The sequence below is a fragment of the Psittacula echo genome (genome assembly GCF_963264785.1).
Source record: "Psittacula echo genome assembly, chromosome: 6".
Classification (NCBI taxonomy): Eukaryota; Metazoa; Chordata; class Aves; order Psittaciformes; family Psittacidae; genus Psittacula; species Psittacula echo.
Window position 1 is genome coordinate 73,638,279 of NC_137743.1, and position 50,721 is coordinate 73,688,999.

Genomic DNA, 50,721 nt, shown 5'->3' on the forward strand with positions numbered 1-50,721 from the left:
GCATTTGGCTATAAAGGGTTTGAGGCATCTCTGTGGAACAGCATTGCTGAATTCAGTATTAATGTGCTGTTGTGGTAATAATCACACTGTTAAGGACTTTCCTGTTTACTGGAGTTATAAATATACACTCATTCACTATTCTTTCTGTTTATGAAATAAATAAAATGCACTGACCACTTCAAATTTTGGCACTGAATTAAATACTTGAAATCTGTACTGATCAGTTTCATTACCCTGAGGCCAGAGGACAGATGCTTTCTCTGAAAGTCCATGTGACACAGGAATGGGAATGTGCTCTTGAACAAGCTGACCGTGGATTAGGTTTGAGACTTTTGCCTGTTAACTTATGTGTCAAAGTGAAAAAAGCTGACCTTGTTGCATTTTTGAACATGTAGAGAACAAATAATTTCCCTAGGGCATTTTTGTGTGTCTGTGTATTTCTGTGGTTTATGGTTAACTTTATTCATACCAATAACACTAGCGAGTAACTTGGGTATTGTAGGTGCTGTTCTTTACCATGGCTGATTCAAAAAAAGGGGAGGGAGGAACAGATTATAATGGCTTAAGTTATGTCAAATTACCATAGATAATGCTAATCATATTTTTGAAACAGTAATCATGGCTTGTGTATTGGCACTTAAATGGAAAGAAACCATAGTGTTAAAATACTGTTTTGAACAGTGACTGTAATGTAGCAATTTTCATAATAAAGTAAAAATGATTGGTCTTTCTGAAATGATTTTTAGTTTTATCAGAGAAACAAGTAATTCTGGCAAGATGGTGTTTAAAACTATTGTTATTCTTAGAACAGAGTATAGTGATAACACAATATAGAGATAATAGACTTCCTGTTTGCAAACAATTTTTGTTAGCTTAATCTCATTTTTTTAAATCATACTGAATAATTTGAGGAGACATAAGTAATAGTATTAATAAAAGGGAAGGTATAAGAAGTTCATTGGGAGGGATACACAAATAAGGGTAGAGAGTATAATGAAGTATAAGGCAGGATTTGAACACTTAATATTTTGTGCTAGATGCAGCCTTTCTGTGCTCAGAATTCAGTGTACAGAACATTTAACTGAAACCTGTAAGAAAGGAACTGCTCAACTGCTCTTTGAAAAGGAGCTGTGCTGAACAGCTGAGTAAATTAATGGCAATAACTTTCACCTGCAAGGATCCAAATTCAGGATTTATTTCACCTGTTGTAGAGTGTAATCATAAAAAATGTTTGCTCAGGTTATTTTCTCCCTTGTAACAGTTGGGTGTTAGTGTTTGTTGTCTTCAGGTGTTTCAGAAGAAAGGAAGCATTTTAATCTTCAGCCTGAAGGTATAAAAAGCTTTGTTTCATATGATCTTACTCCCACATTGAATCTGTGCTTTAAACTGAGAATGTAAGTAGAGATGGGAAGTTTTTACATTATATTCCTGTCTTTGTGTATGCAAATATGGAGCAACTTCATATGTTTAACTCCATCCACTGTGAATGATGCAAAGTTGAGAACTAAAAAGCCAAGAATGCATCTGCCTTTACATGTATATATGTACACACACATGTACACGCACAACCTCTTACAAAAAGTAGTGGTATCACATGTGAATTTAGCTTGCTGATTAATGGAAGCAGACAGCCTGGCGTGGATTATTTTTCGTCTTTCTGATACATAGCTGAGTTACTAGCTGAAGAGAATCCTAGGATTAAATGTGCTTCTGACACAGATTCCACTTTACAGCCTGTGTGGGCTGTGATGCATTAGGAAATCAGTGCAGACCAGCTTTGGTTTGTGTATTTCTATGGCTAACAAAGAAATGAGTTAACCTGGAGGACTTCACCTGCATTTCTTCATAGTAATTAACCTTTTTCTCACATCTTTCCCCCCCTCCCTTTTTTTTCCCTCAAATTGAAAGCTGGATATTTTTTATTGCTGCAGCAGGAATCCTGTAACCAGCAACAGAAGAGTAATGTTACAGTATTACAGACTCTCATAGTAACTGCAGGCATGGTAGCTGAAGACAGAGCCTGGATGAGTGCCCTATTGACTGGGAAAGTTGCTGAGGATAAGAAGGTACTTAAGTAAGAGACAACTTTAGGCTTTTTATGCAAGAAAAGGGTTAAGGGGATTTGTTCTCCCTGGTAATGAGTAGCTCTAAGGTTAGGTTTCTGTGGATTAGAAAGGAGAGGATGTCCATAGATTAGCTAGGGCAGTGAGGTTACTTCTCTACTGACATCCAGCAAATACTCTTTCTCTCTGGAAATTTTGCAGGAGCTGGTGCTTTCTGTGGTGGTTGCAGGTAAGAAAATATGTGATTTACTGAAACCATTGTACTGCACAGATGCATTTCCCCCATGCATCTGTGAAATTAGTTTCTTCTTATAGCTACAGCAAAGCTTATTAAACTTGTGTTATCTGTTTAATTACTATTAGCTAAGTATTAGATGTATGAATGGGGAGTAGGAGCTCAAAAGCAAAGTTTTTCCTCACTCCTAATCTTGACGAAGAGTTCTGACTGGGGTGCCAGGTGCTATAATGTTACTGCCTTATTTTGCTGTAAATAGTTTTGCTTTACTGGCTTATTTTGCTGTAAATAGTTTTGCTTCCTAACTGTTCTTTGTTTTTAGAAGCAGTTTAGGGAGCTACCTGTTCTGGTATGTTAAGAGTTAATGTAGAGGTATGATATGTGCCTGATGTGGGACTTGTAAAACAGTCCTTTCTTTGAACTACTTAGTCATGTACTTCTAAGTTGATTTAGTATCACTGTATTGGTGTGGTGTTGATGTTAGGTGGTGGTTGGTTGGTTTGTTTGGGTTTTTTTAGTAAGCCCAAGCTGTTGGCAGTAAACAGCTGAAAGTGAAGCTGGCTGTGTTAAAAGACTACAGTGTGTTGCACCCGAGTATTCTTCTCTGAATGCATTCCTCCTTTAGGAATTGATGCTTTAGTAGCAGTTAGCCCTGTGTAAAGAAGGTACTTGCACTCCTGCTGGAGCTGTAAGCTTTTGGATTAGAGGGAGGCAGAATAAATCATCGCTGACTATATCTGATTACAAAGAGTAACAGCACAAACTGTTCCATCAGCAGCCTTATGTATGGAGGTGTGATTATCTAAACCTCACAGAATGTCTTACATGAACATAAAATTCAGGGTTTTTAATTTGTGCCGCCTCAGACAGTAAGTTGTTCCTTGGTCAAGAGAAGGCTTCAAAGGACAGTTCTCTACCTTTACTTAAAATGTGTCAATTTATTCCAGTAATATTTAGGGTTGGATTGTTCTTTTAATTAAAACACTTTAAGGTCTCAAAAAAGTGTACAAGAAGCAGAGTAGTTTGTTTACACTGACTAGAAGTAGTTGACAGACTTCAGTGGTGAGGAAAGCCTAATTAAGTTAATATGCGGAACAAAAAAGTCCCGAATAGGACATGTCATTTGAGATGCTGAAATGTCTCTTACTACTGTTTCTGCCTACTCAGTTAGCCGATTTATAGTGGCTTATTTGCAACAAAAGCTTTCTCAGTGTTCCCTGCCCTGAAGCTGATTTGCGGTCTTCAATATGCCAACTAATTAATTTTGACAAATTTAAAGATACAAGTAGCTTTCCTTGTTAAAAGTGCTCGATAACCTTCTCAAGCATATTAACTGAAAAAGCTTGTAGGAGCAGGGGGTTTTGATGTTCTGAATGTCAGGTTCTGTGGTAGTATTCCCTTTAGAGGCTTGACAACAGGCAAAATTATCCTTTTAAAGACAATTCTGAAAACTGTATTAAAAGCAGGGTTTGAGTTCCCTTGCAACTCTAGCCTTGTATCAGTAAGACCTGGTTTGTCTGACAAATAAGGTCAAGGAATTTCATTTTCTGCTGCTGAAGGAAGTAAGTCCTGTAGCCCAAATTTGGGATGACATACGGTGATGGTCTCCTTTTTGACTCTAAATTCTGGTGTGCTTAGCATGGATATCCTAGTCTGTCCTTAGTAATGGGCAGAGGAATGCCTTCTATTAATGAGTATCTGTAATTGCATGCAATACATGTGAATGGGAAGAACCTTACACCGGCTGGGAGGTTAGTCAGGTAAACCTGTTAGTAAGACCTTCCATCTAATTTATTTAGATCCCTGGGATGAGGAGACCCTGAGCTCTGGCCTTATCTGTGTAGATGTAAGTCTTGGGAAATGAAGCTACAGTAGTAGTTCCAAGTTTTTGAACTCTGGCCTTTCCCCTTAAGCAAGCAATTTAGTAGGTCTATTTCTAAAGAACTGCACTGAAGTAGGATATTCTGGTAATGACTTATTCATCATCTCTAGCTGCTGACAGCTGTTGAAACCAGGCTTCACAGTTGGAAGCTGCTTTCCTTTTGTTACGTGAAAATATGAAACAGCTATTAATTTATGAATGAGGTAAGCTGCATTGTTTAGAACTTGACAGATTCTGATGCTTAAATGCTGCTGCTGTCAATGTGAGCATAAACTCTGTAGTTTAACAAGGCAGCAATGGATAGAAGGCTTTCTAACTCTTTTTACTGGTGACCCTAGCAGCTCTCTGATGGCTATACCTGAGGATTTCACCCCAAAAGGCAAGCAATTAGCATTCAGTAGCTTTCCCAGTTTTTCTTGGCGATCTGAAGTCAGCCTTCAAGACAGTGTATCTAGAACTTCTGAACACTCATGTTAATCCCTCATCTGTTCTCTATGGAAGCAGTAGTAGTAGTGAATACCAGAAGCTATGAGGCTCCGAGGGAGTGGGAGGTGAATTAATTTCACAAGCATTTTAAAAGAGTAACGTTATTTTTAGTATTTTAGCAGAACAGGAAGTATTTTAGCATCTCCAGGAATTATGGCTTTTGTTGCAGGATGATTCTCAGTAGTGTGTTTAAAAATAACTGTTTGGTAAGACTGTAGAATACTCTTTCTTTGACAGCAGCAAGGTAACTTGCTTGCTTTGGTTTAGTTCTTTCCCATTCTGAGTCACTGCTGTGCAACATCTATCCTAGCCAAGAAGAATGATCCAGCTCCCAAAGGCTGAAAAGGACCTTGATAAATTTTTAAGACTGTTCTGGAGATGGTTGGGGGTTGGTTTTTTTTAATCTTTTCTTTCAACTTCCCTGTTTTGTTATAGAATATAAGCAATGCTAATTGTCAATATGGTGATGTGCCAGTTTGGTAGACAACACTACTTCAACAAAGCAGGTTTTAAGGTTATGGTAATTTCCCTACAGTTATCTCAAGAGGAAAGACAGGTTTTGGTATGTATCTGAGGAGACTTCTATAGAAAATGAAGGAGGGTTTGCCTGTCTGTTTTGAGTTTGGGTGTCTTCAACTTTCTTTTAATTAGTTAAACTAAAAAGCTTGGAAATACTTATTGTCTCACATGTTTCCCTATATGTGTTTGCAGGGTCCCATCCTATTTAAAAAGGGCACGCAGTCTGATGCTTCAAAGGTAAATAAGACAAAACGTAGGAAAAGCCAGATCTAGACTTGAAATAACTGGAGGTTTATTCTGGAGAGGACTGAGCTTTGAATGGGAAGTTACTGTAAGTGCGATTGTGATCAGAGCATTCTGAGCGGCCAAGTATATTTATGGATAAAAGTTGTAGATGCTTTGAATGAGCCAACTGCTGTAAAATCATGCATCTGCTAACAGATGTACAGTAATAAGCAAAGCTGATCACAGTTGACAACCAGAATATATTTTTGGATGCGAGTTGGTCAAACAAACTGAGCAAGGGTTAGGGAAGTTGTGCCAGAAAACCCAGCTGTATTATAACAGGGATTTTACTCGTTTATTCCCTTTTGGGGGGGGGAGGGGGGGGAAGGAGGAGGATGTGTATGGTGAGATTTAAAAAATCTGGACTTCCAGTGTGTGAAATAAAACATATAGTTCAGGAGCTGACTCCTTTATGGTACATCTGAAATCTTTGAATGTGCTCTTTTCTTTTGTTTTCAAATGTCCTTTACCACAAAATTGTAATGAGGATTTTGAATAGGGAGTATGCTGTTGGATGTCTGTGTAGACTATGTAAAAGCAAAATAAACAGCTGTTGTACATGGGAACTAACAGATGTCAGCAGGGTCTGTCTTCTTGAAAAATTTGAAAAGAATGTAGTTTATAAAAGAAGCTTTACAATTAGTAAAATAATAGGAAATGGGTTTTCTGAAATGTAGGTTATGGGATAAGCTATCAGAAGTTTCGTTTTAGGACATAACTTGCCAATTGAGTACTCTCTCTTTGTAAATGCTTCTGCAGCTGAATCTGCAGCTATAGAGTTTTAGGTTCCAAAAAGTGGGGGGGATACAGAGATCAGCCAAACTGAGGGTTACTTGTGTTTTCATATTGCTCTTATTTAGTGAAAGCCAAGAGCACCACATCCTGAATGTACTTTTCAACATAGGGATTCCTCTTTCCATGTCTATACCATCCCACAGTAAAGATTTCTCTCATAATGTCTTTGGTAATTAAGAAACAGATATTCGTGGCTAGATTTACATGGCCTGCTTTGTTAAATCCATCATTAGGCAGATCAACTAAGCTTAACAAAGGGGAAGGCAAACTCTTAAAGGAAAAGAACTCAGACTATTGAAAAACAAAAACCACAAAACAATTGCAGCTCAAAACCCTGCAGCACTGTGTACTGGGGGAGGATCAAACTATTTTTGTTAGTCTTTGAAAGAGGAAATAGTAATTTTAAAAGCAGTCTTTGGATTAGAATTTCAGTAAAATGTATCAGTGAGTAACCTATAGAGGTAGCTTGAGATGAATTATCAAAACTTAGTAATAAAATGTTTGAATCGTGATTTCATAACTTCTGGAGGGTTTTTTTTCTCCCTTGATTTCCATTGCCTTTTGAAAGCGGTTTTATTATTTAACAGAGGAAGCATGTTCTAAAAATAAGTATTAAGTAGTTCAGTAAAAGTGACAGTAATGCCTTCTGCTTTTATAAGCAGATCAAGATAATACTTTTCCTGCTCATACCTTTGATGTTTTCTAAACACGGAACAATCTAGATGAAAATGGCTGTCTTTTTGCTTTACTAATCCAGGACATAAACTACTCTCTCTTCAACAGAATTTGGTAAGACATTCATTGTGCATGCAATGTCACGCTGTGGTTTGCCGTTGGCTGAGGTGCTTAGATACCTGATGTTACTGGGTTTTAACTTGTACTCTGAATCATCTCTTGATGATCTCTTGACCAGTTTAAATACTTAACTTGTTAAGAATCATCTTACAATAGTGGTAGTCATGACAATGTCTTCCAACCTTTGTCAACAGTGATTTGAAATTAGATCAACTAGGATGTAGTGAAGATGCTGAAGTGATTCAAAGCTTTCATGTGCAGATTCCTGATGCTTTGGGCTATAAATGCAACATACAGTGTTCCCTGGGAAATTTCCATACTTGTTTGCCAAGAAGAGTCCTGAGGATTTTCTGAAGTCATCTTGTACTCTGTTGTTTCCTATTAACAGTAGATTGGAGAGCTTCCCCCATTTTTAGTCTAAGGGAACATTGTAGGTTAGTGATACATTATCACAGAATTTTAATAGAGGGAAGAAATTTGGAAGAAAATTTAAAAAGCTTATTTTTTACATGCAAAAAGTTCACTGCAAAATATTTACGCATTAATTAACGTAAGTATCGGCTTCCTGTTTTACTTAAAAATTCCTATTTTAAAATTTAAAGACCATAATAAGGTAGTATACGCTGTTCTTTACAATGACAGAAAATATGAGAGGGTTGTGTTAGATTAGCAAATAGCTTCTTTAACTCCATGTCTAAAAGCAGCAACCAATTATAAATTGCCTGAGATGATGATACCAGTAAGGTAACATGCGTAGGGTTTTATTTGGGTTTTGGTTGTTTTTGTGTTGTAATTCACTGTGAGGAAATCTTTGTGGAACAAATCCTTCAAAGACCCTAATTCCTAACAGTGACAGAAATGAGGATCCCTATTTTTTTGCAAAATCATGTCTTTGCTCAGTGACAATTCAGTAGAAACTCCAGAGTCTTTAATAGTGTCAATAGCAAGAAGTATAGTATATAGTATAATAATATATAGTATATAGTATATACTAGAGCATAGTAGTATGTTCTCAAGTATTATTTTCTAAGCTATATTGATGTAAAAGAGGCTTTAAAAGTCTGAAACATTACAACTTTCCATGGTAGTGCACTTAAAAAGCTGGAACAGAAGATGTATCAAATCATTTGTTATTTTAGATTGCTTAATGAAGCAACATAATGACAATTCCATGAAGGAAATAAAATGTATTGCAACTGAAGTTTGTCTGCATTTTGGATGCTGGTCGGTAACTGAAATTACAGGTGGGACTCGTGCATCTAATTCATGCTTGCAACCTGTTGAGCACTTCAATGAGTGGTTGCCCCCCTTCTTTTAAATTCTGCTTTCTTATCAATCTAAAATACCTGACAGAGTTCTGATATTAGTGTACTCTTTTCTCTAGTTCAGCATCTATCTTTGTGAATCCTGCTTGGTGTGAATGCAGTACTCAAAGAAGTGGGTGGAATCTCCTTGAATAAAGGAAAAGATGGAGGTGCCAACAGTCTGCAGTCAAGATAATGGTACTCATAACTTCTTCATCTCTTTCAAAGAGAAAGATAAATGACAAAAAGTTTTATTCCTTGGTCTCTGTAACTCTTCTTCCATTAAGTCATGAGAGGGATGAACATGTCTAGAAGTAATACTTCATAATTGTAATTATTCTTGTTGCTTAGTGGTGGTACACAGTTCATCTGGAGAGTATCAGAAGAGGATACCTGGCATTTGTTTCTGGCTTACAAAGTCAAGGGTCTCTGCAGCTCTATCAAGAATGACCCGTAACAGCAAGAGGGGACTTTTTTCCTTAAGGAAATTTTCTGTGCTTTTGTCTGTAACATCTTGGTCTATTTGAGCCCAGCTTGATGTAGGAATAGCATTTGAGGAGGTAACTAATACAAGTAATTTCAGAAAGAGGCAACCAGTAATAAGGTAAATATTTTAAGTCTCCAGTAAAGGTAGGTGGTTCCTGTAGAAAAGAATCCTTTTAATAAACTGTTTTGGGAGATATTTCCCTGTGGGGCACACGATCAGGGTTCACTGAGTTTAATTTTTGTAAGTGCTTAGATGTCTGCTTTCCAGAAACAGATGGCTCCTGATAATGAGTTGTATTTCCAGGCTTTCCCAGTTTGGATAGTTCTGCCTGATGATTGAGGTGAAAGTCCCATCTGCAGAAAATTAGCAGGCAAATACCTGTATAAATTCATGCACAAGGAAAATACCTCAGTGAAACTAAAGTTGAAGATAGATCTCACATAAGTATTGGTAACATCAAGGTCTAGAGCCGATACAGGAAACAATGAACTGTCAATGGCTATAAAAATTGTGCTCAGTAGAGAAATAAATAGGGCTTCCATGTTTAGGTTAGCTGTAGCAACTAGATTGACAGCAGCTGATATTGTCTGCAGTAGAGAGTACTCAGCTATCCTGGGGCTGCTGGGATGAGCTTTAGGAAATTATTATTTTGACTTTGGCTGATGTACCTTTAGAAGCTTTGGTTTTATGGTCTTGGTTTTATACCAACATTTTTTTTTTGTATTACAGTATTACTCATTGAAACATGCCAGCTTTAATGTAGTAAACAAATAAATATCAAGTCTCCAGTTACACTGGTATTGTATGATTACTTTGGCACTAAAAATCAGACAGACAGCTTATGTTTAGCAAAATACACAAGAGTTGAGAACTTACTTTCCATTGTCATGCATTTGGGAGTCAGGCATGCAACTCCTATGGTTTCTTTAAGAACCCTTACAGTTCAATAAATCAGACTTCTAGTATTTGGTATGGTGTTGTATCACTGCCGTTGTAAGCATTGTTTCTGGGGAAGTGTCACGTATCAGAAATGATCTGTTGTCATTTCTGAGGGAAAATTAAATTCTGTGCACTCACAAAAATCCAGTTTGTATCTAGGCCTGGCTGTTATGTATTATCTATTTGTCACCTCTTAGCTTCTGCCTCTTTAAGATTTTTAGGAAGACACTGGATTTTTTTTTGTTTTTCCGCTGTATTAGGATACTGTTCCTAACAGATCAAGTGCTGCTTCTAATTACAAGAAGGGTTCTTGCCCTTTCTTGGAATGTGTTGTGGGTGTCTGTGACAGTGGATGTATTTGGCTGGAATTTGCATCCTCGTTAGTGATATTCTACAAAATGTCTGCATTTTCCAAGAGTGGAGAAAAACAGATGGTCCCTGGCTCAAAAAGTCGATCACCCAGTAAAAAAGCCTATAAAATGAACAAGCAACTTTTTATGTTTACCTCTTCTCAGTATGAGGTATAGTCTTGAACTCAGACTGATATATGTGAGATTCCCTGTGTGTTTTTTCTCGCAGGTCAGTTAAGAATTGCTAGTATGGACCTAACCCTGCTGGTTAATAAAATAAGAAAATAAAACTATGCAATAGAGTTGATTGCAGGAAACTAGCAAGACAGACAAGAAATTAGTGCATTTCTTGGAGGTATACACGGAGGAAAGGTGCTTTTCAAAGGCCTGGTCACTGTTTGGCTTTGGTTGGTCTTCTCTTTGTACTGAAGTGTCTTGCGCTTTTCTGTTTCTTGGGCTCAGGTGTATCTCATGTTCTGACTCTAGTGCTACAAGAACTGAGTTTGCTTTGTAAAAGAGATATCAATGGCGTTGGCACGTTATATGACCTGCTCAGATCTCGCTGGCTGCAAGCACTTTTAAAGGTAAAGTAATATTCAGCTATGAAGGCAAAGGCTTCCTGGAGAGCAATCTCTGGGGCGTAGTTACTTTATTTTGCCATATCAGGACAATAAATGTTTGTTTACATTAAGTGCAGGTAGTCCTAATGTCAGTCCTAACATCAGCAGTCAAGGTGAACAAAACCACTTTTGCTTTAAAGAAAAAAAAAATACTCTCTTTCATAATGTCCTGGGCATTAAAGCTCTTCCACTTTACGTGTCCGTACTGGGGCCAGGGGAGCACTGCTCAGCTGTGTTTTCTTCTATCTTTGTATGGCTGTACGTCCCACTTGTTGGCATGGATGCTTGTGAAATTATATTTTTCCACTTTGCTCACTCTGATCTGATGTATAGTTAGGATTTTATGTTGTTACAAACACCAGCCAAAACTCTATTATATCTATGGAGCAGAATTGTATCCCTAAGAAATTCTGCACAAGTTCTGCCTTTTCTGTAACAAGGATTTTGAAAATTTTTACATTTTAAAGAAACGAAACTTGCAGTGGATACAAAATTCCGTAAGGCCATTTTAAATACAGCCGTTTATTTTGTTGAAAGTTACATTTACTTTGTTAACCGTGCTTGCAACTAGAGGAAGCAAGCAACAGAAACAATGCTATTGGGCTGTTGTCGTGTAATGAGCTTTTCTCATTGGAAAATCCAAAACTCCAACATAACTGGCTAGCTGGGTAATAATATAGAAAGACAATGAATTTATAGGCTCAATTCCAGATGCACTGATTGTTGAGGGTTAAGATGCAGCTCTTTGGACTGGGAAATTCCTAGAAATATGTTGTTGTCCATTGTGCGCATTGTATTTTGCTATATAATCCTGTGAAGAGATCGTATCATCATTGCATTGTCTTTTTTATCATGGCATACAATAGATTTATGAATGCCTCCAACAATATCTCGAAAAAAGACCAGTTCCTGTCACGCTGCAGGCACGCGCATTGAATCGTGAGGTAAGATGGTGATACATGTATAACTTTACTTACTCGTATCAAATTAGTCAACTTAGCTGCAAATAAGTGTTCTGGCATTTGTTTTTTGTCTCAGGTCTGAGTACACTATATAAACTTGAATGATTCCCTCTTTGCGCTTTTGTCAACCTACCAGTAACTCTTACTGTTTTGAGAGGAGGGGATGAGAAATGTGTACAGCCATGCTTACCAGACTGCATGAACCCTGGGCAGTGTGGTGAACACATAAATTGTTTTAACCACTGCCTATGTATTTTAATTGCTATGTACCTGTGTGGTTCAGTGTTATGGCTACAATCAAGCAGTTTGACATGAGGATTTTGAAAAGCTTTTTGGATTTTTCTAATCATAATAGCTGATTAATTCTTAAATTTCTGTATTAGTGGGAAAGTTAATGACTAAGTAGAGAAACTGACACCAGTGATGAAATTGATTGAGGTATGGGAGAAAAAAAATCAATTAGAGCGGTTGACACAGTGCCTGAATTAAATTAAGCCTGTGTGCAAGCAGGAGTGTTGTACAGCTGTTACTGTATTGTCCAATACTAGAGCAAACTGTATGGATATGCTCAGAGTCACTTAGCCTGGGGGGCTTAGCACTCTCCTCATACATTTTCTTCCAAATTCAGTTTATATCTTTCTAAATTAATTGTTCTCCAAAACCAGTCTCTGTGCTTTCTCTCTTATATTTATCAGGTGGTAGAGCTACTGCGTGAAGCCCCTCAGTCTGGTGAGATCAAAGAGCTAAGGCGACTACTGCGTGCCCCACACTTAAAGGCAAGTCCTGCATAGGGAAAGAAGAAGTTTGCTCCCAGAGCTGTCTGCTGTGGGAATGGAAACAGATGGCCAGCTGTTCACAAGAATCAGCACAGGAGCCAGAAGACATAGTTTTCTACTCATGAACTAACCTACTTGTGAAATCAGATGTGGACTCTGTATCTGAAATAACTGCAGTGGGTTGCAATTTATTTAAGGGCTATGTTTTAGAGAAATGTGTCTTTACACAGCTAAATTCCGAATTTTCCTTGTAATTGCAAAACCTGCATTCTTTACCCTAGAGCTCCAAACAGAAACATTTCATCTTTTGTAAGGTTTTCCAGACGAAGCAGAGAGGAACGGTTCTTAAAGCTCACAGTTTGAAAGCAAATGATAACATGTGAAAGAGATCTATGTTCACATAGGAGCTTACTCATTGATCTCTGTTTTCTGACCAATTACTGTTTAAATCTGTTCTATTTTATGATCTTTGCTTATGGGTTTATTGGTTGGTTGGTTTGGTTTTGCCACAGGCCTTGCTCTCTGCTCATGATACTGTAGCCCAGAAAGATTTTGAACCAACCCTTCCACCACTGCCAGACAACATACCTGAAAATGAGGAAGCCATGAGGATTGTCTGCTTAGTGAAGAACAACCAGCCTCTGGTGAGGGAGCTTTCTGATGTCTGACAAATTATTTAAACTCACACAAGCACTTATAATGCATCACATGCACATTGGTTTCTTTCCAAGAATGTCACAGAGATTTGTGTGTGCTCTTGTCCAGTTCTTACAGAATCACAAGAATTGTTGAGGTTGGAAAGGACCTTTTGAGGCCATCTAGCCCCCCTCAGTGCCTTGTCCACTCAGCACTTGAACATTTGGCAGATGTTTGTCTCATATAATGAAAATGCAAATTAGATTAAGAGCTATTTCCTTGGCCAAAATAAGGAGGGAAGAAAGACTCTGAAAGGTGCTGTAGAAATTATTTGTGTTTCTAAGCGCAAAACATTGCATAGCTTAACTAATCTGTTTCAGGAAAGGATTGCTATAACATTTGAAATAGAAAAGATTTCTTACAGTCAATTTGGTCATCTTATTATGATGATAGTTGAAGATGTTGAAAGACTTAGTACTAATAATGATACGTTGTCACTAGAACTGTGTGGTATTAAGGAGGCTATATAGTTTAGTGCGTTTTTGTCATTGCAAAGATTAAACTTGTGATATAAAAGGAAACTTACTGGGGTTCTTCAGTGATGAGTGTGTTTTTTCTTTGTTTTTATTTGCCAGGGTGCCACCATAAAACGCCATGAGATAACAGGTGACATAACGGTTGCCCGTGTGATCCATGGTGGGCTAGCAGAGAGAAGTGGTATGTGTAATTTGAAACAGTGATACAGTTTAACTTGAAATAAGATAATAGCTTAGCTTCTATAATTAGCCTTGCATTATAGAGCAAGAAGATGTGTACCTTAGACAGCACTGTAAATAGTGACACATTGCAGCAACTTTGCGTCATTCATTAATTTTCATATGAATGTGTTATGCTTGAGACTAAGTTGAAGTATGAATCCAGTTTCATTGTGTATTCTTGGCACCAATGCCTGGATACATCTGTCCAGATACTGATCAGGAATATCCCCAGTTGCAGTGTAGTATGAATACCAGCAGCTCATTCCCTAATTGATAAATGGAAAACATGAGTAGTCTGTGATTCTGCAAGATAATGGGCCTTAAGGAATACATAGTAATACTTTTGGCACTAGTCTACTAAATACTTTGGCAGTGTTAGTTGCTAAGCAATCTCCAAAGGAGTTTCCTAGTTTGATTAATGTTTTAATTGAGCTGAAGGCAAATGTAAAAGTAAACAATGTTGTGAAGACTCTGTGAAGGGCAGAGAGGAGTCCCAAAGCTTCCCAGTGCACCTAGAAACTTTAAGGGTCTGATTCCAAGTCTTATGGTCTATTAATATAATGGGGTTAGCTGCAATAGGTCTAGAGATTACTTTGGGAAATTGAGGTATACTAAAATGTTGCTGCTACTTTTAAGGCAATTTATCAATAGGTTGTAAACATGTTGTATGGGGGAGGTGGGAGGAAATAAGAAAACTGAAGCATGCAAGCTCCTTGTGACCCACAGGAACCTGCAGTCCTATCCAAGGGCAATGTAGCTTAAAACCAGAATACCTTCCTGACTACCTGGTGTATGGGAACTTATCATGCTGACTTCCAAACCTGTGGTACATCTGTTTGTTCCTGCCTTGCCTATCCATGCTGTGATAAAACTGCTGCTGCTTTCATCCTTGTTTTCACTGTAGGGTTGCTGTATGCTGGAGACAAACTGGTGGAAGTAAACGGAGTTCCTGTTGAGGGACTTGAGCCTGAGCAAGTTATCAATATTCTGGTATTGAATCTTTTTTTGAATCTTTATCCTACTTTGTACCTTAACTGTATGCTGTTTCTTGTGCACACACGTGCACACACATGTGCTCTTAGAGGAGAAAGCCTGAAATTTTTAACAGAAAATTCGGATTGTTTCCTTACTGTGGACGAAGTTCACAACTACTCATTAGAATTAGAATACATGACACCAGAATTAAATCTAACCCTTGTTTTGGTTTGTGAATGTGACCATTCTACCTGCAGCTTCTGGGAAAAATACTGATTTATTCAGACTTCACTGATTCATATTTTTTCTAGAAGCTCCACCCACTTCATATTTCACAAGAAAGTAGTGGAAAGATGCTGCTTTTATAAGAGTACACGTTATGCACTAAAGCAGAGTAAATGAGCTGGCAAGCTACATCACTCATCTTGGAAAAAAAGGGCAGTGGTAATTACTGTTGTCAAAAGTCACATGAAGTCTGTTGAGCTGTCACTGTACTTGTCATTTTGTTCATGGTCTTTGAGGGTTTTTTCACTGTGAAGTGTTAGTGCTAGTCAGTAAGGTATTGCTATATGTGATCAGTATCAAATCTATGTGTTATTTCCTTGGTTGTACTATTTCCAGGCATAAGAAATACAAACTCTACTGGGATATTTAACTTTTTTCTCTTCCCCCCCCCTTTACATCAATTGTCTAAACAGATCCTACTGCTAATTTAAATTAGATTTCAGTAGAAAAGTTTAATATAAATTAACATTGAAATGATATAATATTAAATTAATTATAATAAAAATGTATCTCATTGAATTAAAAATATTTCGTAAGACATTGAAGTGTCATTCTTAAGTTTCCTTTAAAAAACCAGTGTTGTCACATAGACTCTGTCTACCTAAATTCTATTTGTAATATAGACATTATAGTAACTACAAAGCCATGCTGTGTTAAGCTCATATTGCCAATGTTTGGTTATTTGTACTGAATACTACTCATGCTTTACTCCTTTTCTAATCATTTAGGCCCTCTCTCAGGGGACAATTATGTTCAAATTAATTCCTGTTTCTGACCGGCCTGTCAGCAACCAAACAACAGTAAGAGACATTCTTTTTTTCCACATTGTTACCGCAGTCACTCCAATAATGTCTAATGGTGTGATACAAAGCAATGGTGTTGATTAGAAGTTTACTGCAATCTTTGAAGTGTTACTTGCCTTTTTGGCGACCTCTCAGTTGGCATCAGTATGCTGTTGCTGAAACAATAAAGATAGTAAGCTGAAATGCAGTTGTAATAAAGGTCATGAAGCCATTTTCAGCGTGATCTACAGGTTGAACATCAATTCTTTTCACAGCGTATGAGAATTTTTTCTCCTTTAATGAACAGACAAGGTTTGGGGTTTGATCTGGTTTTTAAAACATGAATAATCGTGAATTGACATGTCAATATTTGACCCTGTGATTATAAAGCTCATGTTCTATCTGTTCTAAACAAGGCTTCCACTCATTCCTAAACAAGGCTTCCAGTCATTCTTGTATAATTTCTTTACCAGCTCTACGTGCGAGCAATGGCAGATTACTGGCCCTTGCAGGATCCTGCCATACCATGTGCTGATGCAGGTTTGCCTTTTAAGAAGGGTGAAATACTTCAGATTGTGGACCAGAATGATGCTTTCTGGTGGCAAGCCAGGAAAGTTTCAGATCTCAGTGCCTGTGCTGGACTTATACCCTCAAATCATCTTCTTAAAAGGTAAAGAAGTTGTAATTTTTCTGAGTTCCAGTTTAAAAATTAGCCAGGTATTCAGTCTTTGCTACTTAAAATTTTTGTGAGTTATTTAGCAGTGGCATCTGACAAACACATCAAACATATTTCTCCTTCCTCTTCTCTGACTTCTTGCTCTCCTTCCCTTAAGAGTATCTATGTGAGAACAAGCTTTTGAAGGCACCTTATCTTAAACTGATGTCTAAGAAGCACACAGCAGTTGCCTAATCTCTATGCTAGTTGCTAAGACATCTAATGGAAGTGTAGCAGCTTTGGTAAAAACTTAGTGGACCCGATTAAAAGAAGGGGGGAGGGGGGAGAGGGAACCCCAAAACAAATCCACCAAACACAAGCCAAAAAAAATATGCTCAAGGAAGAATAGGGATCCCTTGACTATTATTTTCTGCATAGAGACCATTCTTTTTATATGACATGCTTTCTGAACTAGAGTACCTAAGCTGCTGTAACATACTTTCAGTATGATACTCTAACCATATGTCCTGTCTGTCCTAAGGAAAACACAAGGCCCCACAATTGTAGATTATAGGCTTCATTTTGAACTATATGTAAACCTAGCTGTGATCTGTATAATGAAAGCTGAAATGAAACCAGGTTGTGACTGAGGCTGCAAGAGGCTCTGTGAAGTAAGAGAGGCAATAATACTACTGTCCATAGCAGTAGCACACTCTTGCTACTGTGAACCACAGTATGGTTTATCTTCCTGTCCTTATATATAAACTCAGGATATTCTAAATACTGCAGACTGTTGATTTGGAAATTGCCTTTAATTATTCTGGTAGCATACTGACCTTCTTTCATGGCTTTGCAGGGGGCTAAACCACTGATAATATTTCCATTCTTATTGTCTTCTGTCAGCTCAGTATCGATTGATCTTATGCTTAAGCAGTGAATCAGAAAGAAGTATAATGTGCTTGTGGAATGTTTTGTTTCTTTAACTGTAGCAAGTTATTTCTATGCAGGAAACAGCGAGAATTCTGGTGGTCTCAGCCTTTCCAGCCTCATCTCTGTCTCAAATCATCAATGTGTGAGTGAAATGTTACTTGAATGATAGAGTAGGAAATAAAAGTGTTTATTTCCAGGGATACTGAAATAGAAGCTCATACAATCCAGTTTAATTCAAAGACATTGTTTCTGGAGCTGTGTTGTCACCTCAGAAATGTGTTAATTATCCCCAGGAAAACAAATACTAAATGGTAGTTGCACCTGAAGTACTGATGGTGGAGGTGGTTGTGCCCAGTGTACTTGGGATCTGACTGAGAGAAGCTGTGAATTCAACTCCTGCAGTCTGATCTAGGTGCTCTCTAGGAGAGCCAGTTCTCTCAGAACTGGATACAAGTCCTGAGTGACATTTGTACTAGCCTGGGTTTCCAGGGACACAGTTAACACTTCTTCACTGGAAGGTGCCATGCAATATGTTTAGAATGTTTCTTTATTACCAAAACTATTGAGAGAAAGAAGTGTTTTTCCTTAAAGTGTAAAATAAGCTCTGATGCCCATGAGTTTATTGGTGCTGACAATCCAGAAACATTATCCTCTGCCAACAATAGCTTTCTGTAAACATGGCAAATTATTGTCAGAATAAGAATGTTCTTCCTGTTTTCTCTCTCCCCGTTTTGTTCTATGGTTCTTTATAATAGTATAAGATTAATTCTCTTGTGATAACTCCCAGATGGAGTGTGTTTCATTGCCTAGGAATCTTCTTGCACTGATTGCTTTGTTCATTAGAGCTGGGGCTCTCTTTCACCGTAATTTTATTGCATTTAACTGCTTCAATGGATATGCTGTGGGCAGTAAGCACTGTGGAAGAAGGTAGGAAATCATCAGTGCTGTCTGGCACAGCACTGCATTCCTGTACCTGGAATCAACATAGCACATGGTTTACAGGCTTTTTCAAAAGTTTTCAGAAATGAGGCAGTACATGCAAATGAAACACAACTTCTTGTCATTTTGTGTACTTAGCACAATTGAAATCAAGCCTTTTTTCACTTGAAATAGTAGAAGCTTATGTTGTCTTAAAGTGGAAACTTAAGCCATGCATTATCTGGTAGGGAGCTGTGAGTTTGGATGGGTTGCTCAGAGGAAGCAAAGACTACATTTCCTCTCTTTTCCTCTCCCTCTTTTTCCCATCTTCAGCAGCTGACCTGAGCAGTTCTGAGAGAGTTTTTCTTTAACGGATACATATGGGCAGAATATGGTTGACAGATGCCCTGACAGTTACCCTGTAAAACAGCTTCTATTTGGCCTATCTGGAGGGGCAAGCAAGAACAGAACACGCAAACAGTGCTGTATTATGAGCCCATGAGATTGCATTTCAGGGATGTGAACAGATGTGATTTTGGGATGGAGAAGGAGCTGAATCAATCTTTTCCTTTTCTTCCTTGTAAAAGTTATGATAAAAACAACCAAGCAAAACTCCTTCCTTGAGTGAAGTAGACTGGAAAGATACACACTTTTTAAAGCTACAGGAGAGAAGGAAGGGAGTGGAAAATTGTATTCTGACATGATAATGCTTAATAAATACATATTTACAGGATAAACAGCAATAGCCATGTTAAACCTTTTATTACTTCAAAGGGAGAATTCCAGCTAGACATGTTTGCCTCTCTGCTGCAAGCGCTTCAGAGCACTAGTTTTAGAAGAGCCTTTTGCACATCAGGAAGTTGGAGTTAACAGTAAAAATACTTAAAGAAGTCTAAAGCTGATCTGAGTTTCAAGTATTTATTTTCTGATGTCTGAGTTCAGTCTTGTAAGGCCTGCAAGTTTTTTTTCCTTCCCAGTGTTTTTCTGATTCAGATGATTTTTTTTTTCCTTGTGTTGTAGAGGATGACATGCAGATTGATGAGAAGTGTGTGGAAACAGGTAACTGAATTCACTTGAGATTATTCTGTCTGCTTTAAGATAGTGGCTAGTTAAAGCCTTGTTTTGCTTCCCAAATAAAAACACTCATTCTCCTAGTGAACTTACTGGTAGAAAATGCTTTTTTTCTTACTGTGAAGCCTCATCCTATGTTGGTGTATTAAAATGAGCTATTTGCAGTTCTAATGTACAGTCCTTATAGCAAAATGCTGTGCTAAAAGAGGGACCACCCCAAAAATATCTCCCTGAATGAGATCTGACCTCTCTGATTCAGGTTTTGGACTGTGGCTATAATGTTACCACAGTTTTTGCCACAGATGATTGTAGTCTTGGAGAGCCCACTCAATTAATTGTCGAGAAACCGATGTTGGGAGACTATTTTTTTTCTGAGCAAGGATTTTATATGTAAATAGAATATGTGAAGACTGTTAGCTTGGCTTGCTCCCTCAAGCAGCAGAGCTCATTCTTCCTTACCCTGAGGTAATTTAGAAAGCTCTCATGGAGGGATGTGATCCTGTAGGATTGGGTGAAGAGAGACCAGACAGTTAATTCGAGTATGGTGAGCTGTATTTTGCCACCTCAGTGTAGAGGAAAGAGGAAAAATGTGTATGAGACTGTGATAGGAGCTGGAAATTTAATTTTATTCTGAAACTCTATATTAAGAACTAAATTTTGAATTTTTTAATATCTTTGCAATCTGGATTACTAACAAGATGAAGAAACTTTTGAGTCTGGTAAGTGCCTCTGACCTACCTCCAAATTCCTTGCTATTGTTCTGCTGTGAGAAGGGTGCCCACAGACAAGTATCTTAAAAACAAGCAGGTGACAGAAAACAGAATGCCATTTTTGCTTCAGAAGCTGTTCTGGCTTGCAAAGCCATTATATAAAATTTTGTTGCCTTAAAATCATCCTCATGCTCTCTGATTATTTTAAGTAATAAGATTTTTGTCTTGTTACCCACAAGAGAGTGTTTGCTGTCATGCATCAGTATCAGATCTGTTTATCAAATCCTGATCAGTTATACTCATGCAGGCTGTGACAGCAGGAGCTTCACTGATGTCAGCAGGTAATTGGATTACAACATCAACTCCTACAGGCACTGGGGATCCAGGCCTCCATTACCCTAAGGTAAAGAGGAGAGCTGTTCTGAACTCCTGATTGTGTGCACAACTGGCATGCAAGAAAGAGAAATGCTTTTATAGGAGGAATGTTTTATATATGACATACAATCAATCAGTGCCTTTTTTTGTTGTAACCAAGCTGTTTGGTTAAAAAACAAATGTGGTTTGGTTTTTTTTGGGGGGGGTGGGAGGTTTCTTGGTTTTTTTGGTTGTTTTTTGTTTTGGGGTTGTTTTTTTTTTTTTTTTTAGGGTACAGCTACCTGTTTACAGCATATTCAGAGTTCTGCAAAAATTAGGTATTCTAAAATAAGTCATTTCCCCACTAAGCTAAATCTACTACTGCTATACCTCCTGTTTGAGATATCTGGTATCCTGTGGAGAAAATGTCATTCCACCTTACACTTGCTCTTCTCCACAAGGTTCCTACTTGCCAGTCAGATCTTCTTCTCTTACCACATGTGGCTGGTTCTCTTCCACCTCTCAAGCAATGCCCAAAGCTTTTAAGACAACCAGCAGGTCTAGAGGGCAGCCTTTTATTTACAGGCTAGAACGTTTCTGATAACTGCACTTGGGGATTACTCTTGCAAATCCTATTCACTCCTCAGTGCTGAGTCAGCTTGCTGTGTACCCAGTCAGTCAGAGGAACAAAGGTGCAAATGTTTGCTATCCTACATTTCGCTTTAAACATGAGTTGAATATCTGTGTGATGTATTTTGCAAGTACAATATCGACGCAGATGCTGTAGCTGAGTCTTTTCTTTGGAAACTGAGAATTCATGCTCGATCAGGCATATTTTAAGATTTAAAGCCTGCAGTACCTGTTTCCTAAATTTCCTGAATACCTTGAATGATGCTGGTTGATTTTTATTTTTTTTTTTTTTTTGAATCTTCGTATTGAGTGTCTTCTCAAACCTAATTGTTTTATGTCTGTCTCTATTTCAATGTGCAGAGGAGCTTAAAGAAGGTAGTAGTAACTTTTCTCTCCCTGTCTTCTGTAAGCAGTAATCTCTTATAATTTATCTGTGCTTATTGCTTGTTCCCTTCAGGATTCCATAGTGCACTCCATGCCATAGAACAGAGAGTAGATAAAGCAGAAATGCTCAGAGTTTGAATAGTGGCTCAAAAGACCTGAAGATAAAAATAATGCAGGCATGTCAGCTGAACAGTACTCTGAACTTTGCCCTGAACATGCAGTGATCTGCCAAGTAGTCTTCCTACAGTCATAAACAAGGAGTTGTTAGTACATATAGAAATACAGAAATAAAACTGCATTTTTAAAGCTGCAAGCAGCAAAGAGTGTACAGATGTGAAAAAAGAGTGACTAAGATATATCTGATTTTAATACCTGCATGCTCTATGTGATAACTGTCAATCAAAGAATCTAGTGCTAAAAGATGAAACATCTCCTATTTTGCAAATTAATGTTCCTGCCTTGGAACAATTACTGCCTTTAAAGCTGTGTCTATGTCTTCTGTATCTTATTATTGTTTTAACAAGCCCTAAATGGAATAAACAGCTTGGACAATTCCATGCATGATTAGGCAAAAATTAGGAGCTCTTTTTGAAGAGAAATCTAAACACTGCTGATGCCAGGTTTTTTCTGGACTTATTTGTGACCAATTGCCTTTATAAATTAGTTTCTGACTGTTAAATCATTGATTTATTGGGAAATTTGTATTTTTGAGCCTTCTAAGAGAGATCTAATTTTTAAAAAATACATATAGAAATTTAGAATACCACCTGAATGGTTAAGCCTTCACAAAGAACAGCATGAGAATGGGGACAAAAATAATTGGAAGAAGGAGATTAGTTTGGGGTCGTGGAGCACAGACACCACTGATCCAAATAAGTTTAAAAAGGAATAATAAAATCAGGTCTTAATTCTGTCTGAAAGATCTGAGCAGATGCATGCTATTGGTCAGAAAGAGTTATAAGTGATTTCTGATTTTGAGCTACTGGTTTGTTGGTAATTATAATATTACAACTCAAGAAATCCTGTAAGCAAGGGGTCCCTGAAAAGCTTAAATTCTGTGGAGTTCTTTTTTTTCTATAACTATTTCCAAAAAATTCAAAAAAAGAGTTTCAAATATAATTTAGAAAATACCAAGATTTTCTATGTTTAATTTTTGTCTTATAGAAATATTGGTGCTTTGAGTTGGTCATTGGTCATGTGAAATATTTGAATATTTTACATTATGGAGTATTGAGCCTTTTTTTTTTTTTTTTTTTTTTTTATTCGATCAGTCATGGTACTTCCATACGTTTACGGAAACACTGTTTTCCATTTGGGATCATCAGGGATTGTTAGCCATCTTGTTAGCCATCTAGCTCTTAAGCTTTTACTGTTCTTTATTATTACTATTTCATGAGTATTTGTTCTTTGTATTCTAGAGGAGGAAGAATTTGGTGAATTTGGTCAACGAGTCTTTATTGGTATGCAATGACTAAAGATAAGTAAGATGTCTGGGACTTGACCTAGATTAAGTGCTTGTCTGAAGTTAAGTGCTTTGTTCTTTATTTCATTTAAAACCTTACTGAATTGAATTCTACTTACTCTGCTTTCCAAACTTCAGGAGGTCTCTTTCCTCCTACTAATGCCTGTTCTCTCCATTTAGATTTCTATTCCTGTTAGTTTTCTACTAAGACCTGGCCACCACTGTTTTAACTTGACTGGCTATTGAGATTTCCCATACTTCTTGATTAATTTTGCTGTCACTGAGAATAATCATGAGGTCTTCCATTAGAAAACTAGACCTAAAAGTGAGGTTTCCAGAGCTGGATGCTAAGGTGAAGCAGCAAAAACCTATCCATGTTTCTAAACCATAATGGCCTTTAAAATATTTGGATTCATTCTGGAAGCTGGAACAAATGTTGCAGATTTGCTTTAGGAGAGTGAACCAGCTACACCATCAAAAAACAGTTGACCTGTTCCCTCATGATGCTTTACATGGCCAGAAACTTCTCCTTTGGCTTGTTTTGGGGATCCTGTGGAGAGTCTCCAATTCTGGGCTAATTTACAAGTGATTTTCAGTGAGACCTGACCTCCTCTTCAGCTGTCTTTTCATGCTCAGAAGTTCTACCAAGCCGACATACCAAGTGCAGCAATGAAATCCACTGTCACCCTGCAGAAAGCTCAAAAAAGCAGTATGTTGTGTAGGTTAGAGACACTCTAGACTGAAGAACTAGTTGCCTGCATCTTGGATGTATTTCCAGTACTGATGTCTTTGTCCATTACAGCTGGTTTCCGCAGAAGTATGCGCCTGTGTCGCAGGAAATCCCGGACCAACCAGCAGTCATGTTACACTCAGTGCCCCAGCAGCTGTTACAGTGCACCTGCAGCTCCATATGAAGAAGTGGTTAGGTACCAGCGGCACCCGGCAGACCGGAACAGACTAATTATACTAGTGGGTAAGAGGTTAATTACTTATGCAAATTTCACAACCTGTAACAGAGGGGAGGAAACCATCAGTCATGGTCTGATCCACTGAGGTTTCCGCTGCTGACTGCAGTGATTGCAGACTGTGCTGGTAGTTCTCAAAGCAGCATTTCAAGAATGAGTGTCTATAATTTGACTCTGTTATTGATTTTAAAGTTTAACGTACGTATCATCTTCTCTGCTTGAGATAATGAATGTTTTAAAAAGTCCTTAGGAGAAACCAGACAGTTATGAATGATGGTTGACAATGGATTATATTCAGGAAATAGTTTGGTTTTAGTTTCAGCTGGGACTAGTACAGAAATTTGTAACTTACTAGAAAACATGTTTACGTGGAGGCAATTCTACAACCAGTGTTAAATGCATGAGTATGGCAGTGGTAAGAAGAATGTTTAAAATTGGAGACTAGAAAAATCTCAATCATGCGCAGTAGAAAAAGGTAAAAAGATGCCTTTAATAATGGTTGCTATAGGGAATACTGTATTGAGTGGGTTGCAGGCTCTCAAGTAGTGTTTAATGATAGTGTCTGAAAGGAAGCTGTTGTTTTGCAGTGTTCAGTGATCCTGATAAAGCAAACTGGGTAAAGGCAAATCCATTGTCTTTTCAAAGTCTGGAAGTATTAGATGGTAATTTTTTTTCTTTAAAATAGTGTTGCTGAGCTGCATTCTGGGTATGACTGTGTTGCTGGGAAGTGATTTGTATGCTGAATCAATCAAAATACTTCAGTCACGTCTGGTACACTTTGGGGAAATTTACATTTCGTCTGTGTGCGAGCAATGTGTTATGAAATGAGGGGGGTGCATGCAAAAAGTGCCTCTGTCAGTAATCAGTTGCTTTCCAACTTTTCAGGTCCTGCAGGAGTTGGTGTGAACGAGCTAAGGCGAAGGCTTATTGCAAGTAACCCACGAGAGTTTTCAAGTGCCATACCTCGTATGTAATGTTCTTCCTCCTTCCCCTGCTGTTTCAAATGCAATTAGGAAGTGTCACATACCTTCTTCTTGCTTTTGTGTATTCATACACTTTTTGCTGTATGGCTTTTTTTTCAACTCTGCTGCAAGCCAGATTTTGTTTTATAAGGGTTAGTTTAGATTACTATCTTTGTCCCTATTTTGGCAAATCAGACATAGGTATTTTCAAGTTATAGCTCCTGAAACCCTTACAGCTTTATGTAACAGTAAATTATCTGCATGATTTTGTTTAATATTGCTGTTTGCTTTTCCTAGATTTAAAAGTGTTTCTTAGGTATATTGTAAGTTCATAGTGCTTAAGTGATCAGATATGAGAATGAAGGAAACAGAAGTTGGTGCTTAATAGGCTTTGCAGCTTTCCTTATTAGCCTTCTAGTCTCAGATGAGACTTAAACAGCTTAATTTCTGACGTAATAACTGAAACGGTGTCTACCTGTGCTTATTTGGTTCTTGTGATTTGGATAAGCAAACAGGAAATGTAAGGATCCGAAGCTGTTTGAAAATTCAGTAATTCTTTTGTGCTTAATATCCTAGTTAAAGGTAGGTAGGAAGATGTGTGGGATGTTTCTGAATCAACTTTAATCGCTTTTACATCACAGGAGTAAAAACAGTTGTTCAACCAGTTCCAAAGTGGTTCTTGATTGGTTTGAATCGGATATTTGGATTAAGCCACTCTTCTATTCCAAGAAATACAGATGTGCTCTGCTAATTTTCAAGGTTGCCACTGGGCAATCAGTAGAGCAGACAAGGCTTTTGCTCTGGATTAATAAGTGTAAAAAACCCATTTTATTACTTATGAAAGTACTGATTTCTACTCAATCATGAAAGTCGTCTCATTTTCATTTATAAAATTACAACAATTTACTTGCAGTTGATTTTTTTGTGTGTGTGTTTATCTTCCTTCAGACACCACTCGTGTTCAGAAGAGTTATGAAATGAATGGTCGTGAATATCACTATGTATCAAAGGAAACTTTTGAAAACATGGTGTATAGCCACAGGTAAGTAGGAAAGATGAATTACACTTTTGTTACTTAAAATGTAACATGATCCAAGACAAGACAGTTTTGTAGTTAGGTTCAAAGTCTGGGCTCCTCCACTTGTACTTACTATGTATGTTTGGTGTAAATTTAGGTCAAACTTCTAGAGCCCATTGCTTCAAAAACTGTGTTTGTTCAGTTGCAAATAAGTTCCTCTGCAATTAATCTCAGAATCCTTCTAAAACAAAGTGGGATCTCCAGTCCTGAACACGTTTGGTGTGCTTGTAAGTTATGAGGTTTAACCCTTCTGGAACCCAGATTGCTTTCTAAAACTGAGCAGTGAATCAGACCTGCTCCTGATCTACAACCACGTTGCAGAATCCCTGCAGTGATGACATCTGAAGCAGCTGAACTGTAAGGGCTAGACTTTCAACAGCGTCTCCTCCTTTCTATGCATCAATAAGTCCCCAAAGACAAACCAGCTCATCTACACTCCTTAAACTGCACAAAGTGCTTTGAGATCTTCTGATTTATGAAGTTATTTGTACTATATAAATTAGCATTTTATCATTAGAATCACAACTTCTAAACAGATAATTTGTAACAAGAAGTAAAAAATTGTAAGTTCCTTTACAAGAAGTAAAAAATTCTGTCCAGCATGACATCCTTGTCTCTAGATTGGAGAGACATCAATTTGATGGGTGGACCACTCGGTGGATAAAGAACTGGCTGGATGGCCGCACGCAAAGAGTTGTGGTCAATGGCTCGATGTCCGGCTGGAGACCGGTAACGAGTGGTGTCCCTCAGGGATGGGTGTTGGGACCGGTCTTGTTCAACATCTTTGTCAGTGACATGGACAGTGGGATGGAGTGCGCCCTCAGCAAGTTTGCCCATGACACCAAGCTGTGTGTTTTGGTTGATACGCTGGAGGGAACGGATGCCATCCAGAGGGACCTTGACACGCTTGTGAGGTGGGCTGATGCCAACCTGATGAAGTTTAACCATGCCAAGTGCAAGGTCCTGCACCTGGGTCGGAGCAATCTCAGGTACAGCTACAGGTTGGGCAGAGAAGAGATTCAGAGCAGCCCTGCAGAGAAGGACTTGGGGGTGTTGGTCGATGAGAAAATGAACATGAGCCGGCTTCAGTGTGTACTCGCAGCCCACAAAGCCAACCGTATCCTGGGCTGCATCAAGAAGAGCGTGACCAGCAGGTCGAAGGAGGGGATCAGTGTGCAGTTCTGGTGTCCTCGACATAAAAAGGACATGGAACTGTTGGAACAAATCCAGAGGAGGGCCACGAGGATGACCAGGGGACTGGAGCACCTCCCGTATGAAGACAGGCTGAGAAAGTTGGGGCTGGAGAAGAGAAGGCTGCGTGGAGACCTCATAGCAGCCTTCCAGTACCTGAAGGGGGCCTATAACGATGCTGGGAAGGGACTCTTCATTAGGGACTCTAGTGATAGGACAAGGGGTAACAGGTTAAAACTTAAACAGGGGAAATTTAGATTGGATATAAGGAAGAAGTTCTTTACTGAGAGGGTGGCGAGGCACTGGAATGGGTTGCCCAGGGAAGTTGTGAATGCCCTATCCATGGGGGTGTTCAAGGCCAGGTTGGACAGAGCCTTGGGTGGCATGGTTTAGTGTGAGGTGTCCCTGCCCGTGGCAGGGGAGTTGGAACTAGATGATCTTAAGGTCCTTTCCAACCCTAACTATTCTATGGTTCTATGATTCTATGAAATGCATGCTTTGGAGATGTCAGACTGTAATGGTTCTGATTTTGTGCCCATGTAGCCGGGAAGAACAAAGGCAGAGGCTGTTCATCAGTGTTTATTATGTTTTATGCTCTGTCTTGATCACTGGATTACATCTGAAGATTTCACCCTCAAATGGAACCTTTTTGAGACTGAAGTGTTCTTTCATTTTCCTTCTTCCTTACCGTTGTTGCAGAATGCTGGAATATGGGGAGTACAAAGGGTACCTGTATGGTACCAGTATCGATGCAGTGCAAACAGTCCTTGATGAAGGGAAGATCTGTGTCATAGATTTAGAACCACAGGTGAGTTGTAAAGGGGCAGGGAATTTAGAGTTCCTGTCTCCTGGGAGGAAGAATAATTCTCTGTACATTCTTGAGCTAATGGAACAGTATTAGTTGCTTTGTCTTGTTTTCTCACTTTAGCACACGGTGCTTGTTAGTAATAGATTATTCTTGCATGGGTTTTGAGAGGTGGGTACTACAGTATGTGCAGATCAGCATAGTTCATTTGTTTCTAAGTCAGCAGCTGCATTATCAGGTGGAATGGTACAGAAATGAGTTTTCATACTTGCTTAAAGCAAGATGCTTTCCTCCTGTATGGAGCACTGAAGGTGTACTTTTTCCAAAGGTAACTCCCAGTAGTTAAAAAACAGATTTCGGATTAATCTGTAATGTTTGTTGATTGTAGAGATCTGTTAATGTCCAGTCATTCACTGGAGTTGAAAGCATCTCCTAATAATGTTTCCAAGCTGAATTAAGTGATTGGAATGCTATAGTTGCTTAACAACATCTGGTCCAGGGATTATTAGTGAGGTCATTTTAAAGTAGGTGTACCTGAAAAAGATTACTGCTAGGTCTGGAGATAACAACATGTTGTAAACAACTAGCTTTTTATGGGAGTGAAACTGAGATGAATGCACTTGAAATACTTCAGCTTCTTTTTACTCTTAATTTGCAGGGCATACAAGTAGCCCGGACCCATGAATTAAAGCCCTACATCATATTCATCAAGCCATCCAGCATAAACTGCATGAGGCAGACTCGTAAAAATGCCAGGATCATTACAGATTATTATGTAAACATGAAATTCAAGGTGAGATTTGGGAATAAAAGGGACTGCTTATTATTCTGGGATTCTGTGTTTAGAATGTAATGTAGGCTACTATGTTAATTCTTTTAAAAAAAAAAAAATAGTGTGTCTTTTGGAGCAAATCTAAGCTATTCTTGTCTTTTCCTGTTTACTTGTTGGGATTTCTTCCCTCTCCAGATCTGCTTTTGAAGTGGAAGTGTTGTGATTTGTACCTAGGGGATTAAGGCGTTTTGCTTCAAAATGTTTTTAAAGAAGAGGCTAGACTTTCACCTGTTTAGGATGCTGGTTGGCAGAATTCCTTGGGAAACATTACTGAAGGACAAAGGGGTCCAGGAAGGCTGGATGCTCTTGAAGAATGAAATCCTTAAGGTGCAGGAACAGGCAGTTCCTATATGCCAGAAATCAAACTACCCTTGGAAGTGTTCAAAAACCATGTAGATGAGGCCCTCAGTGATATGGTTTAATGGTGGTCTTGGCAGTGATAGGGTAATGGCTGGATTTGATGATCTCTAAAGGTGTTTTCCAATCTAGTTGATTCTATGATTTTGTATACTTTTGTTTTAATTGTCTCGTGACAAGATTTGAGTCAACAGACATTTACTGTTTGCACTGCAAATCCAGGAATGTACTTCATTCAGTAATTTCATCGGATATCTTCATATAGTTATATGAATGTATTGCTATTTCACGTATGTTTAATGACAATATCTGTATCAATTTTATATTAAGTTTTATAGAGAACCCACAAATCCTTGCTGGTAGAAAATGCATTTCTTGTATTTACAATGTGCATTGTCACAACTGTTTCCATGCAAATCATAATCAGGTTTAGCATCTTAAAAATTTTGAGACCTCAGTCCTCTATATAAACTATATATAGAAATGAATCATGATTGTTCTGTCAAAGAAGCACGAACAATGGGGAAATTAACTAAAATGTGGAAAGAGAACACAAGTGTTAGTGGCTTGGCTCTCAAGTTCCTAACATCCTCTGCCAGTGCTCATTAATAGGATAACCTTCCTGGGGCAAATGGAGCATACTGAGACACAAGGTACCTCCTTGGGAAGGATGTGGCAGTCAGGCCTGTTTCAGACACTTGGTACAGGCTGTGGCACAGGCGTACATTACTATAGCAAACTGTAAATGAAGTACAGTGGTGCTATCTTAATCATAGAATCATAGAATGGTTAGGGTTGGAAAGGACCTTAAAGATCATCTATTTCCAACCCCCTGCCATGGGCAGGGACACCTTCCACTAGACTAAATTGCTCAAAGCCCCATCCAACCTCGTCTTGAATCTCTCTTCACCTCTTGTTTACATGGCCCACACAGTTCTGCAGATGCCATGCAGATATGTTTCTTTACACAACACTAACTTTACACAAAAGTTTTATAGACTTATTCTGTGTCTTGCAGGAAGAAGATTTACAGGAGATGGAAGATTCAGCTAAGAAAATGGAAGCTCAGTTTGGTCAGTTCTTTGATCAAGTGATTGTGAATGATAATTTACAAGAAGCATCTGCACAACTGCTGTCTGCAGTCCATCGTGCACAGGATGAGCCCCAGTGGGTCCCTGCAATATGGATATGCTCAAACACTCAACCCTAATTCTGAGCAGCAGGCAGCTTCAGAAAGATTACAGCTTATGTTTTACTTCAAGAATAATCCTAATGTCAGGATTGCAAGAATTTATCTTTGTATGCAAGGGATTTGGAAGAGGATTAGGAAAGAAGCTGCTACAGGCGATATAATCATACTATGTTCTGTGTAGCTCTTCAGCTTTTTGTTACAGTTGCATCCACTTTTGTACAAAAAAATGAAATATTGAGTGCTCAATTATAAGAATAAATAAAAATCTATTTTGTCGCATGTATCTGCATAATTTACTTGTACATAGCTACAGTAAAGTCCTTTCCTTTTTATTATGGTCACTCTGGTACTGTGATAGCTGTACATCCTGGAAGCCTTACTGACAAGCAATATTTAGTCAATATTCAGGCCTGAGCATGCTCTTTTAGCATGCTGTCTTGGAGCAGAGGTTATTTATGAGGTTATTGGTTTGTTTATCCTTTTTAAGACAGGAGCAGAATGCCGTGGTCACAATAAAAAAATACTCTAGAAACCAGTTATTTTCACACTACCTGTAGCTTTTCTTTTGCTCCATCAACTCGAGTAAATGCTGATAGAACATGGACTTACCACAGAGGGAAATAGAGCCAGAAGCTCTTTTTCCTATTGGTTTGCTTCACTGTGGCATGTTCTCTTCATCAAATGGTGCAGTGCTTGTGCCAAACAAGTTCCTCGCTCTATTTACTTCACAGCTGTCTTGCTCCCTAAGGAACACAGATGATTTGGTTAGCCTACCTCACCTTGGACGAATATTAACAAAAGCAATTTAAAAAGTCGAGAAAGATTATTCAAAGCTAAATCGCGCAGCTACCACTATGCTTGCTAGTTCTAGTCAGGCCTTGTTTAGAGGTAAAATTGGAGAGTATGATGTGGCCTAAGTACAGGCAGAGGGGTGAGACTGCTGCCCGCTCTGTGCTGCTGGTCCATGAGCAGCAGCTCCCCCTTTCGGCGGTCTATTCCAACATTTATCTACTCTTGCCTAGTTTTCATGTGTTTGCTTACAGATGAATCTGCTTTCACTATTATAATATGTTTTTATTTAAGTTGCATTTGCTTCATGTCCCTTTCTCCTGGAAGAAACTTCATCGTGTTTCTTTTCTACTTTGTTGTTGTTGTTGGTTTTACTTGTGATTATTTATTTGCAAGCTGTCCGTGCTACACCCTCAAGGAGGCTGGAAACCTTGTTTTTGATTTTACTCGCCCGAGGAACGACGATCTCCCGGCAAGGTCCTGCTGAAGGAGCCACCAATCCGAAAGCAAACGCAGATTACAGTGGGAGGCTGGGCCTGCTCCCACCGCTCGAGGGGGGGATGCAGCACCGGCCTGCCCATCCCGCAGCCCCGGGGCGGGGCGGAAGCGAGCGGCGGCTCCTCCCCGCGGCGCCTAGGAGACCGGCTGCGGGCGCGGCATGGCGGCGAGGCGGGCGGGCTCCGGCGGGGTGAGGGCGCGGCGGGGACGGGGCTGGCGGGAAACACTTTTCCCGCGGCGGGCCTGAGGGGAAGTCTCTGGAGAGGGCCGGGCGGGAAGCGGGAGGCAAAGGGCCTGTGGTCACGGCAGTGCTGGCCCTGGGTAGCTGCAGCCAGGTGTGGCCGGCTGTGAGCACTGGGGGCTGCAGCGAGAGGCTGGTCCGCCTCCAGTTCTGTTGCTGAAGAGTCGTTCCGGGGCTGTCAGCGGCAGCCGCTGCTGCCGGGAAGACGGAGCTGAAGCCCGACGCGACAGCGGGGCGCCCTGGCAGCGCAGGCGGAGCCCGAGCGGCCGCTACCCGCGGGACGGGGGAATAGCCGGCCACAGGGTGACACGTTTCTGCTGATCCTGTGCTGGGGGTGCAGGCATTGCCTAACTGTTTTTATATTTTCATCCACGTATAGTTCTCGTAAGAAGATACTTCTGCAAAGCTTTAAATCTATGAAGACAGGTTAGGTGTTTTTAAATGTTAGAGTTCCTGTACAAGTGCCCCCTCTTAAATTTCTTGGTGGCAGCTTTCCTCGCTGTACTTGGAATAAATACATGTGCTTGCTGCTGTTCCATCGAGGTGCTCTTAGGATTGAAGGCGTTTTCTGCTCAGCATCCCTGAATGGACAGCTTGCAGATTGGGCAGATTGGTTTTTTGCTGCTGAGTTAAGAGTTCCCAGGTAAATCCCACCGTCCTGGGGCCTGGCTTAAGTGCACAAACACAGGGGTTCACTGAGGCAACAGCTCCCTGGTTTATGTAAGTCTCTTGGCTTCAGGGACTGTGTTAACACTCAGCAGCTCTTCTGGCAGTGACAAAATGTCCCTGGAAGCCTGTGCCCACACTCACCTTTTCAATAGAGCTTGGAATAAGTTTCTTCAGCCTCTCTGAAACTAAAAATTAATAAAGCAAAGCTGATACCTGTATGGCATAGCTGGGGACACTCAGAGATGGGACAGATGAGTAGTCACCACTGCCTGCTTGCATGTGATTTTGTTTGTTGCAAGGAATAAACAATACAGAAATTATTTAAATTTCAGTTGTTTTGTAGAAGGTAACAAAAGAGGTACTACAGAACGCATACTACTGTGCAGGCAGTGAATGCTAGTATAAAAGGTTTTGGGGGTTAGGGATTTTTTGTTTGTTTTTAGAGGGTTTCAGATTATTTTTTTTTTTTAATACCAGCTATCCTAAGCATTTAGTAGTTACTGCCACAGGAGTGTAAGAAACAATAAAAGTAATAAGCTCTGACCTTTATCGATGCTCTTTCTCCCTTATGGTGCACCAGTATGGTGTGACCAGTGCTGGACAGCTTGCTGGGTGCCACTCAGGGTGTGCTCTTCACTACCTGCATAAAACAGCACTTGCTGTCAGTGCAGCATGGTCAAAATCCAAGTGAAAGATCTGAGGTCTAATCCTGCAAACCCTTCCTTGCACGAGGTGTCTCATTCGTTTTGGATGAACAAACCTGAGTAGATCCTGTACCAGCACACAGAGTTACAAATTTTTCAGTGCAATTAACATTTGCTACCGCAGAGCAAACTGCTGTTTCAAATGGGAATAGCACTGGGCCCTAACCCATGGGCAGGAAGGTCATGTCCAGCTAATCCTGGCTGCTAGAAGCTTATTTTTAGTTCAGAATTAGCTGAGGTTCAGCGTTAGCAGTGTGAGTGAGTATAGACCGGTTCACAGTGCCTCTTTCAGGGAACAGCTTCAAATGATATGGGAAAGAAACAAGTGGTAAGTTTGGAGATCCTTGAGTCTTACCAGTCTGACAGCCTTTTTTATTTCTGATATCAGCTGAATTTTTGACGCATGGTAATATTCATGCATACTTTTTCAATATAATGATAGAATACAAAATCTGAAAGTAAACTCTTTTTCTAGATGAGAAAGTGCAAGAGCCCAGTTTCAGATTGTTGACAGGAGATGCTTACTTTTAGATTTTAGTTGTGTTTGACCTGCTGGTAACTATTTTCAAGATTACATGAAAATTAATGTTTTTATAATATTTTAAAGTATTTTTCATAAATCAGCTTATTTCCTTTTATTGTTTCTACTATTCTGGATTTACAACTTCACTAATAGAAAATACTCAGCTCATGCTGTATAGCATGCAAGTACTTTGAATGCATAAATTATTGTGGTATTTTGGTATTTAAATAGAATGACTAACAACCTTTCCCAAGAAAAGCAATTACCTTGCATGAAAAGTAAAAATCATTCAAGTGAAATTCAAATGCAAGCTGTGCCTCACACACAGCTGTTAGGTACATGTCCCTAATGTAGTGCCCATCAGAACTCCTGACAAAAGTGTGTTATTCCTGCTTCTTTTACAGATTACTTTTATGTAACACCCCCATCAGTAGTCTCTAGGTATTTAAGAAGCGTACAAAGCAAAGCATACTTAGTGCTTTCTGACTGTGTCTGGAAATAGCTGTTTTATCAGAGCTGGTTTCACCTTGACAGAAGTTAATTTTTGTCTCTCTTTTGTCTTTCAAGTGCCCACCTCGTGCCCTCCCTCCAGTGCCAAGGTAAAAGCAGTTCGTTCTGTACAGCTGATCATGGCTCTGTATCACAGTGTTTAGAAAAGTAATGAATTTAAGAGAAATAAGTTCAACAGAGATCTGAGTAGTCATAATGGCTTTAAAAATAATTGCTTTTCTTGCTAATTTGTTGTCTCAGAGCCCTGTACAAGGAATACAAAGCATTTTAAAGCTTTATAGGGGCTGGGAAATTTTACATTATTACCTCAGCTTTAATACTCTGAGATGAACCCTTTCAAAAGTTTCAGACAAGTAACTACTTCATTTTTATTAACCTCTACTTTAGTTTTAATCTTCCTTTTAATTTTCCTTTTAATCTTCCCTCCCTCTTTGTTTTGTATCATGTCCTTTAGTTTCTTTGCATCACAGGTGCTTCAGAACAGGAATTTCTGAGATTAGACTAGATATTTTTGAATAGGGGTATAGGTGTCTACTAGTTAGACATAGTATAGGGAAAAATTTGGTGGTTTTTTTTTGTGTATGGAAGGCACAGCAGTTACATAGCTTTTATGACATGGTACTTCAAAATTCCTTCAGAGTACCTGAAAGCAAATGTGATGTTCATGATTGATGTCATAAAGATAACAGTCTTTTTAGTAATGTGTGTGCTCAGATGTGTCATAACTTTTGTTGGTTACATGTCAGGCAGTAAGACAAGTTTTAATTAGCCGGGTGATTAAAGCTGTTAATCTGATCCACAGTTGCCAATCAAGAAATGGTGCATACTCATGAACAAAGTGTTGAGTCCTCATGGTTGCCTCGTACCCTTAACCCTGTTTACACAACTGCACATAGCAGGGATAAGGAAATGAATCACAAAAGCAGCAGTGTGAATTTCACTGTTATGAATTGTAATTGATTGCAAATTAACTTTCTTCTCATCTTTGTTCCTTTTACACTGCTCTCCAACACCTTTTCTCCTTAAATATGAAGTGGAAACCAAGGTAAGTTATCTCGGCATGAAAGAGAATTATAAACATTAGTAGTTTCTTTTGATGTCACTTCATCCTCTCTTTAAAGATAGAGCCTTACACCTTTCCTGATTGGTTATTTAAACTGCATGGATACCTGTGATTGCTAGAACTGTCTGTTGCTTTTCTTTGTTCTCTTTGCTGTTTGCTATTTCCAGACTGAATCAATGTAACTGAAATGTTGTCACTATGCTCTAAACAAGAAGTTTATTCTTCAGGGTATTTAAGTTTTTCACCTAACACATGTACATATGTGTATTTAGCCTCTGTTGCATGTAAGACAGATTTCTTGTCTTGCTTTCCTGCCATCTTTCGTACTCCTGTTTGTTTGAACTGCTGAATTGCCTTTTTACCTGTAAAAGGTGAGGGATGTCTTCACCTGTAAAGAGGAACCCCTTTCCTAACTGGAAATAGAATGGCTGTTATAAAAAGGAATTTGAGGTTTCTCTATGCTGTGAACTTACAATTTTATTTTATCCTCTGCAGATGAAATTCCACTCAGTCGTCCCAAAAAAAAGAAACCTAAAGGAAAGACTCCATTAGGTAAGGTCCTGCCAAGACTGACAACTCTGCGTGTAATCCAGGGTGACAGCTGTGTGGTAGCTAAGCTCCTGACAGATACATGGTTTTCATGGTTTCTTGTGCTGAGCTTTTGAGTAGTGTTCTCAGCTAATTTATTACAATTTATTTTATATTGAATGACTGCAGTCTTTTTCTCCAAAGTGCTGTCATTTTAGAGCCAGTCTGTGGTGCTGACTGAACTAACTTGTTCCATCTTCTGCTTTTTCTCTCTAGATCCATTCCCAGTGCTGCTAATACAGCATGTCTTGATACTGACCTGAAAAAGTTTCTTTATTCCTGTTATTTTTTCCTTTCTAAAGAAAATTATCCTAAGTTGTCCCAGAGCCTTTTGGGTCCTGTATCCTTGGATACTTCATTAAATAGTCATCTCCAGCTGTAAGCTGCTTATTGTGTTGAATGTGTTAAGTGCTTGAATTTCTGAATGAACTAAGATAAAACTCATTTAACTAATTGGCTCAATTTCAGTCCTTGGCTAGGTAAATTCTCAAGTTAAGCATCTCATTATCATTGAAAAGTTAAGAGCCTAAAAGATGACTAGTATGACTAGGGCTTTGTATTTTTACAAGAAGCAGATCTGCAGAACAAACATACTGTTTTAAGCAAGACTGCAAGCCGGATCTATTTTGATAAAGCAGAATGGGGTGATAGAATCTAGTGGATTTCTGTAAATCAGTTGACTTGGGTCCCTGTGATGGTTTGCTGAGTAAACCTCCTTTATTTGTGTAAAAGAGCGTACAATTGAGGTGTCACCGAAAGAGCTTTAAACTCAACGAGTAGAGCTGTTGCTGGCACGTTTCCCAAGGAGCAAATTTGCTTACTATTGTTTTCAGTGAGCTGAATGATGGTGCAAAGAATGCCTTGGCTTTGGCCATTGCATTGCATGTTAATTTTGCATTTTAGCACAGCAAAGCTTTATGAAAGGTGGGAAAACGTGCTTGAAGTGAAAACAGATAGATTCAGTTGTCATAAAAACTGAAATACTTGAGCTATAAAAAAAGCAGATGTGATGTAAAATTGAGAAGTATCTTTGTCTTTCTACCAGTAATCATGCAAACTGATGCCACTGGTGCTAGAATATTTGATGAATCCATGTTAACCATGTTAACCATGAAAACCATGTTAATCCAAAGCATAGTAGTTCCTCCCTCTGACTGGAGTAAACATCCTTCAGTGTTGATTCTTTTCTGCTCCTCCTTTATTCTTGTGGTGTATGTTTAGCATTTTAATTTCCCTTTGATATGCCACTGTTTTGCTTTAGCATGTGTCTGTGTGAATAAGCTTGTGATTTTTTTAAATATTTTTTTGTCCTTTGCATTATGATCTTTGCATGTAGAAAGGAAAAACATAGAGGTATAGTTCTTTCCTATGGTAGATTCCTTTCAATTGGTCCTCTGGTGTATGCCCAAATGGGAATTTGGCTACTTCTTGGATACTCAAATTTTCTCCTGGGCGTGAACCTGTCAGGGTGAATGGAGGGTTGTCAGCTATCACCTTTGTATATTCTTATCACATTTGCTTCCCAACTGTTATTTTTCCAAGCAAATACATTTTCATCTTAGCTGTAAGCCGGGCAAATACAGACGTTCTGCACAATGCAGCAAAAGACAGCTTTTTCTTGCCTGTTTCTCAGTGGCTCTGAATTGAGATAGCTGATTCTTTTCATCTGGTTTTCAGATGGCATTGTCCAAGCAGCAGTTCGTCGACAGTCTGAAAGCAGTGAGCCCCTAACTCCTGAACCTCAGGATGTCCCTCCTCAGAGGAAGCGCAAGAAAAAGAAAGTACCTATTGGTATGTGAAAGAATTGTAGATTGGAAAGAGCACTGAACAAATTTTGGTAACAGAAATATCATTGGCCACCTTGTATTTTGGCTTAAAACATTTCATGTGCTTTTGTGCTTACAACAACTGAAAGTAATTTCTGAGTGAATGATAGAGTTTCAGTTTCCGATTTTAGATTCCATAGGGTACAAACCCTTGTGAAAATAATGGCAATATGGCAATGGCAAATGGCAGTTTTGGAAGTGATAAAGTAGATCCTTTATATTATTCAAAGCTCAATGGATAATTTTTTTCCTACTGTTTTTATATAATAAATATTTATGTATGTAAGTGAATGTATTTCCACTTTTATGAAAGCTATGAAACTGTCATGTGGTTTATTTTAAATCTTCAGATTCTGAGACCTCTTTTACCCAGCAAAATGTTGCATCCCTGTTTCAGAATGGAAATGGCATGGATGTCCCTGAGACTGAAGAAACAGTGATCCGCAGACAGAGAAAAAGAACAAAGTGAGACAAAACCAGTATAACTCATAATTTGGAATAATTGTGATAGTGAAAAGTGGCCAAGTAGTATTTTATGTTCTCACGTCACGAAATGTAGAATCTCGAAGCCCATAATACCATTCAGCCTGTGCCATAACTAGCATGTGTGCAGTTCTTTGCAGGGTTAAGATCTTACTTTCTTTTTGTTTTATGAATACCTGAATGCATTAAAGATCTGAATAAATTTACATTAGCCTAATTTCAGTCACATACATGAAAAAATTAGAATGTCCATCTGCTTTCGTTTGTTCTTACCATCTTTTCCTAATTTTATGAGAAACTTAATCACTTTTTCATCCTTATTATTTGCCTTTTCTCCAAGGACTATGCCTTTAAATCATTTTAGTCACCTTTCTACCAAAGCCATCAGCTTTCTTGGCTTTGTATTTAGTTTGTATTGGATTTTTTTTCTAATTATTAATCTCCTTATATGTATTTCTTCCCACCTTATTGTTTTGACACAGGAAGCTATTTGAAAAAGAGAGAAAAAAATCCCAACCCATAATCAACTATTAGCTTTATGGGTTTAGTTAACTAACTTTGTGAGACATTTAGTTCTTAAAATTATAAATGGGGTAATATTACACAGGTCAATAGCCTGATCAGTTCTTAAAAGTCAAGTTAGCCATGTTCATAGGAGCCCTCAGGTTTTGTGTTTTACTTCCTAATTTTTTCTCTACCCCATTGTATGTTCTGTGATGATAGGAAACCTCGGCCAGCTGAAATGCATTGTTCCAATGAGCTGGAAGTGGAGGAGGAAGACATCATTGAAGATGAGCACAGCAGGAGCCCTGATCAGCAGCCTGTGTTTGCTGCTCCCACTGGAGTTAGCCAGCCTGTGAGCAAAGTGTTTGTTGAAAAAAATCGTAAGTACATCTTGTGATTTAAGTAATTCAAGGACAATCTTACAATTAAAGGAAACATTACCATATTTAAAACCCAAATACTGCAGTTTTGGGAAGTATTTTTAAGAAAGCTTTCCAGAACAAAAAATACTTGGAAATAAATATACATGATAATTTTTTAACAGTGAATGCTGTGCTGGCATGAATTTTTTTATTCCATGGTGTGGGTGAAGAAGACTGATGATAATACCCAGCTGAGCTTATTTGACCTCATCCTGTCTCAGTACCTTGAGAAGAAAGTATCATTTGCTGTATTGCAAAAAAGTCTTTCAAGTGAAAGTTTTTTGGTTAGATTTTCATGGTTTGGATTTTGCTGGTTGGTTGGGGTTTTTTGTACCAGGGAACAGTGAATAATTACCCGAAGTGGTTTGCACACTGTCAAATAGCCTGACTCACCAGAGTGCATTGCACCAACAGAGGCATCCTAGTGTGAATGTAAGCTGGTAAAGGGCAGGAAGTGAGGAGAAGGAATTTTCTGAGGGAACTTACGCTTATGGCTTTTTAACACTAATAACAATGTAAAAATTATGATGGAAGGTAACAGTGCTCTCTACAAAACTAATTTGCTCATCTTTTCAGGGCGTTTTCAGGCAGCTGACCGTGCAGAATTGATTAAAACCACTGAAAATATCAATGTACTTATGGATGTGAAGGCTTCGTGGACTACCAGAGATGTTGCCCTCTCAGTGCACCGAAGTTTCAGGTGAAGGATACATGTTTTGATGTAAATAAGCAGAAATCAGCTTTGGGTTTTTTTTGTGGGGTTGGTCTGGTTGGCCTTTTTTCCTCCTTTTATCCCTGAACATACCTTTTCTTTATCATTGTGATGTATCTTTTGTTTCTTTTGGATATTCCTAATAAATGATGGTTTGGGATGTTACAGATATAGAGTTTCTCTTTCCTGTAGCTTTTGGTATTTGTTGTCGAGAATATCTGTTTCTAGTGTAGACATCACAATGCAACTTATAAAAATAATAACTTACAAAATCATATTTCAGAGATTCGGACAAAATCCAAATAGCAAGAGTCTGATCGGATAACAAAAATATTAGAGACCTGCAGAAAAGTGTGTTACATAATGAGATTTGCCCATCAGCTATATGACCAGAATAAAAATACCTGAATTCATATAGTTTCAAAGAAAAATCTTAGTTGGTGAGAAAGAAGGAGTAATGAAATTGGACTGGGGCATAAGCTTGCACCCAGTAGCCATTTTTTTATTATTAATATGTGGTTGTGTTGTGATACAGAATAGGAAGAGGACAGCCATTTTCTTCTCTGGTGTATCTTATCTGAAGCCTGCGCTTCATTCTCAGCTTTTTCTTAGCGAAGAAAATCCTAAAAAGACTACCCTGAGGACAAGTTTAAGAGCATTGTTTAAGTGTAAAGGGCAGCAGTCATGGGAAGGTACAAGCAGCAAGTGAAAGCAGTAGCAGTAATGGAGTGATGACAGGATCAGGCAAAACATCTTGGGTTTGTTTGTAAAGTGCTCAGGTTCTGGTTTGGTCTGTCAAGAGAGGAAGCAGAAGTCCTGCTGCTTAGAATTTTTAGAATTAGATCAGAAAAACACTCAGAAACAACCTGTGAAAGGCTGGGATCCTGTCACAGCAGCGGGGTTGAACAGATGGATTCACAGGCCTTTTCTGTCTGTATTTCCTCACTAATTCAAGATGTTAAACTTCTCTGATGTTCTTTTCTCCATTCAGGGTGATTGGACTCTTTACCCATGGCTTCCTTGCTGGCTACGCTGTGTGGAACATCATTGTTATCTACATTTTGGCAGGAAATCAGCTTTCTGCAGTTTCTAACCTGCTCGAGCAGTATAAGGCACTAGCATACCCAGCTCAAAGTTTGTTCTATTTGTTGCTGTCTATCAGTACAGTCTCAGCCTTTGACAGGTGAAATACGTTTGTATTTGAAAGGGTTATGCAATTTGTGTGCAATATGTTTTTTTTCTACTTCCTATGGCACATTGTGATGTACTTAAAGATAGATTTTACACATGGCTGGCTATACAGATAAAGGATGTACTTGTGCACTCAGACCTTTGTCACTCATTTCTGCCATTGCCTGCAGCCTTGCTTCTGTGTGCTGGTGCTGTTTGTGTGATCATGAACTGAACCAGATGGAAGAGCTGACCTATTTATTTTTTGTGGGAGAAAGGGATGCAGAAAAACTACTGTTCCTATTGGGTTAGTTTTCATGTGAATCCATTCCCCAATCAGTTTTGCAACATAGCTATGTAAACAGTTTTCCTGCCTTAGCTGGGGTTTCTGTGTTACAGCTTAAGAGTGGGAATGAACAGAAAGAGGAGCAACCTTAAACAGAGTAGTTTCGTAGATGTTTCTTTTAGTTACAGATAGTTTCCATGGCAGCATGGTAAGCCTGGGAAGAAATTGGTGCTATGGACGAAACTGTGACATTTTCTGCCTAGAGTGGTGGCAGGGAGGAGGCCCAAGTTATTCATAATTGCTCCTGGTGTAAGCTATGGGAGCAGTTGTATTATCATAACTCAGTTGGTGGTAGGGACATTGAAATAAACGGTAGGATTGGAGAGGGGACAGACCTCTCTATGTTCTCCCTGTTCCAGAAAGGACTGCAGTGTGAAAGCTACAAGTCTCATGGAACATCCTCCTTGGTTTCAATCTTTCTTGGATTTGGCATAAAGAGAACCATTGCCTTGTGTGGGGTACAGTTGTATATTAAGGCACTGTAACAGAGTCAGAAAAAGGTATCTTGCAAAAAGTAAAAGAACAATAGTATAGTTAGAAGAACAATATTATTATCTTACCAGGTTGTGTTAATGACTCTTTTTTCTTATCAGGATTGATTTGGCAAAAGCATCAGTTGCACTGAGGGGCTTTCTTACCCTAGACCCAGCAGCAGTAGCCTCTTTCTGTAAGTATTTTGTAGCAGATAGGTAGTTGTCCAGAAGGGATGCTAAATGGAAAAATTCCACATACTGTTTTCAGTGAAATCTTCCTGGTTATTTTCTGCTTTAGAATAAGGAACTTGCTCAGTAGTTAAAAATAGCATTCAAAGGCTGTGAACACTTTGCTACTTACTTTTTTAAAGCATTTGCAATAGTAGCATTAGTCGGGCTATTTGTGAGAGAGTTCTCGCCTCTGAATACGGAACACAGACCTAGCAGAAAACAGAATCACAAAATGCCACCTTTGACATAGCTGATGGCTTGCAAAAGTGCAAAAACCAGATTTTGATGGGCTGGGGGAATGTTGAAGAAGAGAGAATGAGTTAAAGGATACTATAATTGGAAGCAGTGGAGTGAAAGAAAAGAAAATGTAGTGATAATTGTCACAATGAATCAGCATTTTAGGGGTTTATATCTGATACTACTAATTCGATTTCTTCCAGTGTACTTTGCTGCTCTTATCTTATCCTTAAGCCAGCAGATGACATGTGACAGAATTAACCTCTACACACCACCTTCAGAAAATGGCAGTATCTGGTAGGAAACTTAAGCAATCACTTCTATAAATTATAACATAGCTCACTTAGGAACCTTAGTCAAACTTGTGGACTGAAAAGGTTATACAACATACATGAGGAAGTATTAATGAAGGATTTCATTACTAAACCTGCCTTTGGCCTGAGCTTGCCCTGATAATTTCACTGAAAAAAGAGGACTCAAGGATGAGTTTGGGCATGTTGGTTGCAAATCTGTACCTCAAACAAGAGCCTGATGGAATAATGCTGAAAATGTCATCTGGCAGGAACCTTAGCAATCTATTTTGCTGAAGAAATGAGACCCTACTGAGGTAACCCTTTTGTGTTCAGGGCCAGGACATTCTGTAGAGGGTCAACACTTTTTGAAGATGGTAATCTAATCTGTCCAAGAAACAAATGTCATGGTATTATGAAAAAGTGGTATGTTTACCACAGGATGCATGGGTTTAGCAGACACAGCTGGTATCCATTGTCTCAGGAGATCCCATCCAAAACTATGACTTTTGGAAGTAGATAAATGAAGATTTGCTGGTTAGAAGGGAATTTGGGTTTTAGGGAGTTAGAGGAATTTGCATTTTTTTGTTGTGTGTTTGGTTTGGGGGGGGGGGTGTTGGTAAAGGCTTCTATAAATGTTTGCCGAGTTGTTTATTAGCCTAAATTCCAGCAGAAAAAACACAACCTGCTGTTATGACTGTAATAGAACTGTCCGATAATTGAAATCATAACCTTCTTATCTCATACACCCCACAACACCTGTACACAAGTCCTTGTACTGGCTTCCAGACAGACTTTACTGACTTGCTGTTCACTTGCCTTTGTGCCTCATTAAGTGCTTAAAAATAAGATTGACTGATGACATTGTGCAGTGTCTTTCACCACAGTAAAATTCCACCTTGCATTTTGATTTTTATTTATGTGTCTTGGGAAGGAAAAGAATTTGCTGTTGAAATCTATAAGCAGGACATTCTCTATGGGGTGGGTTTTCTTAGCTGAGTCCTGTCTTTGTCTTTGTCTCTGCAAGTAGTACAAGTAGTTCTGTTTTTCCTCCCCCCCCCCCACCAAGTAGTCTATGGTACAAGTAGTTCTGTTTTCACATCTGGCTTAGCAAGCTTGTTTTTATGATACTCTATTGAAATTAATATTGTAACCTGTGTACCAGCGAACTGCTGACTGATGGGTTGTTATGCTTTTTCCAGGACGGCAGGTACAGAGCAAGAAATTGTTCAGCCGTGGGTTGTGGTGAATCTAGTAGTGTCTATTCTAGTTGGGACAAGTTGGATCTTCTTGTCTTACCGACCAGAGCTAGACCACAGTGAAGGTAGGAAACATTAATAGGCAAAATGTTGTTTGTTCAGGCTTCTATCTGCTATGCTCTGTGTTTGCTATTCAAGACTAATTCTGAGAAATCGTGTAGCTGAGGTAAAGCAAGCATCTCCTAGCAACTTTCCAAAACAAAATCCAACATGCTTCTTCAGGCTACTTCAGCATTTTAATGTACAGATTTCTGTATTTCAGCTGGCCCCAGTTAATCCGCTTATTTCTGATAACTCAATGAGTTAAAAAAAAAACCAAAACACCCAAACAATAGCTAGGTGGCAGCCTTTACAATGTTTGACAGTGAAATTTGTAATAGAAGCTTAAATTGAATTTAAAACCCATTCTTTAAATAATAAAGACTTATTCAAGGAAGCCAGTTAGCAGTATTTAACTCTGGCTTGATATTTACGTGTGCCTACTAAGATTAGAAAACCTGCTTCAGAAATTTAGAGAGAAATTCTATTAGGACATATCCCAGATAGAGAAAGGAAACTGCAGACTTTAGTCTACTAGGGATGAGTAGCAAAAAACCATGAGAATCTCAAACTTGAAGGGGTATACCACATAGCTGCTTGTACAGATCATGTAACTTTACCATGTTGACAAGATGTTGGCAAACACAGCCTGGTCTGTGTGCTGAATGTGCTGTTAGCAAGACAGAAAATACAAGAATGCTGAGGGTGCAGTATCGATACATAAGGGAACCCAGATATGAGAAAACTAAGCTAGCAGCACAGAGCTCCACAAGGGCTACCACATCAGCTACTTGTGTGCCTAGCCAAATTCCTCTGCTGCAACTCTTCACTGCTGACCTTAGGCTGCTATGATGAGAGCTAGCTGTAAGCAGCATCATTCATGATTCTTTCTGTCCCAGGTTGTATGCTGCTAAATTACCCTGTGATACACAGATCAGATACATCCATAAATGAATGAGTCTCTGAACAAAAATCTTCCCTTGAGTCTGACACACTCAAAACTTAGTAGACAGTGGTGGCCCTTGCTGTTGCTGAGTTGCTGATATTATGATTGGGAATAAAAGCAGGAGGCTTGGGGGAATGCCAGAGCACATTTCAGGAATAATGAAATCATACTGAGGTTAAACTTTAGAAAGGAAACCTGATTCTTTTCTTTCTCTTTTAGAACTGATGTTTCATGCTGAAATCAAGGAATTTCCTCAGGGAGATAGCTTACCCAGAGTCCAGCCATAGTGTGGAACAAGCATCTGAAAGTGTTGTAGCTGTGACTGATGGCTCAACATGTTATGTATTATAGCCATGTATGATAACTTTCATAAAGAAGAAAAATGTATTTTTATATTGTATATATTTAATTTTGGTCTTTTTATGTATGCTGCAAGTTCCAAATGGGATTGAAGACTTTTATACTTTTGCTTTTTATTTTACAAAGTAGATGATCTCTAGTGTGTAATGTCAAGGTGCTTTTGTAAATACTGCTACCTGTAGAGCCAAAGAAACTAGATGGATGCAGAAGATCAGGTACTCAATGCTTTTTTTGACTGCTGTACAGTCTTCAATAACTTGATTTTGTTACTAATGCTGATAGCAGTTAGCTTACCTGTTCTGGTTAAATATTCTCTAGAGATTAAAACAAATCTTACGAAGAATGTAGTCTAAGGAAGATTATAGCAAAACGGTAAGCATAAACCCCACAGTGTCAGTAAGCATAAAATAACCTAGGTTTAGCTGTAATTAAAAGTATTTGTTAGAATAAGAGATTGGATCATCAGGGATTTTGTTCAATAATTCCTTAAAAGAGGACACTTATTTTTCTTCATTTATTTCTCTTGATGAAAGATCTTGATGATAATAATAAGTTTTTTCAAGTTGATGTAGATACAAGAAAGAGAAGTTAAATGTTGCAACAGTTTGGTCAGTTAATTAATACCTATATAACATCTTTTAATCAAGCAAGGTAGTTTTGGGTTGCCAACAGGATATATGTAGGTCCTGTAATTTCTTGACAGCCAGGATGCATGACTATTAGAAAGCCGCTGTTCACAGGAATAGTGTTCTGGTTTCTCCTTCTCTGGTATGGTAAGAACACTAGTGTCATTCACTGTGCTTTCCAAATAAATTTGGATTTCACAGATGTTAAAACTATTCCTACTTATATGTATTTTGATGGAGATTGATTTTTCCTCAAAAGGATGTTTGTTGTTTTCTGTTAGGATGGAATGGGAAACTCCTAAAATTATTAAAAAAATGTTTTCTAAAGCAAAACGAAAACTCTGCAGCAACCCCCCTTCTATGTAGTGATGCAGTAGTAATGCAGTTGGTACTTTCTGATTATGACAGCCAACATTCTTTTTTGTATAAAAGTGGCAAAATGAAAGTACTGCAGATGTAAATAAATACAGATGTATTGCAGGATGAAACAATCTCCTCAGTAGACATAGACAAGAGCTAGTTTGAAATCAGTTTCTCAAGAAAGTACTACCTAAAGCCCCAAAGCTATTTGTATATGTTATTTAATATGAATTGATCTTGCATTGTTGGCAGGTTTTTTTTATGTATACGTCTAAGTGTGGTTGTAAAGGGTGTGCCATTGTCACAAAAAAGCTACAAAGTTTCCTGTGGAATATACTTTCTAGTAGTGAAGTTAGGAGTAGCCAGATAAAAGACTTGAAAGGGAATGTTAAAGCTCCAGTAACTTTCTGTGCTGTTACTGGAGTTGCTTTAGAAAGAGGTTGGAACATGAGTAACTAGGGCAAGGTGCTGCCTTATTGAAGACTTGAATTCTGTTACACCCATACAGATATCTTAATTAAAAAATTCACTGTTGATAATATTTTTTAAATGCTGTGGTAATCTTGAAGGAGATAAAAAAAAAAAGTTCTACCAGAACTGAAAGCTGTTTCACAGCTATTGGCTGTGTTCTGGGCCGTTCTCTTTGTTGTCGGAAGGAGCATTTAACCTTTTTTGTAAATTGTTCCGGCTCTTGAGTATTTTTGGGAAACTGTAGAGCAAGATTGTAGCTGGCACTGCATTGTACATTAAAATGGAGAGATTCAAGGTGTTGCACTGGAGGTTCCTGTCATGATTAGCTCTAAGAGATGGGGGATGAGGCACTACCTAGTGTCCACATGTAGGTTGCCGCGACACTTTCTTCAGATGTGGTGTTTGATATACAGAATTGTCCTATGGCTTTTCTTTGCTGCTTGATATTTCTGTCATCTTGGCATGATAAAAAGTCTAATTTTGCCCATAAAGTATGGAGCTCAGCCAAAACTGTGCTAAGTCATCATATCAGTACAGGAAAAACTTGAATAATATCATTGCTGACATGATTACTAGAAATGGGCCTTCCAAGTATCCTTTGGACAAAGTGATACTAGCCAAGAGCCAGATTAATTCTCATTGTGAAACACAGTAGTTTGTTTAGATGGTTGAGCAGGGATTAAGTCAATGAATTTAACGGGATCCATATTTCAAACCTGCCTTGCCTTTCCAGTGTATCTTTTTGGGAGGGTCCAAGTATATGTATTTTTAAATGTATGAGGTTTGAGGTTGCCATTTAAAATCAGACTTAATAAGCAATTTGATGGTTAATTATCTATTTTTAAAAGTACTTTTCATTCTGTTGGGCCTCACAATGGAATAGGAGTTTAACTGAGTTTTTTGTCCAGCTACTTGGAAGGTTTTAAACAAGTTTACAAAATGCATGTTCTGTAATTAAACATCTAATATCTGCAGAAGCCTTAACTGAAATGCCTTTGTGCATTTCCCTACCATTGTTTTTAATGCAGTATTTCTGTGTTAATGAAAAACTACAAAGATGTTAGTGCCAATTTATTGGTTTTACGTATATGAAACAATTAAACAATTGCTTTAAACTAGCTAGAGATTATTGTACTTCTTTGTCCTGTTTCCAAATGCTTAGTCTGTTTAAAACAAATCAGTCCCATCTAATTTTTTCTCCCAGTGCTATTATTATGCATAATATACAAGCTCTGAACAGGTGATTATGGGAAACTGGTTTTAATTTATTTGTGGCAGTGTTGTAAAGGATGCCTTTGCTTTCTCTTCATCAGATTCCTGTTGCTGTACTAGTGTTTTACACAATTGGAAATGGTACTGCAAACTCATGAAAACTAGCAAGGAAAGTGCATTTCATCAGTGAATGGGGTTTGTTTAGCCTAAAAAGAATATTAAGAGGCAAAGTGATTGCTGTCTTTAACCAACTTAATGAGTGATTACAGAGATGATATGAGTCAGACTCTTCTGAAGCTGCACAGTGAAAGGATGAGTGGAAATGGTCACAGGCAGCATCAGGGAAATTGCCAATTAGCTGCCATAGGAGTTTTGACAGGGCAGGAGAGGGGCCCATAGGGGCTGTCTTGTGGGAGCTTCATCCCGAGAGCTTTTCCGACTTGGGTGGACTGAGCCCTGTTGCCTGTTTGAAAGAACTCTCAGAACACATTCTTCTGTCTGTTTAGAGGGTCTAGACCCTTGCAGGGTGCTCGGTAATGCCTTTCTGCAAGTCAAGTACATGTAGTGGCTGCTTCTTTGTTATACTTACACACAGAAGTTACAAGGTAGCACGCTCCTACTTATAATGATTGCTCAGTAATCTACATACCATGTTTTCTTTGTCATTCCTTCTAATCACTATGCATGCTCAGAGGAGGGGTCTTCAGTTGGGCCGGGGTCTTTTTGACCGGTGGATGGGAGTTCTTGTATTGTAATGAAGGCAGTTCACTTCAAGGGCACCTTAAAAGTTAGTTTCATTGCCAACTTCTTGCTTACAAGATATACATCCTTGATCAGAGGATGTTCTCTTCCTCCTCTGGGGCCCTTTGGCCTTTGTTCAGTCATTATCTACCAAAAACAAGGCAATTCTTCTTCTAAACCTTGACAGATATTTACATAGTTTCTTCCGGGTTACATTTTGACCTTCCTGCTGCAAATTCAGCATCACGTCCATGCAGCCTGAGCAGCGGCTGGATTCAACGGCTCTGGACTCCCTTTGAAGCAAAATTGTTCTTAATTTGCTTCTGAAAATGCAGTAATTTGAAATTTCGTTTGAATTCCAATTGTTATTCTCTTAACTCAGCTTTCTCAACATGAAGCCTGGTGGCATGAATTTGAAAAGTGTCTTTTAAAGTTGTGGGGGTTTTTTTCGTATTGCTGAAGTAAACTTCAGGAGGATTATGGTTAGGTCAGGATTATTCGCTTACATATTTGCAGAATTTACATAAATGACTGAAGGCTTTAGGAGAATAGAATAAATCATCAGGTGTGTAGATATCGCTAAACCTTACCTTTCTCCTCATAGCGGTGTGGAAAGTACTGATCCATTCCTCAGTGCAGCAGTGCTTGAAACTGGTCTGTAAGCCCACAGACATTTAAAAACCAAGTCTCTTTTTTCTCCTGGGTGTGAACGATATTCCGTGTCCGCGGGGCTGCTCGCTGTCCTCACGGAGGGCAGGGAGGAGAGCTCCCACATGGGAGAGGTCCGTTGCCCCACCGGCTGCTGGTTCTCGGGCAGGTGCTTTTGGGGATGTTTTCTCCCTGATCCCGCCCGTCGGGGACAAGCGGTCCCCTTCCCGATCCATTTATCTACCGATCCAGCCTGATCATTTCGTACTCCGCCGTCCTCCACCTCAGCCCGAAGCCTCTGCCTTCAGCCCCCTCACGCCGTGCCGGCAGGGGGCGCCCCGCGCGCGAGAAGCGCATAACGGCCCTTGGGGACGGTGACGGAGCCGCTGGGTCAGACTCCGCCTGAGGCCTGCGGCGGGGCCGCCCGCGCCGCCCCGACCCCCGGCGGGTCGCTGCCTTCTCCCGCCAGTCGCTGCAATCCGTCTGCCTCAAACGAGAGGGCGCCGAGCGGGAGGCGGCACGTTGGCCTTCAGGAGGTTCGAAGGGAAAAGAGCAGCGTTATCCTGCACCGCTGAGCCCAGGAACGGCCTTTCTCTCCTCTTGCTGGGTGTCGCCCCTGTGGAAGGGAAGCAAGGACGGAAGCCTGCTGCTTAACAGACTGGTTTCCATCCCTGCCTGTGCATCTGAGGATGCACAGATTTATTTTGTCATGGGTACAGAGCTGGATTTCTCTGGCTCTTCTGTCACACTTCACTCTCTAATGGCAGTCAATGCATGCCTGTGTAGTAGCTGTAATCGAAACAGGAAACCCAGTCAAAAAGAGAAAAATTCCCATATATGCCTACACATGAACAAAACTATTTGCTTTAATTCTGTATTTTAAATTAATATAATTTTTATTCAAACTTAAAACCCCTTAAAAAGTCTTCCCTAGCTATGGCAGTTTCCTGTACTGTACTCAATAAAATAGAAGGCGGCCTGGCTTTTCAGGTTGGTACAGGCAGGCCCTCAGACAGATAGAGACAAGGAAAAAAACCCATTTTGTGGATAAATTTCCACACCACTGTGTTACCCTACACAGTGAAAACCAAACATTTAATGTACTTTTGGGGAAAACAAAAAAGCAGTGCCCCAGAAAAAAAACCCCAACAAACAACCAAACCCACCAGAAAAACCCTGGAAAAAAAATCCCAACAACAACCACTTCTGAAAAAAGAAATGGCAAAAAATGAAATAGCACCATCAATAAAAGATTTTGGAATTGTTAAAGCAAAAGTCTCATGGTGAAAGAGCAAGAAGAAATACCTGAAGCAGTAAATTCTTCTTCCATTTTTAAATGTTTGTGATGCT

At 39.0% G+C, this 50,721-nt stretch overlaps 2 protein-coding genes across 2 annotated transcripts; both read left to right on the plus strand.

The window, feature by feature from the left end:
* Nucleotides 1-8,525: 8,525 nt before the first annotated feature.
* On the plus strand, nucleotides 8,526-30,448 carry MPP4 (MAGUK p55 scaffold protein 4; the record flags this gene model as incomplete). The annotated part of the gene is made up of 21 exons (XM_080621271.1): nucleotides 8,526-8,562; nucleotides 10,603-10,724; nucleotides 11,627-11,704; nucleotides 12,418-12,498; nucleotides 13,011-13,142; nucleotides 13,770-13,851; nucleotides 14,797-14,882; nucleotides 15,881-15,952; nucleotides 16,408-16,604; nucleotides 17,597-17,661; nucleotides 18,429-18,446; nucleotides 19,458-19,496; nucleotides 20,207-20,227; nucleotides 21,563-21,577; nucleotides 23,005-23,046; nucleotides 23,851-24,021; nucleotides 24,899-24,979; nucleotides 25,924-26,017; nucleotides 27,944-28,052; nucleotides 28,708-28,842; nucleotides 30,257-30,448. Exons 1-21 carry the CDS (start codon nucleotides 8,529-8,531, stop codon nucleotides 30,446-30,448), a joined length of 1,866 nt encoding a protein of 621 aa, XP_080477397.1. The 5' UTR covers nucleotides 8,526-8,528.
* Nucleotides 30,449-31,877: 1,429 nt separating this feature from the next.
* Nucleotides 31,878-45,240, plus strand: TMEM237 (transmembrane protein 237; the record flags this gene model as incomplete). Its single annotated transcript, XM_080622048.1, has 14 exons — nucleotides 31,878-31,907; nucleotides 32,043-32,261; nucleotides 34,422-34,453; nucleotides 35,399-35,409; nucleotides 35,923-35,979; nucleotides 37,693-37,806; nucleotides 38,192-38,306; nucleotides 39,048-39,208; nucleotides 39,827-39,950; nucleotides 40,954-41,145; nucleotides 42,072-42,145; nucleotides 42,623-42,716; nucleotides 43,912-44,033; nucleotides 45,173-45,240. The coding sequence occupies 14 exons, from the start codon at nucleotides 31,878-31,880 to the stop codon at nucleotides 45,238-45,240; spliced, it is 1,413 nt and encodes a 470-aa protein (XP_080478174.1).
* Nucleotides 45,241-50,721: the final 5,481 nt, after the last annotated feature.